The 72089-nt window shown below is 45.0% G+C and overlaps 3 protein-coding genes across 7 annotated transcripts in view; 2 read left to right on the top strand and 1 right to left on the bottom strand.

Moving 5' to 3' along the window:
• Positions 1-2385, top strand: part of LOC117592703 (late embryogenesis abundant protein ECP63) — a 9120-nt gene extending 6735 nt beyond the window's left edge. For 2 of the 3 annotated variants that reach the window (XM_034286669.1, XM_034286671.1), the window contains 2 exons: positions 1472-1654; positions 1715-2385. In XM_034286669.1, the coding sequence (XP_034142560.1) occupies positions 1472-1654; positions 1715-2205 (674 nt within the window). In that variant the 3' untranslated portion in view covers positions 2206-2385. Of the gene's footprint in view, positions 1-1250; positions 1402-1471; positions 1655-1714 lie in introns of those variants that run through there. The other variant, XM_034286670.1, reaches the window with a different exon arrangement.
• Positions 2386-3113: 728 nt separating this feature from the next.
• On the bottom strand, positions 3114-4433 carry LOC117592700. 2 transcript variants are annotated; one of them, XM_034286667.1, is made up of 3 exons: positions 4131-4433; positions 3703-4067; positions 3114-3663 (listed from the first exon to the last, which is right to left on the bottom strand). In XM_034286667.1, exons 1-3 carry the CDS (start codon positions 4368-4370, stop codon positions 3261-3263), a joined length of 1008 nt encoding a protein of 335 aa, XP_034142558.1. In that variant the 5' UTR covers positions 4371-4433; the 3' UTR covers positions 3114-3260. The 2 variants fall into 2 exon arrangements, with proteins under 2 accessions (XP_034142558.1, XP_034142557.1); XM_034286666.1 differs by having other exon boundaries at positions 3114-4067.
• A 17130-nt stretch (positions 4434-21563) lies between these two features.
• Positions 21564-43128, top strand: LOC117585842 (nephrin). 2 transcript variants are annotated; one of them, XM_034275587.1, is made up of 12 exons: positions 21564-22094; positions 37816-38355; positions 38419-38589; positions 38657-38947; positions 39020-39319; positions 39384-39674; positions 39737-40039; positions 40103-40387; positions 40459-40740; positions 40805-41607; positions 41678-42082; positions 42290-43128. In XM_034275587.1, exons 1-12 carry the CDS (start codon positions 22055-22057, stop codon positions 42296-42298), a joined length of 3720 nt encoding a protein of 1239 aa, XP_034131478.1. In that variant the 5' UTR covers positions 21564-22054; the 3' UTR covers positions 42299-43128. The 2 variants fall into 2 exon arrangements, with proteins under 2 accessions (XP_034131478.1, XP_034131486.1); XM_034275595.1 differs by having other exon boundaries at positions 41699-42082.
• Positions 43129-72089: the final 28961 nt, after the last annotated feature.

Genomic DNA, 72089 nt, shown 5'->3' on the forward strand with positions numbered 1-72089 from the left:
CAAAATGTATCGTAAATGCGAAGTATTACGCAAATGTTAACAAAAAAGGTTGCCAGCGCCAGAGTGTATGGAGAGTTCTACGTATGGGCAGACATCCGTGAGTGTGTGCTGCAGCGAATACAATTTAGTCCAAAAATATTCGATTTGTTCCCTTTATAAATAGTTCATTTATTGCGTTTTAAGTTTCAAACGGCGCTGGTTCCATCGATGACATATTACGCGCATTCTTTGCATATTTAAGTTTCAATTTTAATCCCGAACACAGCACTGATAAATGCATGAAGTGGAACCCAACAGCTACTCAATTTAGCTTCATTAAATATTAAGAGTATTAAATAAGGAATGCAAGCACTTTTTAGCTCGTAGCCTGCAGACATTTTCCTATATCGTTCTTAGCAATCAAAACATTATGTAGAGAGATATTTATCCACCTCCCCCACACCTTACCCCACACCTTGCTCCATCTTTGAAGGCATTTTCCCCCAGCTGAAACTATGCTTTTCGCACAATTTTCAGCCTCCTTGGGAGCGTGTTGATCATTAAATGCTTATTGAAAGTGCCCCGAAAACTAAATTATGTGAAAATTAACCGAGTGGCAACAGAGAGAATCCATTTAAGTATCTGTATCTGTTGGGTTCAGCTGGCACAACTATGCACGGAGTATAAACACATTCCCGAACCAATCGTAATCGCAATCGCAAAGCGTGAAGAAAAGTTTCAGAACCAAAGGCGAACAATCATTTAACGGACCCCCCTCCATTATGACATCACATACTTTGAATTATTCAAACATTTGTATTTTGTTTTCTATTTCTGCGATTATGCATAGAAAAAGGAATTCTCTTTATACGAGAATACTCGGAGCATCGCCAGAAGTAGTTCCTCTGGCTTCCGTTTTGCGGCTCAGACCTCAGACCTCAGACCTCTTATAATGGCACAACGGCAATGTTTCTATTTCAGTGAACGCTCACGTCATTTGATGTGAATGGAATGGAATGCATTCGGGGCATTCGCGCTTCTTAATTTCTATTAAATTACAAATATGAATTCGTGTTGCCGTGATGTGTTTTAAAAATTTAAAACTGACGACATGCCCGGTCCAAGTTGGTCGCCACAAAGTGCGCATTACCAGACAAGAAAAAACTGTCACTCGTAGTAATCGATTCGAGGATTGGGAATGGGAATTTCGGTCATGTAAATCGTTCATGCTCGACTTATAAATAGCTTTGATTTGTTTATGTTTCGGCAATTAGCTGTCTGGCATTTGGAATCTGGAATCGCAATTATCAAATCTGTAATCAGATGACTTACATCAGGCTATAAATTATAATTGGAGACAGTTCTGAGCTTAGTTTTCATTTAGAATTCCTCTCAGCATGTTTCCTAGTCGCCAAAATCAAAGTACAAATCAAATTGATTGCCAATCATCAGTGGGTAGTTTTTAATCGAAGATTTCTCAATCTGTTCACAGCCTCGTTGAAGAACATTGGCGACAAGACCGCCAGTCTGTTCAGCAAGAAGAAGGATGAGGCTGAGAAGTTGGCCAACGACAAGGCTCTCGAGGCTCAGAAGCTGGCCGAGGAGCAGGCCAAGAAGGTTGGCGAGTCCGTGCAGCAGACCAAGAACGAGGCCGAGCAGTTGGCCACGAGCACAGGTAACTATTAGATGAATCCCTGTAATAAAGATCTTCCCCTACTAACAATACTCTTCTCAGCCAAGGATGCTGCCGCTCTGGCCACGGCCGAGGCCCAGAAGGCTGGCCAGGCCATCGATCAGGGTGTGAATCGTGCTGCTGGTGCTGTTAACCAGACCAAGCAGGCTGTGGACAACACCGTGCAGCAGGCAAGTGCCGTCGCCCAGAACTCCAAGCAGGTGGCAGCCAACATTGCCGATGCATCGCAGCGCGCCGCCGCCAATGCCGTCGATCAGACCAAGAAGGCAGCCAACGATGCCATCAACAAGAGCGTCAAGGCCGCCGAGAACGTGGCCGATCAGAAGCTGAAGCAGGCTGAGGGCGCCATCGATGGGGCGCTCAAGCAGACCAGCCAGGCGGTGGACCAGAAGCTGAACGAGGCCAACCAGTACGTTGACCAGAAGCGCGGAGCCGCCGAGAAAAGTTTCCAGGACGCAGCCAGCCATGCCCAGGAGAGTGCCGGCCAGCAGGCCAGCCAGCTGCTGGGAAAACTCAGCCTGGCCCCCAAGTAGATTCGTTTTTCTGCCCATCCCAGCACAACCGGCAGCCCAAATAATTTCGAGTGTATGTAATTAAACAAGAAAATGCTTTAGAAACAAAAAAGAACATTTGCTTCAACGTAACAAGTGCCAGCAATCTGATTGCTAAATATCCTCAATTGATAAATACAGATAAATATTTTTGGACTATTACTTTGCGCAGCTTTTGCTATGAACAGAACATTACACCACATTTCAATCACTCTTTATACACACACATGTACGTGCAGAGTGTAATTAACGTTTCTCTAGTGTTTGTTTCGAATATTTTTGTTACTTTGAAGCATTTTGATATATATTTTATATATACAAAAAACAAACGAAGATGATTTATGCTTTTAATTTATACGTATATATTCTGTTTATGTAGAAATGTATGTTTAAGTACTTTTAACTTTTGCACAATACATTCAAAATGTGTTTTAAACTATTCTTGTCTATTTCGTCATTTGTGGGTTTGATCTACGACGCAATAATCATGTGGGGTTTGAATATTCTTCAAATTGAATTGCGCGGGCAATTGTATAACAGCGTTGCCACAACATTAAAATTCGTTGAAGCTTGAGCTATTATTTGTGCTTTTTACTGTGCTGCCACATCGCTGTAAGCCGTTTCCCAAAATCTTTAAAAGGTGAAGTTTGCCCAAGTTTGGTAAGATGCTAATTCAAATTCACTTTAAATTCTCAAAAGATTGAGTTAAATTAGGTCGCCATTACAACGGACAGGGCAGATGGGACTATCATATCTAGATCTACTATGGGATTATTGTGGTGTCGAATTGCTTCACTTAATTTTAATGGGCTAGCATACCAACACCTCTCAACTCGCTCCCAGCACCAAACAGTCAACCCAAGCTACACTTTAACAGTTTAATTTTTTGTCGCTCCACAGGATGCATTTATATTTAAAATATCGTTTGTTAATTAATACTCCTCAGTTTAGCCTACAAAGGCAACATTTTCTTATAAAATAATACCTTAACCAGAAGCAATCCATTGCACCCAAGAGCTCTATATTGTTCCTCTATGCTATGGCGCATACGATACCTTTTTGATTTTGGGTGCATTGTAATCCTTTGTATTAATTTTTGGTTTACTGGATTCGGCTCTCATCGAAAGCTGGGTATCTATTATGGCTTTTGAGTTGTATTGCTTAGTAATTAGCTTTGGACTGGATTTTACTATTGGCTCAGGTTGTTCACCCATCAGCCTTTGTGTAGAGATCTGATTCGTTTTATTTTCACCTTTGATTTTGGTGCACTGAATACCTTTTGATTGCAATTTACGCATAATTTCGAGGGTTTTTTGCTTTTTCGCCAGATCGGGGTCGACTGTCGGTGTGGGCGTTGCTTGAGCTTTGGAACGCTTCACATCCACGCCACAAGCTCTCAGTTTACTGAGTATCTGCTGGGTGGTGTCGGTGGTTGCTGCTGCTTTCGTGGTCCCTCCACCACCGTTTGCTGATGCTGCTTTGGTGGTTGCTCCATCACCGTTGGCAGCTGCTGGCGATGGCTGGACCAAACGCTGCAGGTCCTCCGTCACATGGGGCACACGGAGAGGTTCTGTCTTCATCTTTTTAGCTAGATAAGTATGAATCGGGCTCGGCCGACGCCTTGCAGTCTTTGTTGCGGCCATCTGCTGGGGCTGAGGGGGGTTCTTGCGCTTCTCAGTGGCCAATAGCTTCTTCCCCACCACATTTTCTTTGGAATGCGATGACTTTGGTTTGGAGTGGGCGGATAAACACGTTTCGCCGTCATCGTACCAGCGTGGATCCTCCAATTCCGTTTCCCAGTCAATGGCACTGCTGCTCACATCTTCAATGTTGTAAATGTGCAGCTGCAAGAAGAGATTAGTCTCCGGTTAGTGTGGCTTGTCCCATGGGGAGCCGTGTCCACTTACCTCCTGTCTATCGTTTGCTAATTTCGTCTCACGTTTGTCCTCCGCGTAGTTGAGTGGATCGGTGGCATTCACAACATGTTTAACGCCCGAGCAGTCGACCAAATGTTTTTGGAAAATTTGAAATGTGAGAAAAAAATGCTCGCAGCTGCGGCACAGCATCAGCAGCCGCTTCTGTTCATCGTAGAGCACTTCGCCCAGGCGTACAGTTTTCAGGCACTTTAGTTTTCGTGCTCCGTTCATTTGTTATAAACAAATTAGCGCCAAAATATGCTTTTGTTTTGTTTTCCCTTGTTACTTAGTGATGAGCAGTGAGACCTTGAAATTATCGATAAAATATACCGACAGACCCTCGGAGATATACAGAAATATACCCTTACATTTTCAAAATGTACTGTCCATGTATGGTAATCTTAAATCATTAACCACGACCTTGATCTTCTGTTTAATTTTACTAGGCTATTTAGGATTCTAAGAGCTAACCATAATTTTATACGATTTAGCAATCAATTTTCCACAAGATTGGCTAATTTTAATGACTTATCTTTATGCTTACAACATATGGTTAGAACTAAAAAGGTCAGCCAAAAAAATTGCATTAAAAGTACGTGGGTGGGGAGGAAATGTTACGTTATTTGACAATTTGTTGCTGACCAATCGATAATATAGTATAGTATGGGCAGTTGTGTGCTCTATTTAATGAAATTAATTAAAAATATATATCATACATATATATATATATATAGATATATTTAAAATATCCCCAAAAGTATATATACCGTAAATGGTAGCCCTAGTAATGAGGCAGATGATTGGCGTACTCCAATCAGCTGACTAATGTTTAGTGCTGGAAAATGCTTGCCAGGAATCGATAGTTTGCGCGGCCATTTCAAATTGAGGTAGTCGTTTTGATACGGTTTTTTAGTTTCTTTTCGGAAAACTTTTCGGTTTTATTCGTTTGATTCCTGCTTTTGTTGTCGTTGATTAACGTACAAGCCATTTAAATTAAATGGCATGTAAGTGATTTGGTGACGATTGCAAATGAACATATAAAATTATAAATGCGGAAAAAATTGTGCAAAAAAGAGAAATGGAAAACAGGGAGCGCACCATTTGTTCATTAATTTTTTGTTAGTCAGTCGCTGTTATATGAACATTGTCTGATTTGAAGTACGGAAAAACTACATGTCGCCATGCTGTAAACGTTTGCATATATTTATTTCTGTTAATGTTCCACACAACTGCCCATAATTACCTGTCCAGAAGGTATCGTTGAGGTTTTGACTTTTGTTCTCTTTTCATGCATGATTTAGGTTTCGTATTAATCTTGAGGCTTAAAACCGAACTTTAATGTGGGAAGCGCTATCGATGGCACCGAGAGAGAATGGAACATGGGGATGTGGAATGGGGATGGAATGGGGAATGAGGACTGCCCAAAAGTGGGTACCAGCAATTGGATGAAGTTTCCGATGCTGATGCTGTTGCTTCTATTCCTGCATGCAATTAAGCCAGGGACGAGGAGCAACTTGCCACTCAGTGTGTCCCACAACTGAAAGCTGACCATGCAAATTACGATGCTCACACAGTTACGTTGCTGGGCCACGGCTGACGGCAAGAGGCTGACGCACACGACGCATCCTTGTCGCTCCCTCTGTGTGTGTTTGAGTGATGCAGCGAGACGTGGCAACCGAGCAACAACCAACCAAGCCAGCCAGCCAGTCAGCCAGCCAGCCAGGTCTAGGGCCAACTCTGCCAAAGTTAAGTTAAATGGACTTGCGGTGCACTCGAGCAGCGCCTCCCTTCTACTCCCTTAACACACAGGCGGACACACTTGCACAGAAACACGCCCACACATGGGGATTGAAGTGCGGACCCTGACAAGGTAGCAGGCAGCTTTGGCTAGTAGATTAAATTAAACGTAGAAACAACGGCCAAGAAGATACAGAGGCTGGAGCCAGTCCCACTCCCAGCCCTAGTCCCTGCTTTGAAGACCAATCCAGAGGTAGCCAGAGGAACTGCAGCCATGCATTGGCAACAACATTAAACGTGTTTACACCATGTCCGACCAGTTGATATGCCAACTGCTCCAGCTCTGACTCTCATACTTACAGGGCAGGACAGGACAGGACAGGGCAGGGCAGGGCAGGGCAGGCGCCCCAACGAATGCGTGCCCATGCATGAACAGCTCTTGGACAATGAACACATGCCATGCCAGAGCGTTCTCCTTGCGCCACCGCTCGGCTATTGTCCTGCTTTTGTTTACCGTTTTTAGTGGGGTTTCGCAAGTGAGTGGACTAGAAAAAAACACCCCCCACGGCCAAGCTGTCTGAGGCAGAATCACTGCATATATTCTCGTACTCTTGCTCGTACATTCAGGTGCCTGCCGCTGCTTTCATAATACAAAAGGAAAGGTGGCGGGTGCACGGTTGCAGCACGGTTACAGTTGCCGTTGCCGTTGCCGTTGCCGTTGCCATTGCAGTTGTCGTTGTTGCATTGTCGTGTGCTGCGCTCGCTGACTGAGAATTAGCCCTGTCCTGGCCCTAGCTGTCCACGTTCCCTGTACAAAAGGGACTACAGGTATGCGTGTGTCCCTATGCTATGCAGTGTCCTGTTTCCTTGTGTTAAGTTAGTTTGAGCACGTTACCTTCGCTGCGAGCTGCTTGGCACGGCACTTTCCCTGTCATTACAGCTCAACCTCTTGGCCAGTCTTTTGCGCAAATTTAACTTGATGGAAAATAGAATTGCACAAACAGAGATTATGGTGAAATTCCATTGAAATGCTGCTTGAATTTACTGCATACTTTTGGCATTCATTAATATTTCATTGCATTTTACTGGCATAAGAGATTGCTTTTGTATTGTTTAAGCCGAAGAGTTTTGCCACACACTCACTCGCTCCCTTCGTTGCAGCTGAAGCTGTCGTACCATCCTCAGTATAGATATAGCCGCAGGAATCAAAGTCCAAATATTACGCTCATTTATTGACCCACGGCAAACACAGGCGAGAAGTCAAATGAAATTGCTATAAACGATAGACGAGCATTGCTTCATCCTTCTAACTATTCCCTACTCCTTGCACCCTACCTCACCCACTCACCTCACCTTACCGCTTCTCTTCTCTTCTCTTCTCTTGACACACAGTCAGCTTCATCTGTTTGTGCTGGAATCTCTGTGTGTGTATGGGGCTATGGGAGGGAATAGGATAGGAAGAAAAAGGGCGGATAACTGGTAGTGCTGCTGCTTCAGCTTTTGCTTCTAATACGCCCACTACTTCCTGGCCCCGGTGAAGTTCTTGCTCCTCCGGCGTAGGTAAGGCACAACAATTGCAGGAGATCGTCAATTTCCTGCTTGCCTCGCAGGCAACTTGATTGCAAGCGCAAAAATCAATAGGAAATGCAGTTAAATATTTTCCCAGCCGAAATAATTGCACAGAAACGAGAATCTACAGACAGCCAGAATGCATAGAACATTTTGGCTAATCCTTTGTCCAATGTCCGCTACAGTCAGTCCCCATCCCGAATCCCTGCCTGACTGCCTGCCTGCCATTGTGAGCAGAAATTATTTAATTAAAAGCCCAACTCGGAGCTGCTGCTAAAGTTGACTAGAAAGTGTAGCCTCAGCCTGTAAGCGGAACAGCTCCGAAGCTGGCAAAACTTATGGATCAATGCAAACTTTGCTATTCTACACTTTTACTTCCTATTATTGTGCCCAGTATTTGTGCCCGGATCAAGGGAATGCCAGACCTTTCTTATGTGTGTGAGATTATCGCAAAATGGATCTGTTTTTCTTTCCTATGTGAAGGGAATTTGAGTAAGTTAATTGATAACCTGAAGCAAAGATTACTTATCTGTGTAGATGGTATTTTATAGTCGTACTATCTGCACTGTCTTCTTTTTTTTGTATTCCTTTTTTTCAACTCGGGTTGCGCTGAGAAGGTGAAAAAGTTTTCTAGGCAGCCTTCAACTTGTTAAACAATTTTCGTATATATTTTCGACAAGTTTGCGCTGTACGAGTGCCTGTGTGTGTGCGTGTGTTAGTCCGTGTCTGTTTGCCGCGGCAAAGGTGTGCGGAGCGGGGCGTTAACAATCTTAAAGATGGTACAAGACCGTGGGCAAAAAGAAATGGAAAACCGGGAGCAGCAGCAGCAGCAGCAGCAGCAGCAGCATCTTCAGCTAGTTTATGCGTCTGACTGGCTGTCTATCTGCGATTCCAGGGGCTGACTGGCAACTTTGCCAGACAATTTTTCTGCTGCTTTGCATGTCAGTGCTTTCCACTGCAAACAGTCGAAAAGTTATAGCAGCCAGCCAGCAGTACTCGTCCTTCTGCTTCAGCTACGGCTTCAGCTTCTGCCTCAGCTTCTACCTAGCTTCGGGTTTTGGCTTTTGTGCTCTTGAGCGCACAGCGTTTCAGCATTATGCAATTGAATTTGCCGCAGCAGTAGGCGGTGGTGGTGGTGGTGGTTAGACTGTGCTTGGCCCAGCCAGATAGCACTACGAAATTCCATAAAGTGTGCGCTTAAAGGGTAACGATATCAATAATAAATAGCCCATTCCCCAAAAACTCTGCATGTCTGCCAAAAAGCCAGTGCACTGGCTGCAACCCCCCAAACAAAAAACAAAACTAGAGAGAGAGCGAGGAAGCAACAAACAGATACAACAGGCCCTCCGGTCAGCTATTAAATTGACCAGCTTAAACCTAGACTATATAATAAATTGATGGCTTATACACCTACGACGACCACGTTCCGGGAAGAGTAGCTACCTGAAATTTAAGAACAATTTGCATTAAAGTTAAAGTTACTATGTAGGTCAGGCAGGCGTGCCATGCAAGTTATTCTTGAAGTTTGAAGTAAACATGTAAGAGAGCTTCGCTCTTAACAGGGCCGCATCTTAGAAAGCGTAGAATAGACTATAAGGCCTCAACGGACATGAACTTAAAACTAATCAGTTAACAGTTAAATGCTGCCTATTACATATACTTACATTCCTGAATCCTTAATTATTATATGGCTGAGTGTTATTTGTGAATTTTCAATATGCATTAATTGACTTGCCTGTTTATTTGGAGATTCAATTTAATTAAATGCAGCAAATGCAGAGACTGATGCATACAAATGTACAAAATATTTTGCCATTACATCAATCAATAAGAGTACAAAATCTCTACCCACATGTGTAGATCTTTAAACGGCTCCTTTAATAGCAGCATCTTTCCTCCACCCCTTGAAACTGCCAAATAGAGATAATGGAAAATGCATTTACAGATCTACAATTCAACTTCTGAATGGTGTACCGACAGAAAGTAATCACCAATAAACGGCAGTCGAAAAGCAGCAACACACACACACACACACAGGAACAGACACACACAAATATTTGCCCCCGAAAGTAGACAACAATAAATGGCAGTTCCCACAACACGCACACACACACAGTTCATGTCTGACCTCAGCACCACCCACACTACTGCCACCCTGCCCCTCATCCATGTACCATTGCAACGATAAATAACAGCAAAATGCTGCTTCTCGACTTCAAAGTCAAACAGTTTGCAACAACCACAGAAGGGGCTTCTGCTTAAAGTGACACTGAAGTTTGGAGCACCGACCATCGACCCCGAGACCAGGACGATCCCATATACACCAAATCGAAGCACAGTTGTACCTCGAAATTAAATTTTCCCTTCCAACGTTGATTGGGCGAGCGTTTAGTCAAATTTTTGATATGAGTTTGGGTCATGTTATTGGAAACACAAAAATCAAATTGAACGGACCCGATTGAAAAGCGGCCGTATTATCGTACACCAATAAGGTGTATGGGATGGTATGGAATGGCCGACACAAGCGTCACCCCGCTCTGCACTTTGAAGAGTTTATTGGAAATCCGTGCAGGGCACATCATGAAAATCATATCTGGGGCATTGATCAAATTTGCTCTTGTTCAACTAAATGTTGGGGGTAAAATCGTTTGAATATTGAAATCATGGCACAAAAATGAATTCTCGTAGCTCTAAATTATTTTTCACAAAGCTGCAGCAGAAATAAAGTGCGACGAGAGGCTGGTCAAAGGGAAAGAGAGAGCGTGGAGGGGTGATCGGGCTATTGGGTAAAGTAAAAGGTGTGCAGCCACGTAGCGCAAATATTTGTAGACACATGTGCAATGGCCAGAAGTGACGAGTCGAACGAGGATGCGGCCGGAGCGGAAGTTGCATTCGCGTTTTTCTAATAAATGAAAAGCAAATAGGAAAGCGGCAAACTCAGCCTGTTCCCCGCGCCTGTCCCTTGAGGCACCCCCCTGGAGCCCACTACTGTTCCGCCGGTCAGTTTGTCAGCAGAAATATAAAAATGATTTTATTTTCCACTGCGTTTCTGAAAAGCCTTTTCTACGGGAAATGCCGTGCGAGCGCAGGTCAAGCGCAGAGAACGAACCACAACTTTCATGTGGGGAAAACTCGAAGCGCTAAAGCAAAACTTTTTGCACGTTCTGATGATTTAACAGCAGCCGTTGGCAAAATGCTGGTGTATGACGTTGATAGAGGGGAAGTAGAGGGCAAACTGGGGAGTCCATGTAATGTGACAGTTATGAGTTCAATAGCTTCAGTTCGCCATTAGCATCAGGGAAATCCCCAAACTAGAACTGCAACTGGAGCTGATGTGTTCATTGTGGAAGTTCCAGTCACATGGCTGACATGCCATAGAGGAATTCAGTTGAGGCTGTGGTGTTATCACAAGTAAGAAGCAGGGGTCACAGCGTCTGACATCCACAAAAAACTTCGTGCCACACCTAAGCCTAGCTGCGGCACGAGCCTCTTCCCCTCCCATCCATCCATCAGCACTCGCGAAAAAGCTAAGCAAATAAAGTACAGCATTCTAATAGGTCGACTCCAGTGCCTAAAGTCAAAGTTGCGCTCAGTTAGTGTCTCTGGAAGCTCAAGGAATCCCAACCAGACAGAATAACAGACGAAGAGACCAGGGCCAGACCAGGCCGCGATGCTTGAAGAGCAGGAAGGTGGAAGGGGGAACAGCAAACAGAGATTGGGACACCAGACGTTCCCTTGCTGACAGCTGAGTGTATTCTTAATAATGCATATACATACCTACCCGAAAACAACAACAGCAGCAGTGAACGGGGAGGGGAACTCCAATGTACATGAACTTGGACAAGAAGAGTCGTCGTCGGAGGAGGAGGAAGAGTAGGATCTGGCGAAAAATTTACAATTTCGCACGCCATAGCGCCTACAAAATGTCACAGAAAAGCACGGGGAATGGATGGTGAAGAGCGTCCCGCGTGTGAGTGGCTCACAGAGAGAGAGATAGAGAGGCAGGAGGAGGTGCTGAAGCAGGAGCAGGAGCCGGAGCTGTTTGGGGCTGCAAACAATCACAAAACAGACAAATCCAGAAGCAACGACCACGACAACGTCGTCGCCAGAGCCAGTACACGAGGTTGTCGCTGTCTGCGTCTGTTACGTGCCACATGTGCGTCAGATGTGGCAATGATTTGCATCGAGGTGTGGCATAAAAAACAAATGCGCCAGCTGCGGGGTCGTCGCTGCCAGTGGGCAAAAATGGGCAAAAATATCTGGGATCTGGTTTTCGAGGGGGAGTTATGCGTTGCCTCTTTTTATGACACGCACACACACAAACACCCACACAGACACAGACAGAGACACACTCGTGTGTACAAGTATGTAAATATTCGGGGAGGTAGAAGTGGAGGACGAGTGCCATGCTACCTTGATTTGTATGAGTCTTGCTGTCATGGTGTCACCCCGGCCTGACTCTCTCTGTGTCGTCGTCGTGTTTATTTGTTATCACTGATAGGTCACAAAATATAATTGAAATTTTTACCAGTTTTAATTAAGCCAAACGAGGCATACCAGCAACAAAAAAATCACTGGGAATGAAGAACAATTCAGGTGGGTGATTCTTTAGCATGCCAAAGATGAAGCTTCCCTGGAGATCCATTTGCCAAGACTTTTCCTTTACAGCATGAAGCGAGTCGGCGAGTGACAGCGATTTGCTTATTCCTAACTGACCAAGCCGGGCATTTGACACGCTCCATCTAGGACATCGATTACTAATCAACAGCGACAGAATCCGTAGATCCAATTTGCAGCCGTGGCAGCCGCAGATGTTTTGCCTTAAACGACCATTAAAATGCACAGCATCGAAGCCTATCGATGGGTGGGAAAATAATACGAAAAAAACACTTATGGCTAATTCCCCACTGCCGCCGAAGAATGTCTCAATTTGTAAACCCTCCGTCTCCCTCTGCCTACGTTTCTCTAGAAAATATCATAAACATAAGCATAAAATTTAATGCGAATAATAAAAGCAAATTAGCCCCAACAAGTGGGGGGTGCAGAGTGCGGAGTGGGTGAGAAAAATGTATACAGAAATAAATAAATACAGGGCCCCCGTAAACAGCGACATATAAATGCGATTAGAGTATCAGTGGCAATAATATTGACAGCCCCTCGCCGGGTATAACAACCAACCAATAATAACCTCATTCAAGTTCATGTAAAACGCTTCACTTGGTCCCCAGTCCCCAGTCCCCGGTCTCCGGCGCCGCTTCACGGTAGCTAATTGGCGTGCGAAGCAGATGGGCGAAAAAGAAACCAAAAGGGAATTGGATATAACTTACAAGTGTTTTCATTAACCCTTAGGTGGTGTCCGCTACGGGACGCCTCATACAAGCGGCTCAATATTGGAACGAGTACTGAGCACAGTACTTGAACTTTTCCAACATCCACATATGTGCGTTCATGTGTGCGTGTGTCGCTAAATTCTGTTGCAAAATTAACAATCGCTTAACATTATGAATTCCTCAACCAGTGTCAATTGTCACCCCAGCATCGCTTATGAGGGTTAAGCCGAAAAACGACAAATGTCAATACGTAATTTGGAATGCAGGTAGATGAGACGTGGAGGCTGGGAAAGGCAGAGAGTGGGAGAGAGTGGGAGAGAGAGAGAAAGAGAGAGCGACCTGCGCTAATGAAATCAGACAACATTAACTGAGACGCCGCCGTCAGGCAGACAGCCAAGACAACGGCGGCAGAGTCGATGCTGAGGAAGCCAATCATGGGTTCGACGCCACCGACGACAATGACGATGCTCCGGCTTTGTGGGCCAAGCAAGACAACAGGTGAGCAGTTGAGTGAATTAGATGGGCAATTGTTGCCCAAGGTCTTCTTGTGTATTTGAGAGTGTGTGTGTGTGTGTGTGTGAGTTATGGCCCGTACCCATGGAAGGCCATGAAACCCACAGCCCACAGTCTGAGGCGTAAACGTTTGATGTGACGGAACTTAAATAAATGTAATTTTGTGCGGTTATTGGCAGTGAGAAGTGCCATAAGGCAAGACTCCATCGGAGGCAATTCAATTTCATGTGTAACAACATCCGCTATGTGTGTGTGTGTGTGTGTGTGTGTGTGTGTTTGTGTTTGTGTTTGTCCTGGAGCCGCTAAGACGTTAAAATTTGGGAATGTTGGGATAAGTGATCGAATTAGTTTCCATAAGCCGGCGAAACTTTGTGCTTTTCTGGGAGCCAACTTTCGAGGGGAAAATCAATTGGGATTTTGTCTTATCACAAATATCAGATACTTAGTTTAGGTTGAGTAAATGTAAGTTTACGGTATTAAATTATTGAACCGCTGTATTTCAATGGTACTTCGATTGCTGGGAATGTCTACTACACCGTGAGAAGTTGCTTCCCATCCATATTGATTCGGCAAACACATGACAATCTCATCGCCAAATCCGAAGAGTAAGCAGAACCAGAACCAGAAAACTTTTCAATTAGTTGTGCTCACAATTTTATAATGTGAGAGCCAAAACAATCAAACTGAATTTGCAAAAACCCCGAATGGAATTGGCCAACTAGCCAATAAGTAATGCACCAAACAGAATCACACCCAGTCGGTTCCAGGGGGTCAGAACATAAAACAAAATTTGACAGCCATTTCATTTGGTCGACTGTCAACCAGGGACATGGAACATTAAAAACCCCAAAATAAACACAGTGCTGCAAGAGGAACAAATAATCCAGCCAGAGCCAGACAACCCAAAAAAAACTGTGACAAAATTGTATTTGTTTGTTTATGTTGTTACCATATTAGTTTTACACCGCACCACACCACCCATTAGGCACACGGCCCACGGCCCATGGCCATGCATGGCCCTCTCAAGCGACAAATTTCGACTGTTTTATTTATTTGGTTAATTATGGCCGCTAGGTACTGTGCTGCTGTATGGCTCTACGGCTGTATGGTGGTGCGGCTGTGCGTCTGCTCGCAGCAAATAATAAAATCAAGCAAATAATACAATTACACAATCTACGCAAAAGCTAAATACAATTACGACCCAACACAAATAGAGTGCATGTGTGAGTGAGAGAGAGATAGAGGAAGATAGATAGAGATATAGAGATAGAGCTGTAGAGGTATGCAGACACATAGACAGTTGGGAAAAATAATAAGCGCGTAATTATGCGAATTAGGGAGGACAGACAGCAGTTACATAGAATAAAGTCGAGCATACGCTCAGAGGCAACTTACTACTAGACATGACAGCGCCAGTGCGGAGGAGGGCGCATCCAGATATATAAACACTCACGCACTACACATAGATACATACATACATAAATATGTATGGAGTTGCCCTGAAAGAGTTGCCCTGAAAAGTGCGCTATAAACGCTTGCAACAATATTCTAAGAATATAAAAATGTATATTGCCAATTAAATAATTCTTTAAAGGTGTTCCAAGAATATTCCGACTCTGCCGTAGACCCCACTCGTGTTCTAAGAAAAGAAAAAAGAAACTGAACAATTCCAATTGTAAAGCAATTAAGTTGAACACATCTCCGACTCTTCAGCCGCATAAATAATTCATTAAAGCGTATTTTGCCATAGACTTGATTAAATTTGTAAATTCCCTTCGTTGTATTTACCCTATTTTTGAGACAATTAGTGTTTATATTTCATCGTGAATAGTTTGAAAAGGAAATACCTGTGTCCTTTCGCCCTCTCTCTGTCTCTCTGTCTACTTCAGGCAACTAATACACTCAAAAGTATTTCGGCACACGTGACCAGTGCAACGTGAACAGCCTCTTGCACACTGCAACATTCTCAACAACATTTCAGGATGCCGCCAATGTGCCACTGCGGAGGGACTGTGCAGAGCGGTGAGACGCAAGCAACAACTGTAGGCAACTAAGGCGCATAAGCGTCGTCATCTAATAAAAATTTAAAGCCATTATTGCAAGTTGCCAACGTTCTCGAGCATGCTGCTTGCTGCCCGAGAAAATCCGCCCGGATAAAGAAGGAACCAAGGAATAACCCTTCGCACCTACCCCGAAAATGCTCCCCCTTTGGAAGCTGGATCCCCGCCTGAGCATTAAAACAAATTCCCAAGTATATTGTTTGAACAAGTCTCGTAGAAAACGTCAAATGTTAAATTGCCAATTTTTTTGTTGCCTTTTTCCCTAAGAAACCCTTGCCCCTTGTCCGTGTGTGTGTGTGCCCTGCCTTTTCCATTTCCCTTCCCCGTCTCCATGTGTGTTGTGTGTCTGTGAGGATGTGGAATTTCGGAGCAGCCGTTGCCATTTCACTTTATTTGCAACAAATTCTAAGCTGCATTTGCAATAGGCCAGAGAGAGAGGGATAGATAAAGAGCCGCTCTAAGACGACGCTGAATGCAACCAAATGTTGCACAACTACAGCAGGGGATGAGGATCTCGGCTTGGGGATTAGCCATGCATAAATTGTGTTACTGCCTTTCGGCCAGTCTTTGTTCACATCCAGAGCTTTTCGGCTACTACTTTTGGGCTTAAATTTTATTTTATTGCAATTCACTTCTCATTCTGTGAGTCGGCCTGCCGCTGCCCCATGCAACATTTATGACATTCGGTATTCAAAGGCCAACTTTCCTCTGCTGCCCTGAAAAATGCCTTTTATTGGGGAAATTAATATTCTATAGAGCTATACACATATTACATATTGCAATTGAAAAATTGAAAAAAAATAAATGCACCATGATCGAATGGAAATCAGTAAGAGCCAAGACCAAGACCCGAAGAGTGGAGTGCGTCAAAGCAAAATTCTAAAAGGCCGCACTACCAAGCCCTTAAAAAAGTGCAGGACATTCTTATTTGCAGGGGTAACTGGTCAACAGGACAGCAGGGAGGGAGTCCAAGGCTCTAGAATGTAGTAGCAGTAGCAGTCACTTAATAAATAGCAATTTTCTCGGACATTCTCAAAGGTTTCTTTCATTCTCATGCAAATCAATCAAATCTGGAAACTGGAATCTTTCTTAATCTTCTTCTAATGCTCGGTTAAATTGAATGAAATGAATATTAAAGTACAGAAACCGATTGAGATTCAATAATCATAATTACATTTTTGAATCCAAGAATTTGGAGACACAAACAGCTGAAAATTCCTTAAGTGTCATACATCTTATTATGCCTCAAACATACATATATTTAGGAGCTGGCTCAGTCCCCCACTTAATGGTCAAAATATCTCTCGTTTGGCAAGCCCATGCATCATTTTCTTGTACTCATAAACAACAACCCATTTGAGTAATGCGCGAACTTTTACGCCACGAAAATGTTCACACACACACACAAAGATATAGACACACAGAGATACATCATAAAAATGGCTGCCGCTGTCTCCCCCCAAACACTAATGAATTTATGCGGGTTTTCCGGAGGGGACTAGGCTGGGTTTGGGGCAGAAACAACCTAAACCGCAAGCTTGGTGCCAGCAAACACTTCATATTCTCTAGTAGGCATTTACGAGTATGAGCGAGCGTAAACGTTGTCAAACATTTGCATATGATAAGTAACAGACAGTACTTACTTTACCGACCACAGCTACCTCTACCACCCACTAAATTCTCTCGTTTTGACCTCTCCAAGGGGGAACTTCGTTTGACTACAAGGTCGCGGCCGGAATTTGAGGGAAATTCTTCATTCAGAATTCTTGGCTTTCTCATTTAGCTGTTAGTTACTTGGGTTTTGCTAGATACATCCTGCAGTTTCAGTTTCGAGAGCCATTCACGTGGTGCCACTAACCACTCATCTATCAAGTCTCTCTGCGGGCCTGACAACTTTGGTTACCCCGCCACTTGGGACCACCAAAGAAAAAATATAAAAAAAACCAAAAACCGACACCAGTCTGGTTAGGACATCCTCCGCCACCTTATCGGCGGCTCAGGCGCGATTTGCATTTGCATTTGTGTTCTTGTTCTGGTTCTTGTTTCTGTTGCTTTTGCTGCTGTAGCCTGCTGTTTCTCCTGTTTCTGCTGTTGTTGTGGATTTTGTGAGGAGTGTTGTTTTCAGTGGTGTTGCTGCTGGCGTTGGTTTTACTTCTGGTTGTGGGGCTGTGCCGCCTCTTGTCGTTGGGGTTACGACTGTGTAGGCGCGCACGTTTGCCGAAAAACGGATTAAAAGGGATTAAGCATACGCAGTGTGTACGTAGGCTCCTACAGCTCGTACAGCAGGGCAGCAACACATGTTTAAATTATGCTCAAATTTTGTTTAAAGTCAGGCCAAAAGCGATGCACGTGTGTGTATGTTTGTGCTGATAAGCGAGGTGGGACTATATGCTAAGGCGGTGGGTGACCTCTGAGGTGCCGTATCCGTGGTCTGGGTAAGCATAGCGATAATACAGCGAGGGTTCTTGACTTAAATCGATGCTAATTTTCGGTTTAATTCAATGGTTTTGTTTACATGTGTATAAACAGCAACAACGACTGGAGGGGGAGTGTTTGGGTGTGCTTTGGGTGCTTATGTAATGACATTTTGGCTTTAGCGCCTTTGTGTTGTTGTTTTGACTGGCACGGTTGCTGTTGCTCCCGCTGCTAACCTGCGTAAATAATGCTGTTCATATTTTGCTTGATATCTGCCCAAACCAGAGATGACAAAAAAACATGTTGGCAGGGCCTACGGTAGGAGGTTGAAACGCTTTTTGTCTGATCGTGCCTATGACTGCTAAACATACATATCTATGATAGCGTCAACGAGTCTTGGCTGGGGATAAAAAGAGACAGTGATGTTTCATAGTCATAGTCATTAAAGCCTCTTCGAGGGTATGCACTGAACTGAAAGGTACTACAGAGCCAGAGCAAGCAGCAGGTGTTTAAAAAGCAAACATATTTGTGTATGTGTTTCATTTTGATACCACATTATGTACACATTGCTGCTGTTGCTGCTAATGTTGTTGGTTCTATCGTGTGCATTTTTGATAAATTTTCGAGTATTTGGTGGCTGGTGACGTGTAAATAATGCGCACTTATCAGTGAAAGCCATTAGAATGGCTCTACGCACCTGACTCCTACTTGGCGGCGAGAGATAGAGGTGCTGATGAAGGAGGAGGTTTGGGTGGGTGCATAATGCCTTTAATAAGCCAATGAGCTAAGCTCAACCATGTGGTGTAACAGGAATTTATTGTTTGAAGGTTAGAAATAATTAGTTATATGAAGTGCAGGTTGAGTGGTTGCCAAGGCACTTTCATTTCATGTGCATAACTTGTTGGCTGTCTCGGCAGCAGGGCTATTAGCCAAACGGCTTATACCTCAAGCTTTGGTAATTTTCTCTATCATATTGCGAAAAGAAATTACATGCCAAACATCTGTGGGAGCATCAGCAGCAGGGAGTCTGTCAGTAAAATTCATTGAGGTGTAATAACAAAGTCAATGAACACCTTGATGACAATAAACAGAACCCAAAGGCAGTAGCATACACCTACGGATGCACACACAAAGCTACAATGTACGGAAAGACAAGGCAGGAAAAAGATGGCGAAAATTAAAGACAAGCTTATTACGGAAAATTTCGCTTAATTAGCAGACAGGCAAAGGCGAATAGAACATAAAGGAGCACAACAGAAGATGTGGCATAGTAGGCAACAGTTGCCCCAGAGAAAGAGATTGAGAACGAAATTAACAGAAAAAGAGAGAGAGAAAACGAATGGAAGAGAGAGGAGGAGGAACTACTTGTATGTACGTACGTACATCCTACTCATGGCCTGGCAAACTTATGGCACCTTCAGCCAGGCAAAGCATAATATATGAACTGACCTTAACAACTTGCACACCAGCAACGGCAACGGCAACGGCAACACCAACGGCAGAGGCAACAGCCACAGCCAGCCAGCCATCAAGAGGCAGAAGCAACATGTGAGATGGGTGTGGTGGTGGTGGTGGTGGTGGACATGGATGGGGTAAATTTACTTGGCCATCAGAATATTAAATGCCGCGTGGGAATTCTCGCTGTTTATGGCTGCAACTGAAACAGGGGCACACAGAGCGAGGCAGAGGGGTAGAGGTAGAAGTAGAGGCCCCGAGCCAGAGATAGAGAGCAGCGAGCACTGTTACGCTTCAGTAATTTCACTTAAGTCATTATGAGCCATTAATAAAGCCAGCCTGTGGACTAGTTGAGCTACCACATTATACATGCCACCATACCATATCAGCTTATCCCTCTCCATCCTTCTGTCTGTCTGTGCGGCTGTTTGTCTGTCGATGGGTCTGGGCCAACTCATTTCACACATCAAAAATCAGCCAAGGGGACGCCCGTAAAGCGTACCCCAGAGATGGCCGAGTGAACGAGAGCGGAAATCAGCGGCGTTGCTCAGATGAGCCAGGAATAATGAAGAGCTGGAATTCGCTATCGATTGAATCACAGCTCCGACCATCTGCAGGACTCGTGAGCAGCGTGAATTGAACTGATACATTGGCTCATTCCTAGAACTCTTGCCACTTCTCGTTATTATTTTTATTTTATTATTCAGATGCACACACAAATAAACATATTTGTTGATTCTGCAGTGGCATGTTTGTTGTTTTTTTTTTCGGGGTATGCTTGATGGGCTTCAATTTTCCAGCTCCGATTTTTGTTTGGTTATTGAAGTGCATTTTTATTTCAATTTATCGGCTGCGAGGCAAAGGCAATGGCATCTCTGAAGTGCACCACCGATTTGTGTTGTTCGAAAAGTGTGCGGTGTTTCATTAATTTGAAATGAATGTACGCCAGAGGAAAATATTATGCGTCCATACACAATTGTACATACAGTGCTGGCGATTGTACCATTCGAGCCGATTGTTATTTTTATTATATTCTGCAATTCCGAAATGGAAAAGTTAGCAGAGAAGAATGTTATGGATTTTAAAAACTTTTCAATTTGATCTTTCATTGAAGTCATTCAATAAAATGTTTCCTGAATTCCTGTCTGATTTCCATTTATTAATATTTTTAATAAAGCATTTATTTTTCGCTTTTAACGTATGGATGGGGATGCAGATGGCGTCCCATTACCATGCTGCGAACCGCCCTTATTCAGGCTGGGCCTATCCCAATGCGTTGGCACTCGCTCGACCATTTATTTCAACAAGTTTTCGTGTGGTATTTCGGCTTGATACATCTTATGGTTGCCTCTTACCTAAGTAATCCCGAATCTCAGTCAATTCATTTCCTATTACCCAAATATTTCTGATAGAACAAAGTTTTTCTAATTCATCTCTCATTGCGAGCCGAGCACTTTCCCCCACGTCGGAAACTTTGCACAATCTTTTGTTGTTCTTCTACAAAGTTTTTCGCCTGTTCTTCTACTTTTTCCTTCCCCTTCTGCATGGCTGCCTCTGCGCCCCTCGACAAGCACTTTTACTTTCATAACCAAAAGTCCAACACTTGAGGCAGTCAACAGCAATAGCAAGCAAACGCAAACGCAAACTCTGGTAAAACAAAACTCTTGAATCTGTATCTGAGCTGTCTCTTATACCGCCCTTTTAAGACAGCCTATACAGCTCTTATAAGCCAGCTTATAAACCTCTTATATGCCAGCATATACGGCTTTTATAGTCCAGCTTATACTGGTCTTATAAGCATACTTTACTCTTATACAGCTTATACGCTCTTCGAAAGCGTATTCAGCTATGGCAGTAGTAGCTGTGGCAGAGACGCATATAAGAGGCCGTCTGCATAATTATCAGAGTTTTGAACCGCTCTGACGCCTGCGCCATGGATGCTGCGAGAGGAAACCCGAAACAAAGTCGTTGTTCTAAAAGATACGACTGCAGGATTCAAAATGGTTTTAGACAACCGGAAGATACATATGTATACCCATGGTGTAGAAAACTGTGTGGTGGAAAATTTACTTCTACGATTTGCTTTCGAGATAAAAATCATATGATAACTTTAACAATTGAATGTAGTAATAATTAAATTAAGTTGTATTCCTTAGTTAAATCCATAGATGGAGTATCTTACCGCTAGCCTTAGCAGTGACTCAAACCCTTGCGCAGATGCCAGTGTATGAGACCAGCTCAAACCTGTTTGAGGTTCGAGTTCGAGCGCGAGTCTCGTGTCTTTCTGTTTACAGTGAACCGGCTTCAGATGCAAGATACTTCTCAGTCGCCGAGCTCACTGCTCAATACCTTTCCAACTTTTGAGTTGAGCGGCAGCTGCCCCGCGTCGTTTAATACAACAAATAACCAAAATTGAAAAGTCGAATATTCGGAGCTCGGTCTGTGCGGTGTCTCAACGTCTCATCGTATCATCGTCACATCATCGCTACCAACGAAACGGTCGATCTGGTGCCTAAGATAGTCGTACTTTCGTGCCGTGAAACTAAATAAATTTTCCGAGTTTTTTGGAATTCCTAGCTAGAGTGTGCGCCCAAAAAAATGTTTCGCCCAATGCCAGGCAAAGTGCGGCCAAGCCTCGAACTGGCTAAGGCCTGTAATTAAACAGAAAGATACGGATACATAGCCGAACAGCGAGCAAACAAGTATCTGCAACTGTAAACAAGTTAAAGACGAAAGCGTCTCAGTGCAAGTGTGTGGTCTGTGTGTGAGTGTTTGTGTGTTGTGCAATCCCAGAGTCCCACAACAAATTTCAAGCAACAATCGAACAACCTACAAGATGCAGTTTTGGATATCTTTGACATTTGCCGTGCTCTTGGGTGAGTTATCAAGCTTCAAGTCCAACACAAAAATTAAAGACATACGAGTATGAGCCACAGGGCAATGTATCTCTCGGATGCGATGCCAGGCGATGTACTGACCGCCTGCAAAATGTCTGTGGCAAAAGTTCATGACATTTCGCTGCACAGGCACCACAAACAAAAAAAGAAGATGAGTCGTCCCGTCCCAGACTCGCAGACGCAGTGGCAGTCGCGTATCTTGCCATATGAATTGTGGCTTAGTCAATCCGGGGGTTTGCGGATGGGGAGATGGAAATGGGCATGGGGATGGCGAGATACTCCTTTTGTCTGCTTGTTTGCTTGTCTGCCACACTGCCACGGCTTACTGCTGCCGCTACTGCCACTGCTGCTGCTGCTGGTTTTTCCTGCGCATTTCAGTCTGTTTGCTGTTGACATTTAAACACTTGTTTTTCTTAACCCAACGAAAAACCTCTCTGCTGCTCTGTCTGCTGTGGTTTTTCTTGCACAGCAAATAGATATAGAAAATAATGTCTTGCCACAGCCAAGTGTTGCTTTAACACACGGCCCTGCAATCCATACTCCCAGCCTCTACTCCTCTTACTCCCCCCCCTAGGCACTCCCCTGCTTTACATGCAAAAGTTTTTCGTATAAATTTTTTCGCAGTTTCAGTTATTTTCCTCAACAATTTCTGCAGCCTCAACTTTTTATATTTTTTGCTGCCGCTTCGGCTGCTGTTTATTTGATTTATGCGACATAATTCAGGCGAACTTTGTGGCACACATAATTTAATTTCTACCATCACTTCAACGGTATGGGGGGTTAAGTTAGGGAAGCAGTGGTGCGGCATGGTGGGGCGGTGGAAGAAGCATCACCTGCCAGCATTGAAGCCGTGCACTTTTTAATTATTTTTTCCCTCCATTTTGCATGATGGCAAAGTTTTCGGTGCCTTTTGTCTCGCATAGTTTGACTTTTTATTGTTGGCATTTGTTCGCCTGTTAATTGAAAACTATTTGCATATCAAATTTTAATTTCGAATTTGTAGGGCGTTAAAAGTTCTGTTTTAAATTCATTTATTGGCCGCGTGCTAATTGACACAGAACCAGTTGCACAGTTGCATAGGAAATCATGTAGCCATGGAATGGATCATGCATCCGAAACAGTTAACACGTCCACCGGTTCTGGCTTTGTTTTGTTAATGCCACATGTCGAATCTATTAGTGGGCATTGAAAATGTTTCATTATCATGCTGTGAAAATGATCTGCGGGAAGCGGGAAATGGTTGAATTTTTAATATATAGAGCGGCGGTAAACTGTTCTGTAGAATGTCTTACAAACAATTTAGCCAACTTTCAGAGAGAGAATATTCTCATAAACATTGGGAACATTCTCGGGAATTCATAACAATTTGATTGCTATTTTGTGAATCGTTTGCCGAATTATGTGAGAATTCTTAGAACTCCGCCACAGCTACATAGCAGTCGCTATCATCCATTGTCTGTGTTCGGTTAAGTGAATTGAATTGAATTTAATAAAGACAGTGCAAAAAACAGGAGCAAAAAAAGGAAGTCTAAGGGCTAGCAGCACCATCAACAAGACCATCCTTCAGACAGTATACGCCCCGAGACAACGTCAACAGCTGCCCCTTCACACATTCATGTTAATACATTTATATGTATTGTATGTATCTACGGAATACTCTTGTAAGAGTATGCTGGTAGTATGTTTATGGAGACTTGTAGCTAGCCTACACACCTTTTGCACGCGCTGTAAATTAATACAAGTCAAGCTGCAAAAGGCACACGAGCCGAAAGATGGCAAAAATAATATAAAACAGAAAAGTAAACCGCCAAGAAACCATCGCGGAAGAGGGAAGGTAGGCAGGCGTCTAAAGAAGAAATACACCTGCCCAGTTTATGTACACTCAACTCCAAAAAAATAACACTCGTTCCGTTGCTCATGTGTAGCAAGAGGGCAGCCAGCCAGCCTACGAAATTAGTTGATACCAGTATGTATACACATATGTATGTATGTACTTATTATTTCCCTACTCTCTTTGTGGCACAACTGAAAAAAATTGAGGATGTGGTTAGGCGTTGAAAGGAGGCCAGAGAAGAATGACAGACTGCGGGAACGTATAAATGAACAAATCTCTTTTACCCACATAGAATATGGGAGCTGAGCCCTACCCTTTCGGCTAGCCCCTGTCCAACATACGTGGCTTACCCGATGTCTAGTACACATCCATATGTCCGACGACAGCTCAGCTGTGCCAGCTTTATAATCCGCAAACGATTTGCATAGGCAAATTGAATTAAAGCCGAAAACCTCAGCAGACGGAGTGGACTTAAAACCAGATTTGGTTTCATGCCAAAGCCGGTATAACACAATATATACGAGTGGATGTGCAAATGTGTTAGCCTAAAACTTTTCTGCATACTCGTAAATCCTTCAACGGGCAGTGCATTGAACTGCCGGCCTGACGGCCGGCCGTGGCTAATCGGTTGCTTAACTTAGCCATGCCGGACGGGCTCGTCGACGGGTAAGCCACTTGCTCTGATTAAAAGAGGCAGAAAGCCGAGCAAGAAATGGAAGTGAAAAAAATGACTGCAAATTACATACATGTATGACGAACAGGTTATGGGGCTGGGGCTGGGGCTGGGACTGGGACTGGGGCTGGGGTTGCGTAGGTAACACGGCACTAAGCCATAAAGAGCAAATGATGTTGGTACTAGCCTACATCTGGTAGCTCTTCAAGCCTGCCGACTGACCGCATTCGGTCTTTGGCTAGGGCCATAGAATGAAGATCTGCTCTGGTTTGTGTGCTCTACTTGGACAGGCTCCAAAGCTATCCTCCAGACCCACTGCTCACCTCATTAAGGGGTGTCTCCGGCTCCGGCTCCGGCTCCGGCTCCTCTTTGATGTGTTCGTCATATCCATTTACATATGTATATGCTACAGGATATCGAGTGTGCCTGGCCACTCGCAGACTGTTCAACTTTGGCCAACTTTCCAACTCTCCGTCTTATCATTCTTTGCTGTTTGCTCATATTTCTGCCACCTCATGACTGCCAGCACAGCACAGCGTTTCCCAGGCACATTCCAGAGTGGGATGGAAGGATGCATCTGCAGCGGAAAGTGCCGCATAATTACAACCCCTGGTCTTGGCCTTTCCTTCTCATCTGTGAACCATTCATTCCCTATCCCCCAGTCCATGCACAACATGCTGGTCATTTGTTTTTATGTAAATAAAATGTGCTTCCATCTTGATGCTACGCGCCATACGTGTAGTTTCTGTTTTTTCTACCTTTTTGTTGGCCAGTGTCCATACACCGCCAGCCTCAGCTTTGACTCTGGATCTGGCAGCTCTCCTGTAACAGCTTTTGTTTTTCTCGTTTGTATAAACATTTCTGTTTGCGCCTGGATTTTTGTTCCTATTATTTTTTTTGTTGGTCAAAAAGCGCAAAACATTTTCCCTGATTATTTTTCTGCAAACTCACTTCCGCACAGCCACTGAAAATGAGCCACGAAAAGCAGCAGAAAATCTCTCGCAACTTCTTTTCATTCCTGCCAGCAGTTTCTTTGTGCAATAAAAATAAATAACAGTTTATGAAAATTTGCCAAAAAATATCAACAGAGCTCCAAGAATACGTACAGTTGACTGCCATGAAGTGGAGTGGATTGGTGTGTGGTGGGACTTTTTCCAGCTCTGGGAACACAACTTCATTTTTGCCATTGTAAAAAAAAAAAGAAAAAAAAAATTGTAAAAGAAAAACACACAGAAAAAAGCAAGCTAAAAAGCTGCCCATTTAAAAGGCGTTGACACTCCCCTCAAATTCTACTCAAACCATCTAAAATTTGTGCTAACGAGTTGTCGTTGTTTGCTCTTCTCCATTGAGATGAGATGAGATGAGACACAGAAGGCTTCAATAGGCCCCTGTTCTGCCGCTCTCCCCGCTCTCTGGTGTTCTTACCACTCTGGGTGTTGGCTTTGTACTAAATTGAACCAATTTTTTGCCATTCTTCTTGCTTTTCCTACTGCGCTTTCATTTTGTTTGTCTTTTCACAAACATATTCTGTACTATGCTGTTTTCCTTCTCTTACTTTGTTTTTATGTTTGCCGTACTTTGCACGTCAAGTGGGTGAAAAACTCGTCGGCGAATGCGATTCCGACTGTGAGTGTGAATGCGAATGCGCTTTCAAAGCTCTGTAGCTGTCTATTCATGCGTGCCATACAACTGGCTGTAGCGGAGGCGCTGGGACTGGGTGGTGCATGGTTTCTCATTTTCCAGCATGTCCCCCTCCCCACCCAACAGACAGCACACCACTCGACGTGCCAGGGATGAGCAGAGATGAGCCGAGCTCATGAAATTGATATTGTTGTACTTTATATTTATGTCGGAATAATAATCGTTAGCCGGGATGCCTATCACAGTCGAGCAATTCTGGTTTCTGATTATAGAAGATATGACATGGATATTTGATTATTATTAATTTGATGGGTAAATACTTTCCAAATTTAAAGCAGCCTTTATGCTCTGATATCTGCAGACAAATGGGGAGAAGCATGTTTGATCTTATAAATACATGTACATTGAATTGCCAGTGATCTGGGCACACTTTTTAAGTGCCAGCGAATGGAGCTGTGCCGTGTCGCATTTTCTTTTATAGCCAGCACGGTTTCATCCCATTTGACTTGGCAGTGGCAAGTGCAGCCAATGCAGCTGAGGGGCTTGAATGCTTGTGGGCGTGTGTGTGGTGTCAGTGGCACCTACCACGACGACGATGTCGACGTCGTCTGCTGCAAGCTGATGCATATTCCTACAAGCAGCACAACCCCCAAGACCGATCTGCCACTGACGACGCGTTGGCCGAAGTTGAGGCTGCGGTGTCTGCGCCTTCTGGCTGCTGGATGTTTGGCGAACTGTTGACTGGAGCTTGCCACTTGAGCGGGTGGGGGGCGTCAGGGGATGTGCTGCGGGCCATGTTGCCATTGCATTTTCGGTCATTATTCAACGTCGTTGCAGCTTGCTGGCTGCTGTTGCCGCTGCTGCTGATGCGGTGGTGGCAGCTTCAATGATGCATAATTTGTAGCGTTATATAAATGCGAACCGTGTTGATATTTTTGTATGCTAATTGCATGCAAGTAAACGCACACACACACAGCCACAAACATGAAATACACTGCTCTCCGTAATTACACAGCCCGGGCGAGAGAAAAGAAAGTTGACAGTTAGGTGGCGTCAACGGCATGCAAGTTGCAACGGCAAAGGCAACGGCAACGGCAGTCGCAGCAGTCCCACCACCAGCAACTGTTGTTGCCCCTTATGACGTGCCGTGTAACGAGCACCTCTGTATGGGTGTTCACTGTACAGTAAGATGTTTGTATCTGATTTATGCAATTATGCATGACGCGCTCTCATCACCACAGAAAAGATAAAGCCAGCCGCCAGAGAAAAAATTTGAAAAGAATATTGGGTTAAAGATGTGTAACGTGCGAAGTGCTGCCTGTATGTCTGTCTGTCTGTTTTCTCTTTGCTGAAAGCAGAGCACACTGGAAGGTAGACCTGTGTAGGCAGACCTCTCAGTGCGATGTCAAGGCCTGATCAACAAGGCAAGTTCCAGGCTAACGAAACGAAATGAGAGCCAAGGAAGTGGCCTGCGACCTTAGACTCGCTGGTTATATTCATGGTATATGGACACATAAATATTGGCTAAAAAGTTCCATAAAATTTCGGAATAGGATTACAGTCAATAAAGTAATAAATTCACACTTTTTAGCCATTTTAGCCATGGGATTTATGGCGTGGAGTAAATAAATAATTGTTTAATATCGCTACTGGGTAATTAATAAAGTTTAGCTGAAGTTGATGGCAAGCGTATGCCATAAAAGTAATGAATCCTCACTCGTAAAATGGTTGCCGGCCCGAGAGGGGATCCAAAGGGGGATCCAATACGACGCAATCAAAGCACTTTCAATAAATTATCTATGCTGAATGGGCATACTCGATGAGCACTTCAATATGAGATTTCTATAGTCATTAATCTAGTACCCTCACGATGTGCGGAATCCTAAACAGTTCCTAACTCAATTTCCAGTCACCAGCACCACCCAGCGACATACCCATTCCCTTACACCCCCTTCAGCCAACCAATTTGACTATGCAAATAGCTAAAGTTGAATGCTCGATGTTTTGTGAGTCGCTCTTCAAGTGCTGCCAATTAACATGGCATGGCAGTGCCAGGCAATCAGCCAGCCAGCCCTGCCAACTCGAGCTAAGTGTGCGAGTGTGCGAGTGTGCGACTGTGCGACTGTGGGTGTGCGAATCGATATTTACTCAATTAATTTATAACTTCCGCTAGCAGAGAGAGAGACAGCTATAGCAGCCAGTGACAGAGACAAAGACAGCAACAGCGACTGCGACATCGAAAGCAGCAGCGAATTTTCATTCATAAAGAAAGGCAGAGAGTTTCGGCGTCCAACAAAAGCTGATGGAGGGATAGCCATAGCCATAGCCATAGCCATAACTATAGCCATTGCCCCATCGTCCCATTGCCAGTTGCTGTCGCTGGCTGTCAGCGCCTCTTAAGCTGGTTTCGAGCCAAGCCAAGCCAACCCGCTCGCTCGCTCGCTCGCTCTCTCTCTGGTGCGCACAGGAAGCAATCATCGTGCTACAAGTCATATTAACTTACGCTGGGCGCACAAAAAATAAATAAACTACCATATCGAAAAAACAGGCAAAAGCCAGTCTCAGAATCACAGCAAAAACAGAAGCACAAGGCAGCAAAAGCGGACCAGCTGGGGCTGAGAGCTGAGAGAGTTCGGAGTTGGGGATACGATGGAGATGGAGATGGAGATGGATCTGGATGGACTGGACAAGGCACAGCATATGTTGTCGAGCAGCTTTGCGCATGCGAAAGTTGCACTCGAAACTATCAATGAAGGAGGACCCAGCTGAACCGAACCGGACCTGCGCTCCCTCCAAGCCCCTCTCTCTCTCTTAGGTTGCCTGGCGAAATGCGAGCAGGTGCACCACTTACCCACACCAACAGGCATTTCATAATGATGGATGGCCAACACAGATACACCACACACAAACACACATATATATCCATACACATGCTCATATGAGTCTCTCTGTCTGTGTGTCTGTGTGGGCATGAGACGCGCCTAAGCCGGTTTCGACCAGCGTCAGTTGCCAGTTGTTTGGGATCGTTTTTTGTTTGCTTTTTGTTGCTGTTGCTGTTGCTGCCTCAATTAAACTGCCAGAGACGTGGTCGAAAACCCACAAAAGTGTACGGTAACTTTTAGCCCAAAATAAAAAGAGAACCAAGCGACAGATACAAACTGAATTAATAACCCAGGCGCGACAATGTGAAAATGGCTCAGTTCGCCGCGTTTTCAATTTGCAGTTACAGATGCCACGAATTTAGACTTCATTTTTCGCACTAACGAACTTTTCATACACTCCACAGATCCAATGATTGATGGTCTATCGTAGTTCGGCGCTCACAGCGGGGTGAGCAGAGTATAACAACAATAGGGAAGTCTTTTTGGAGGGATGAGGGCGTGAGAAGACATAATTGGTAGGGACAGTAGTTCTATTTTCGGAAATTGATATTTATCTGGCGAGGGTAAGAATACGACTCGTAAAGAAGGTTTTAATAATTCGTTGTATTCTCTTAGATTCCCAGATCATGATTAGATTAATTTGCATCCCCAAGTATAATCGTGAGCCCATTGGCTACTACATTCCCTGCTGGAATCGAACAACGAATTCGATGGCTGGCGGCTTTTTAGATTGAATTTGTTTTGGGGGTCTGTTTCGTGCCGTGTTAATTTTGACAAATGAACATTTTGGTTGCTGGGCATGTAGAGCACTGTGCCATGGCAGATGGGGATTCTTTAATTTTTGGATTCTGACTAAACTCTACTCATCGCATGGCATCGCAATGAAACGCGCTTTGGTGTCTCTGCTTAATTATGGATGGTGGATGGAGTGGAATTGGCCTTTTGTCTTGTCTTTTGTCTTGGCCTCAAACTAATCAGCTCGCAGCCATTAATCTGGCTTTGGTGTCTGCAGCAACCAGTATCTCGATTATCCAAGTCTCACAGAGGAGTTGTTGCCCTAGCGTTATGGTCCAACGGTTTTCCAAACGCCGTCGGATAACTTGAATTTGTGGCTCTTTGGTGACTGTTCGCTGGTGACGCCTGACTGGCTTTGTAGTTCTCTGCCTGGGGCTAACTGCGGGCCATATAAAACCCCATTATGAGCCAAAAGTGCAAAATAAAAATGGGTTTTATGTTTTATGTCCCCCACCCCATTAAAATCCGTGTTAGAGCTTAAATGGGCAGCCCCTGACAATTGAAGATACTCGGCTGTGGCGCTTGTGGCCGGCCCGCATCTGTTCACACGCTGCCTTCATAAATCTCAAAGAGTTAATGAACGCATCCTTGAAATAATAAATATACAGAGATATTTATACATATGTATTCATGTATGTATAGGTACACCCAACATTGTGGCCGGCAATCAGTCGGCCATTAAGTTTTATAAAAACAAATGGGCGAACACAATCCCACAGCTCTCGACAAAAGTTAGGGGCTGCATACATAAATAAAATTACGAGGAAAACCCCAACAAGAAACAAAAAATGTATCGAAATGTGAGCGTGCGGGTACAAGGCAAATAAAACAAACATTTTGAAAAATATATCCGCCTAAGTGTTGTAGGAAATACGATCGAGTGTGCATCTTAAATATATTTGCATACTCAGGTCACAGCAATAAAATGTAAAAATCTTGCAAAACTTGCAATATTTTTAGGAGGTACGAAAAGCAAATGAATTTTTTATGTTTTTATGATGTTTGTTGCTAATTTTAAGATGGCATTTGCATATTTATTAATTTCTTTATGGATTTCCGCTCAAATAAATTCAAATATTATCACAAATTTATGATTCGATCAAGTTCAAAATGTTGTCCCATTATACATACAAAAACTAACTCTTGTGGCGATCTGAAAATATTTCGTACTTTTTTCTAAACTAATTTCGTCGCACAAAATGTTGTCGATAAAGTTCAGCGCAGCAATAAAAACGGCAAAAATATGTTGTTTGACCTTTCAGCGAGACAGGCATAGACAGAGACAGAGGCCCCGACCAGACGGAGCTGTGGCAATGTACCGCTCTGGGCCCCAGACATTATAATTATGCAGCTGCCACATACACAGGCAGATCGGAGGGGCAGCATGCAGCCGACTCTGTCTTGGCATTTCAGCTAAGCGACAAGTGCAGCCGTCGTCGATCCGTTGGCCGTTGTTGGCCAATTCGAAGCGGCATTAAACTAAGTCGAACCGAGCCAAGCCAACTCAAGTCAGGCTAAGACTTGAGACCAGAATCCAAAACCAGGTGCGTGCTTGGGGTTTGCAAAACACAGACCTCCGCTTACTTCTTACCCATTCCCATGCTGACACTCCGACTTGGAGAACCGCTCCAGCTAAAAATTTAAATTCAGTTTAATATGCGCCGCGAACTGAGCCAAAAGCCCACGTCTTTTGAGGCCTTTGTGAGACCATTGATATGGCGGCTACCATTCATAAGCCCGTAGTTTTTCTCCCCTTCATATACATACATACGAGTATATCTCTCTTTTACCTTTTCAAAGCACGTAGGTTGTGTCGATGCCGATGACGGCAACGGCCCAGTCGATGGCGACGGCTCTGTTAGTGCCTGCGCCTGATGTTGGCTCTTGAACTGGTTTTGCTTTGATTTCTTTATGAGTCTATTGCTGGACCATTTTTTACTACCTTTGTCCAGCTAGAGTTCTCATTCAAATGGATCTGCCTCTCCCTCTCCTACTCCCTGTGCATAAAGACCAGTAGTTATTCCCCAGAGTGCTGTGATCCGGCACTTTTCACGGGACTCGATGGGATGAGAAGAGTCCTAAATTAATTTTCACAGGCAGAGAAAACTTTGGCCATTCCGCATCGCACCAACTTTTACGATCCTACTAAATAATATTTTGTTGCATATATTAAGGAGCCGCGCCTTACTCTCCATTTCCATTTCCATTTCTTTCCATCTCTTCACGGACTAATTTATTTTCATAGACTGGCGACAGAAATGGAGCTTAGTTCCGTCCGGTCCGGTCCGGTCCGGTCCGGTGCGGTACGGCGTTGCCTAGGTGCTGGTGCTATCTACGACTTTTATGATTTTCAATTTATGACTAATAAAATTTGTCAATTCATTTTTTTTAAATTTCTGTTGTTGCTGTTGTGGGGCTTGTGGGTGTTCAAAATCTCTTAACCCACGCAATCGGCAGTTGACAAAACTGGTTGGACGAGCGGGGAGTGGTGGAGAGCCAACGGGGCCAGCGAGCGGTTTCGTTGAGTGGCTTACAGTCGTAAAATCATCAAAATCTATTACAGTTCTCTCTCTCTCTCTCTCTCTGCCTGTCCGTTTTTACGATTCGTAGCAACGTAAAAAATTGATTTTCATCCTCTCGTTGAGCCATCTCGTTCGAATATTATTTAATTTCCAATGGAGGATTTTATAGTTTTCCCATTATTATTCTACCTATTGCCAGCTTTAAAACATTGAAATCCTTTTTGGTTAAAGCTGTGCAGGAGTATTGATTGCATGTTCCGCGGTTTTGGTGAATAGAATAAATACAACATTCCTGCTGATATTTCTGACAAATTTCAGCCTAGACTTAATTTAACTAATTGCCAAAGCCCGCATGACCAGGCCGCAAAATACTTTCAGTTTTCAGCAAAAACCAACAAAAAAACCTAAAAAAGAAAACAAAAACCATAAATTTTTGTTTTTTTGGGGGCTGCGGTTTGGACAGCGATTTTAGTATAAATATTTCTTTGGCAAAGTCGAAAAATAGTTGACACAACCAAACGAAAGGGGCAGACATTTTTGTATTAATTAATTAAAGATGAAAGTCCCGAAACGGTTGGCCAACGCAGCTCGCAGTGGAGTGGAGTGGAGTGGAGCATTTAAGTGGAAGTTCACTTGAAAACTGAGGTCACATCTCGTTGCCTGGCCAGGGCAGGGCAGTGCAGGGTTTGTTCGTGTTCATCTAAAATGCTCATGAAGCAGAAAATAATTAATGTTAATGCCTCCAAATGAAAGCGGTGTGGGTCTAGCTCGCGTCTGGCTCCCATCACGGGTCTCTTTGCTCTATGCTCTGGGCTGTGGGCTCTCTCGGACGATCTAATTTGTGCGGACCGCAAAGTTCATAGCAAATTAGTTGATTAGTTTAACGTCGAAGAGGCTTTACGGGCTGGGATGGGGGAACAGTGGCCGTGCTCTGGGTTCCTCTTCGCTCTTAGCATTTGATATTGGCCTGGCCACATTTGTTCAGCTGCAAATTTTATAATTCAATCAGTGCTCACACACAGAGGCAGAGACAGATACTGTCAGAGACAGAGAATTGTTAATGCGGCAATTTGTGTGAAGAAAGCGAGTGAGGTATCCTGGGAAGCAGGAGTTTGGGGAAACAGCAACATTTGGAGGCCATTCAATGCGGAGGTCGTTATTCCCGCCGCTATCTGCCGATCTGCGTGATTCAAATGCGTTTTATTGTGAATTTATTAAGCGTGCCCAAGGCGAACATTAAGCGAAAAGCCTGGAAGGGGAATGGGTAGAGATGATTAAGGCGGGTCCGGGTCAGCAATAAAGTCAGCCAGAACAAGACACAGAACCACAAAACCATTGCCACAGCAATGAGCACCACACACACGTACATGCACATGTGTGGTTGAGGCAAAGCAAATAGATTTCAAAGATTAGATAAGTTATTCTCTTAATAGATCTCCAATTCAAAGGGTCTTAGAGCTGATGAATCGCCCTGAAATCTGAGAATAAGGGCCCTGCATGTTGCTTGGCCAAATCTACTCAGAAACGCTTGCCACAATTTGTCAACTTAGTTCGATTGGATTACCACTCAAAGGCCGACTGTCTAGTGTGCCTTACTTCAACACAGACAAAAGTCTTAGACGAAGGAAATCCCTCCAGTGCCACCACTGGCACAGGAGTCGTGTCTTGGAAACGCTTGAGAATGTAGCCAGCAGAGCGGATGATAAGCCACATCACATGCGATTGGCCCACTCAAGCCACCCGCTGCTGAAAATAATTGTTATGGCCTCTGCTGAAATCCTTTCCTTTGGCATTTAAAACAATTTGAAACACTTTGCCGGGCGCTTAACATGGCTGACAACAAATTTGACACACCAGAGTCGTTTTAATCAATTTAATAAAAGACATTTCTTCAGTTCGTACCCCCATACACACCCACAAAAAATGGTTAAGAGGCGCAGCAAAATACACAGAAAAAAAAATATAATTTAATTAAATTTATAACGCAAAGCCGCAAAACCCAGAGAGGAGATTTATGTGCCCGTTAATTTTGTCAAAGCGAGTAAATGTTGTTGTTTTTGTTGTACAGGCTAAGTGTCCTGCCGGCTAAAAGGAGTGTGCAGAAGGCGGCAGCAACAACAACACCAACAAACTCCAGTTACATACAGCCACAGCAACAGCAAGAAAAAAAAAACCTCACCGGATTTCCTGTGATATGCCACAATATTTTCCATTAGCGCGCTGAAGTTGCCCCAAAGATTCAGACACGACACACTCACAGAGATACTTGCAACGAGCAGCGAAAATAAAACTGGAAACTGGTCTCGATAAGGAGCGAAAAAAAGAGAGAGAACGAGAGAAGGAATAAAGTGGGAAAGAGGAAAACAAAAGGCGTAGAGGAGCTAAATGTGCGTTGGTCCAGGGGCCACTTCACTCTGAATCGTCTTTCGCTCTCTCTCCCTCTCTCTCACTCTTTTTCTCTCTCACTCTCTGTCTTTGGGCACTTGGCTGTGGCTGTTCCTGGGTCTCCCAGAGAGACAGACTCCCAATGCCATTGCACAGCGTTGGGCGACAGACGCTGGACTTTGTATGAGTTAATGACTTGTAGATAGTTTAACTTACAAAGCAGCCAGCTCTGGCCGATACACGAAGGAGTTGCCGTTGGGCCACTGCGTAGGGAGAGGACTGTGGCTAGGGGACGGGACATTCGAGTACGTTGCGTTGACCATTAGTGCGACATCCGGCGATGCGTTGCGCTTGGCTGGTCATTGCCACACGTAACACTCGTTAGAGATGCGCAGAATCATGGAAATAAAAGTGATTAAAATGATTGCGTGCCTCGATAGGGTTCCCGTGCGTGAAACTCTTTTGAAATTCGAGCATCTCTAGTGCAGCCAGGACCCAGTTCAGAAACTATTAGTCGGCTTTTGAGGCCAGCACACTCACTTAACTTGTGGCCAGGAAGAGACATTGGCATAGGCTCAAGAACGAGCACAGGATATGGACGGTACCCTAAGATAGAGAGGCACAGGCACCAAGCACCAGGCACCAGGACATCGACATCATCATCGGCAGTGGTCGTGGACGTGGTTTTTGCGGTTAAGAAGTTAGTTTAGCTTGTGTACAATTTGTGGGACCAGTTGACAATTACTGGGCCCCGTTTTGACCACCGGCCAGAACGGGGGCTGTTGGCCCAAAAGAACCCATGAATGAAATGGTAAACCGGTTAGCCTTCTGGCCCTCTAACCCTCTACTCATCTTTCATTTACTCTGCACTCTCCACTTGACAGAGTGCAGTTTGTACTCAGTCTTTCCATATCATTTCTTCTTGCTTTTGCTCTTGCTCTTGCTCTTGCTCTTCCCTTTTTCTTGTTCGTATTCCTTTTCTGGTGCTTCTTTGTTTCCTACTGTCACACTTCAAGGATTTCTTTGTTGCGTCCATCCTGGCTTGCATATGTGTGACAATTACCCACTGCTTATTGCCTTTTGTTTGTGCAGTCGGGGTTGGTTTCCTGCCAACATTTTGTTGCCCTCTTGGCCATCTACCCGACTCGACTCTGCGTTTGTCGTAAATGTGTGCGCTCGTTGCCGTTGCCAGTCCATTCGCTAGTCCATCAGGGCCCTGTCTTCCTCCCGTAATGACACTAAATGAGTTGTACTCGTATGCACATTGCTGGTCGGTCTGTTGTTGTTGTTGTCTGGGTTGGGCGGAGCTGGGCTGGGTCTCAGTTTTCCCTGTTTTTGTCGTCATTGTCAGTGCAAAAACCTGTCAAGTTGTGCTGCTTTTTGTTGGTTTTCGTCGTCGGTTAATTGCCGCAGGAAGTGTTCTGCCTGTGCAGAGTTGGTCAACTGTCGCTTGGCTTAATTGCTTGAACTTTGGCCAGCAGAGAATGCAGAATGCAAATGGAGGCGCCCTCAAAAGCAAATGACAACAGGCCAACCAGGCAACCGAGAAGCCAACGCAAGCTGTGGGTGGCCCAGCACATTTCCACATTTTCACATTTCCGCTGTGACCCAATCCATATCCGCTCTCAGCACCCAACATTTGGGGGGGAGGATGGTCGCTTCAAGACCATCTTGGAGCTGAATCGTTGTCTTCCACGACAAATAATCAATTAATCCACTGATGAAGTCCACGACAGAAATGTTTACTTTGTTTATTTGTCGAGCCATTTGTAGGCAGGCTCCATCCGACTCACGCAGTGCAGCGCCCGCAGTGCGCACAGTGGCTCGAAAGCGGATGGCACAGACATTAATCGATGGGAAAATAGTTGTTCCGCCATTCACCTCAACCTGTTTAATTGAGTAATGTTCGCTGAAATTGAATTAAACTTGTTTTGATCGCGAATTAAACATGTTATTGGAGATTAGTGCTTGATCAATGGCGAATTCATTAGAGAATCTTTCCGAAGAGCTATTTATTAATAGACAGCTTGACAGCTGTGTTTAGCTAAGTATTTTATTAGCACATTTGTAGTCGTAAGGCTCTAGCTAAGAACGTGTCCAAGAAATGACATGAAGTGTATCTTCGTAGCAGGTTTTTTGTGTGTGCTTATGGAAAACTTTCACCGCACGTGGGTGGATTCCCTTGCAGTTTCCCCATAGGCCTCGTCCCAGTGTGTGTTGTCAATGCTTTTATATTACCTATGTAGATTGCTCTAATGCTGATTAGGTCGGCGAGACCCAGACACACGCACACTCCACATCTACATCAACATCTATGTCTAAGCCTAAGACTCAGGCTGTGGCTGAGTGAGTAGGCTGTTCAATTTGGTATCGAACGTGGCCGGGTCGTTTCTTTAAGACATTTTAATGCTAATGAGCCGCAAGCTGTAGACCTACTTTGGTATAGGTGTGGGCCGATACAGCGTCAAACTGACTGAGAGACCGAAGAGAACAGAAAACAGAAAAAAAGGCCGACTGATGGAGGGACGAACGGACGGACCAAAGACCGACATATCCATGTCTCAATGACAGCCCAAGAGTAGTAGTACCTTGACACATCGGGGCGGAAAGGAAACAGAGAAGAAAAAAAAGTTGTTCCAAATTAGTGCGATGTGACTGAACCTCGTCGTTGGGGCTTACGCTCAAGTAATGTGTATTTTATGTGTGGGCCGTAAAACTGGGTGACTGTGCAACCAATGTTGGCGCGGAAACCCCCTGCCTCTCACAATGTGACTGTGACTGTAACACCGGGCTGCTCTCTGACTCTGACTCTGCATCTGACTTTGGCTCTGGCTCTGACAGGTCGATGTCGATTCCGATGCCAATTGAACTGTTCCCATTGCCGGTGCACTTGGCAAACTACGTGCACAAATGTCGAACGTGCCGATTAACCATGCGAATTCCCTCGCACTCTGTTCCCTCTCCACAGCTACCATCGACTGCAGCAGCGCCCTAGCATCAGCAGCAGGAGCAGCAGTTACGGCACCGACTACTGCCGCATCGCTACCTGCTGTGCAGAAGTTCCGCATAACGCCACACGATCTGCAAATACTCGAGGGCACCGACACCCTACTGCGCTGCGAGGTGTCCGCCCGAGCTGGGAAGGTGCAGTGGACCAAGGATGGCTTTGCGCTCGGCTTCTCGGCAGTCATACCCGGCTTTCCGCGTTACTCGGTGCTGGTGGATGCCCAGCACGGCATCTACAATTTGCAGGTGAAGAATGCCAGCCTGGAGGACGATGCTGAATATCAGTGCCAGGTGGGACCGGCTGCCGGCAATCCAGCGATACGAGCCAATGCCAAGTTAAGCATTGTGGCCGCACCCAGTAGCATTGTGATCGAGGGCTTTGCCCGTAACGCCAAGGTGGAGGTCGTGGAGCGACAGAATCTCACGCTGCACTGCATCGCCGAGAATGCCAATCCTGCGGCGGAGATTGTCTGGTACCAGGGCGAAGTACCCGTCCCAATGGGTAAGTCTGCACCAGAGTCCAAGGTGTCCAAGGGCGGTATTAAAATCGCTTGTCCCCTGGCAGTTCCCATTGTCTCTGTGAATCAGACGGCCCCAAAGCGATTTACGACCAGTTCGATCCTGCACCTGCAGCCGCGCTCCGATGACGATTACAAGGAGTACTCCTGCGAGGCACGACACAAGGCACTGCCTCCCGATGTGCCCATGCGAGCCCAGGTCCAGCTTTCTGTGCTGTGTAAGTATATTTTTTGTAGCCTCCGCATAATCCCCCTAATGCCAAAGCAAAATTAAACCTCCTGCAGATCCACCGGGTCCGCCATTCTTTGAGGGCTACAGTCAGGGCGAGAGCCTGCGACGAGGGCAGGAAATGCAAATCGCTTGCCGCAGCCGCGGCGGTAATCCTCCAGCACAATTGGTCTGGTATCGCAATGGCGTGACCATCAACTCGCCGCAGCGCACCTCGGGACGTCTGTCGGAGAATGTGTACAAATTCACAGCCTCCGCCGAGGACAATGGGGCGAATTTGGTGTGCGAGGCAAAGAATCTGTTGGCCACCTCTCCCCTGCGCGCCGAACTCAATTTGACTGTTTTGTGTAAGTTTTCAAGGCGTTTGCCGGAGCTTTTCCTTTGTCAACTTTACCCGAAATGCACCCATCCCCACACAGATGCACCCAAGGATGTTTACCTGAGTGGCGCAAACCGAGCCAAGGTCGGCGACTCTGTGCAGCTGGGCTGCGTGACGGCTCCCTCGAATCCGGCGGCCCGCATTAGCTGGTCCATGAACGGCCGCCCCCTGGCAAATGGCACCTACAAGACGACCAGCAGCTCCGACGGCGGCTGGGTGAGCAGCTCCAACATCAGCCTGAGCATCGACTCCCAAAGCCGCACCTTTATTGCCGTCTGTCACGCCTTGAACACAGAACTCACCCAGAATGTGGTGGGCTCCCATACCGTGAATGTTCTATGTAAGTCTGAGAAATCTGCCAGAATGGTAGCAACAAAGAAGTTACCCCTTCATCTCCCTCTTAGACCCACCATCGCCACCCTTGTTGACGGGCTACAACGATGGCGACATACTCATATCCGGATCCATACTGAAGCTACAGTGCAGCTCCGCCGGCGGCAATCCCCCGCCCACACTGCAGTGGTACAAGAACGACAAACGCGTGAATGCACCCTCCAAAGTGGTGGACAGCAAGATTAGCTCCGAACTGTCGCTCCTCGTCAATGCCTCCGACAACAATGCCATCTACAAGTGTGAGGTGCAGAACGCAGCCATTGACATACCGCTCTTTGCCACCAAGACATTGGGTGTCCACTGTAAGTGATCCAAGTTCATCTGCAAGTGCCAGCCATGACTTCAACATTTGCCCCTCCTTTAGTTCCCCCCGAGACTGTCAAGATCAGTGTGGCGCCCAAGAACCTCGTGCCCGGCATTCGTGCGAAACTCATTTGCGACTCAAGCTCCAGCAATCCGCCGGCCAAGATCAGCTGGTGGAAGGATGGCATACCCGTCGAAGGTCTCAATCTGGCCAACAAGCCAGGCCTCTGGGGCGGCTCAGTCTCCACGCTGGAGATGTATGTGAACATCACACAGGATCTGGATGGCATCATCTACACGTGTCAGAGCCACAATGAGGTCTTGCAGCGCAGCGTGCACGAGACCATCAGCTTGGATATTCTCTGTGAGTAGAGCGGTAATCCCCACGGAGAAGTGGACCCAACTGAAGCGCAACTTCTTTCCCCAGATCCGCCCAAGTTCGAGGCATCTCAGACGACCACCTTTGTGGGTGTTGAGGGTGCACCCTTCCATGTCGAGCTTGTGGCCAGCGGTAACCCCATGTCGATCAGTTATACCTGGACCAAGGATGGTCTGCCCATAACCACCAATACGCTGAGCGGTCAGCGATTGATCTCCGATGGGCCGCGTCTCAACATCAGTCGACTGAGTCGAAATGATGCGGGTGTCTACATCTGCGAGGCGCTTAATAGCCAGGGAACCTCTCTGCTGGAGATCCAAATAGCCGTGGAATGTGAGTAAAGAATAGATTTAATAAGCCTCCGCCCACGAGAACAATGCTGACTCCTTCTGTCTGTCTCTCAGATGCTCCCACCATCAGTTCGGTCAGTGAGGGTCAGAGCTTTATGGCTGGCCAGCCGGCGGTCTTGGCCTGCCACATCCAAGCGCGCCCACTGGATGCTTCTCATGTGCGCTGGACAAGGGACGGCTATGACCTCAGCTCTCGCACCAGCTCCAGTTTTGAGAACGGCACAGCTCTGCTCCAGATTGCCAGTGTGGAACGTAGCGACATTGGAAACTTCACGTGCATCGTGGACAACCAGCGGGGACCACCAGCCGCACAGAATGTCCTCCTGGTAGTGCAAAGTAAGTTCAGCACTGGACAGCCCAGAGATCAGGCCTAAGTTTTGTCTTTCCTTTCCCTCAACAGCTGCCCCAGAGATCGACCATACGCCCGCCTTCACCCGCTATGCCGCTCGCCTTGGGGTGAGGGCGCAGCTCATTTGCCGTGCCCTGGCCTCACCACAGCCCAGTTTCATTTGGCGGCGACACGGTAAGGATCTGAAGATACAGCGTCGCAACAAGTTCAAGTCCCTGGACCGCCAGGTGGATGCCCTGCACTACGAGTCGGCCCTGCTAATTGAGAATACCTCAGCGGACGACTATGGACAATACGAGTGTGTGGTACGCAATGCCCTGGGACAGGCGAGCATCACGCTGGAGTTCAGCAAGCCAAGCCGGCCGGACACTCCTCTGCAGCTGAGGGTGGGCAATGTCTCAGACACGGGTGTGGAGCTGATGTGGAGTCCGGGCTTTAATGGCGGCATGCAGACCTACTATCGACTGCGGCTGAAGCAGCATGGAGAGGACAAGTACAAGTACGTGGACGCCAAGCCGGGCAACCTGAACATCACGCTGGATGGGCTCAAGCCGGGCGCCACCTACTACTTCTCCGTGATGGCGGCCAACGAGGCGGGAGGCAGCAAGTTCATGCCCGACATCAAGCTCGCCCTCAGCAAAGGTTCCCAGCCCCATTCGGCGGAGTACACGGAAAAGGACGAGCTGCCAAATGTCATGATCATTGGCATCACGTCGGCGGCGATGGTTCTGCTGGTTCTCAATGCCGCCCTTGTCGCCTGGTTCGTTATACGTCGCCAGAACAAGTCCCAGGGCGAGGCGGAACCCAGCAACGACGATGTCTACTCCAAGGACGACAACCAGTCGGTCTATAAGGTAAGGGAACTCACTCTAACATCCATGGCGAGTCCATCCACTGACCAGTCGCCATCCCAATCCTAACCAGCTGCCCATCACTGCATTGCAGGCGGATGTACAAAAGAAGGCCGCCGCCTCAACCTATCTGGTGGAGAATGTTGACATTATACAGTCGACGGCATATCCGCCCAAGTACCAGGAGAGTTCCATGTGCACGCCCCACTATCCAATGTGCAATCCGGACTTTACGCGAACACTGCCCAATCCGAAGAGGCACAGCCAACGGAACAGTGCCACTGGCATGATCGATGGCATGCCCATGCGCTCCAAGGATGATCATATGCTGATCTCGAATGGCCTGTACATACCATCGCCATCGCCGGCCTCCTCGCTGGTGATCAAGGGCAGCTACATCTCATCACCTTCGCCCGCGCCACCAGCCGATGGCTCCTACTTTAACATGAGTGACAAATACATGTCCTATCCCCCAGTGGTAAGTTCTAACAGTCATGCAGACACATTGAAGTATATATGCTCCATGTGCCAATTAAATATTTGAGAAAATGTATCCCCCCATTCATGCATTCATTATGATAATGATCTAGATATGTTTGAGGGGAAAACTTCAACAGCTCTCTAATTAATAATAATAACCGGCATTTATCTCCTACCTCTGAATTTTCGCTCCTCTCCTTCACAGACCTACTAGGCTATGCAGTGCAGAGAGCTTCAAAGACAACAGCAACACTCCAAGCAACCAAACCCAGCCAAAACCCAGCTAGACTGATTGACATACATCAAACACACATAAATACATCAAACATACATAATTACAACACACACAGATCTGGACTTCGGATGATAGAAGCATTTCTTGTTCATTTGGTTTCGTTTGGTTGTTGGCTGTTGCAGGTTTTATTGCATTTTGTATTGGATTTTATTATTTTTATTTCTTGTTTATAATTATTACTATGTATATGACGTTGATTATTACGGAGCGCATAATGGAGGAATCATGTTGAATGTGTTTTGGAAAAAGACATTTGCATGCGGCGCTCGAAGGCTGTGATAAGTACCTGTGCCCAGAGCCCTGGAGACGTTGGCGTTGGCATAACCATAACACATCTACACAAAACCGAGAGATACTCAAAGAACACGCAAGCCACACGTCCGCCACATAACCGACTCGGTGTCCGGGGGCCCCGAACATCAATCTTGGGCCCTTGGGTCTATAGGTTTGGCCATGGTGCAGGTGCGCCAACCCGCTCTACAAAAATGCTTGCCCTCCAATTCCCCTTTTAACCGAAAATACCCCAACCAAAAACACAAAAAACCAACAACCACAACAGCAGCATTGTTAGATACAAAAAACAAAACAAGAAAAACAACAGAACACTCTCAAAATATTGATTTGTAGTAAGTTTTCTCGATATTAAGTAGTAGGAATTACGCATTTTAGCATCTAGCATAAATATTAACGAGTCTGCTGAGTCGTGACTCATTCTCATTAGCAGTTGTTCAAGTTTAAGCTATAGGACATACCCGATATCTATTCACTTACGAACATACATACATAAACACAAATACTTATACAAACGACCCGATTTTCAACGAATTCCAGATTCGAAATCACCAAAACGAGAACATAAATCGAAACTTCAATTAAGAAACATAAAATAAATCACTATTTTAAGCGTGATTTTTTATAGACCTAAGACTCGATATATATCTATCTACAGATAAATAAATCGATATATATATATAGATATATATATATTAATTGTATTTAAAATATATATACGTATTTACACAATCCAATCCCACGACTTTCCTTTTATCATGCATGACAATAAATTATATACATGATAACGAAAGATGATCCGAGCACGCGTGAGCGCCAAAAATTATGCTAAACAAATCTACGAATATAAAAACCGATAAACATGTTAATTACCCATTAGACTTCAATGAGCATTTGCATTTAAATCGACAACAACAAAAATATATATTAAGTAAGTGTATAAATCAAATTTTATTCAATACGATAAAAATATACACACATACTCGTAAATGTGTAATATTTTCAATGTAATTAATATTTAAAATATTAACTGTAAAAAACTCGAAAATACACCAAAAAAAGGATAAAAAAAATAATACAAAAACAAATTTTTGTAATTTCCAACAAGAAAAAATATTTGAATAAATCCTACAAATTTTTGAAAACTAAATATGGTATTTTTTTGGAAATTAAATAATGGGGGAATGCAAGTTTTTTCGTCAACTTGTCTTTGAAGTGGCTTTTACTTTACCGACTGACTGCCTCTGTGTTCTCCACTGCATCATTAGAATGTCTTTAAAGTCTCCCGTTAGGGGAATTTGTTGATTTCCATCAATCAGCGCTCGGAGCTCACACTGGCCAGAGGGCTTTCTCCTAGTGGGCGTGACAAGTTGCACCTTAAAAGCCGCCTAATTGTTTCGATTTTCGAGCCCAGACGCAGTGGCGGCATTTTGTTGGAAAAGTCCTATTAATTAATAGCGTCGCCGCTTGGCTTAATTAATGGAACAGTTAATTATACATATTTCCTAATTTATGATAGACGCCATTAGCGGATCGCGGACATGATTTGAGACTGGGTCTGGGTCAGTCGGCTTTCACAGCCTAAAGATGTGATTTGGCCCCGGCAGGTGGTCGGTCGGTCTGCTCTGGTCTGGTCTGGTTTGAGTGCAAACATTTTTGTCAGAGCCGGAAGTCTGAAATCAATTTCCATCAAACTTTGATGAAAACTCTCGTTGAAGCGAACAAAACTCATGTCGTGAATTATTTGATTATTTCCCATTTGCTTTTATGTATTCTGCTGACTGGAAATGATTCCATTTTAATTATTAATCAATTTCACAGAATTCATTTTGCCCTTTCAAATTACGGGGTTTTTCCAACTAAATAATTTGCTTATGCTTCTCATCGATTTATGTACATTTTACACAATATTTTCGGCTTTCGTTTCGTTTTGCTTCTACTATGCTCGTATTATTATTATTCCGTTTGGGCTGTTTATTATTTTAGTTCAATGGAGTATTTGCATTTGTTTGTTTTGCTGAGTGAACTAACGCAAGTCCATTTAATTAAAATGACCATTTCGGTCAGTGCTGGTTCACTCCATAATTGTCGTTCATATTCAATAATCAAATCAAATCTAATTTAAATGTAATTTTAATTACTAGTATGGTTGACAATAGCTGCCCTGTCCTGGCTGCTCTGTTGGCAATGGGCTTTTTGTACAAATATTTTTGATCTTGACCCCATGGACGCCTGCCACTCGGGCAGGAGTGGAAAAAACAAACAATTGAAATTAATTTCTTTCTCTCTCTCCCTCTCTCTCTCTCTCTTTCTGGGAGAGTACAGAAAGGAGTCGTCGGATGCATAATTAAATAAACAGAATTCATTAAATTTTAATTAAAACATTTGAACGGCCAATGGACTTTATTTTTCTGCTACCAACTTAGCTGAGCGAACAACAGCGACACTCAAAAGAATGGCTATGCAAACAGAAAGCGACCATCTAATGCTCTAACAGAATTTCCAAGAAGAGGCCACTCCAAGTCCTTCCCCCTGCGAGGTTCATTATAGCCTCTTCTTAGGGTATCTCAGCGCCAAAAGCCTCTGCTGGAAAAGTCAACAGAACCATCACGAAACGGAAAACTTCATTAAAAGTGGGCAGCAGTTGGCAGTCATGGCTGCTGCTGGGCTGCTGGCCTGGACAGAGCAGGGCAGCGCAGGGGCATATGGGATGGTCGACAATGTGACGACGCCTGGCGCGGTTCCACTTCCTGTGACTGCCACCAATCTCAGTCTAGNNNNGATTGCGAGTACCGACCGACTCCAAGAGCAGAGCACAATCGAACGCATAATCATATTTAATAAGCGAGTTGCAAGTCTGCTTGCCTCTCATCTCGAGCTCCTGCGGATGATGATGCTGCTGCTGCTGCTGCTGCTGCTGTTGCAACAAGTGCGCCAGAATCGAGCACAGATGTGCAGCAAAACCGGTTAGGCAACTGCGTTTTGCTTCAACGCAATTTGTTAACCCGACTGACAAACTGTTGCAAGTTGATGCTGCGGCTGTTGCTCGCTGCCTTCTCCTGCCCGCTGGTTCTAGTGGAGAGGTGAGATTGCAATTAAGTGGCCAGCCACGGCCAGTGACTGTGTCTGTACCAGTTTCAGGTCCAGTTTCGTAGCATGAGTACCAAGACCAAGTCCTGGCCGGCAGCGAGCACTTCATTCATAAAATTACGCGCATGTTGCGTGATGTGAACGCTAGATAAGAAGAGCAGGCCGGGCTAGGCCTGTTTCCGAACCCGGTTAGGGCCAGTCCCCGTCGCCCGGCAACCTGTTGACGTTCCGGCAGGTTTTGCGGAAAATATACTTATATTTAGACTGGCAGGACTGACAGGAAAACCCAAGCCGCCAGAAACAGAATCATACCACAACAAAAAACTCGCTTTTCTTGGTAATTAATGAAAGCTGACTTGACTCCGTCTCTGGCTTTATTTTCATCTCCTGCACCATCGCCTGTACCATCTTCTGCACCATCTTTAGTTGGCTACTGTTGCCGCCAGTTATTAAAATGTTGCGATAAGTTCGGCTTGGTAGCACATTTGTATGCAAAGTGCCAACATTTTTTTTTCCTCTTCAGAGAAGACAGAACAGAAGAGAAGAACAGACCAGGCCGGTCGGTTGGTCGAGGTAGAGGTAAAGGAATGGGAAGCAGCAGGAAGTTGTCGCTTGGAAAGTGATATTGAAAACTGCACTCAGAATGGATTACTTCCTCTCCGAAGTCCCTTTGGTGTGAATGGGACTGTGGCCGGAGATGGAGCTGTTGGAGGAAAACATGCTTCGATGTGGACGGAGATATGCAAGCGACAAAGTTGAATTTTTTTTCATAAGAGAAAGACGCCTGAAATGGGTACGGCCCCCCAAATGATCTCCCAGAGCCATAAAAGCGGAGCAACTCCTTCAGTAGTTTGTGCTGGCTCAAAAGCTCAACGAAACAAATTGAATTTGCCTCCGTTTGATGCACTCAAGAAGCTTTCTCACACCTCCTCCCACCCCATGCATGCGATGGAGACTCGACTCGACCCCCCGCCGTTTGGCCTGCCCGCATGTTCCGGCAATCAACTGCCAAGCCATTTAGAATCATTAAATTACTAGGTCAAAACATCAGTACAGGCCATAAAAAATGTCACAGCTACGCCAAGAGAAAGAGCCAGACGTAGAGTACTGGAAGCCGGAGAAGAGACCAGCAAGATGTATGTCTCCCCGCAGTTGAAAGGCATTTGAAAAATGTAGAGCCCGAAAGCACTTGGCAAAACCAAAATGAAAAGTCGACTCTGCCTCATTATAGTTCACACACCCTCATCCTCACCCTTGCCCACACCCACACCCCCACCCCCACCGGCACACCCAACCACTGCGGAAAAGCTTGACAATGATTCTTGCGTCCCATTTGGGGAGCCTCCAGATATTTGTCAGCTCTGTGTGACATAATCTGCGTCGGAATCGTAAGCAGCACAATTATCTATGTCAACCAAAAATGTTCTCAGACAAGCGTTTTGGGTTCTTTCGGGCGCCTCAAGTGTCCGTCGGTCAGCTCAGCCAATTAGAACGTTTAAATATTTAAAAAAGAAAATATAACAGAAAAGGAAAGACAAACACACAACTTTCTGTAATATTCTGAATGCACCACAAAACCTAATGACAAATTTAATGCTCCACTCGAATCGGGAAAAAGATCTGGAATGGAAAGAGCAGTTCAAGGCGGGGGGCGCCACGCCAGCCACAGTCCGACACATGTCGAAGGCAAATAAACAAACAAAGTGGCAAAGGGAGGGGCAGCAGGGGCAGAGATCCCAAGTTGAGAGCAGAACAAAGTCAAGAGGTTTGGGGTTATTAAAAAATTAAAGCAGAAAAACTGTGGCTGCTTGTCGTTTGGGGAGGGTCCCATTCACAGTCCCAGTCCCACCACCAAACACATTATTCACTCATTAAAATCATCAGCATAATAGCCTCGGAAAAAAGCGAAATTATATTTATACACAGAAATATTTTCTACAAGCTGCTGCTAAGAATTATTAACAAAAATTCTAGATAACTCCTCTCCCGGTACTCGCTGACTTTTCTTCATAAATAATACAATGTAGAGTGGCAGAAGAAAAGCAAAGAGTGCTAAAAAATAAAGACCGAGACGCAAAGGGGGAAACAGAAGCAACAACAGAATAAGAAAACGAAAGAGGCGTCGCCTCATAGTCGTATAAGGAAAAGGGGTGCACCGCGAGCACCCCGACTGGTGGAGAGGCCAAGGCGAAGCTGCAGCTTGGCCCTGACTGGCCTGCTCGACACAGAGAACTCTCTACTCTCTCTCTCTCTTCAAATCACTTTAAACTGGCCTTTTGTTGGTTGAATAAAATATGATTTCAAATGCAATCAATTTCAATTTATGGAATGCAAGTGCACATGAATGCATTTAATGCCGTTCCAATTGCGTAATGCAATATGAAAATTGCTTCGGGCTTTTTGCGGGTATTTTAATTCAACATATCCATTAGTTTAGATGGAATGCAAAGGCGCTTACTGCAAACAAGGGAGCCACAAAATAAAGTTCAAAGGGCAGACCATCAAAATTTAGTTAGTCCATGCCCAAAAACTGGTCCAAATGATTTTGTTATGCCCGGTGTATGGCCCAATCCATAAGACCATCCCAAAATGGTCATTGTAGGGCAGCCATAAAAAAAGATGATGCGATTTGCAGGCACTGTTGTAATTGCGACGCTTATCCGTGGAAAAGGCAGGAGAGGCGCAGATGATGAAGAAACGGCAAGAGCTACAGAAAGTACTCGTACACAAACTTTTGCCTATGTATGTACACACATTCGTATAAAAGAGAGCGTGAAGTGCTGCAGATACAGATACGAAAAATGTTTGCCTTACCGCAGTGGCAAACAGATGGGGAGGTTGTGGGATGAGACGGGGGGAGGGCATCTGGGAGCTGGATATCAACGAACGAATGAGTGAGTGAGTGAGTAAGCGAATGTCTTGGGAATCGTCACAGGCCTGAGAATAATTAATTCCCACGAATTAATGTGCACGGCAGCAGCAGCAGCAACAGCAGCAACAACTTTTTCCTTGGCAAGGTGTCGGTGTCTGGAAGGAAGCGGCAACGACGACGATGAGCCAAGACTCTGCGCCTCAATCTCTCTCTCTCTCTCGCTCTTTGTATCTCAATCTTCTTTCTACAAGTTGAAGCTTAAGTTACTTTGCTTTGCCTGGCACGACGAAATTAATATCTGTTGCTGCAGCCTCTCTGCCGCTTTGGCATCGCTTTACCTGCCGCCACTTGCTACAAATTACACGGAGCTTGAGAAACAGCGAAGTCCTCATCATCCTGCCCAAAAAGAACCCTCTACCCCCCGTCCGGCATCCGGCCAATGTATTTAGCCACCTTAATGAATTCTACACATGATGTGCAGCTGAAGGTACGTCGGCGGGGAAAGGGCAGGGGAGGAGGACTTGTGACAAAAGCCTGCACAGATTTGGCAGCGTAAATTTGCACAGCAAAGAAAGTTTCTTCAAGTACTTACCTTACCCAAGTTAAAAGTATGTACCTCCATGCCTTTGCATACTACATCCTACAGATACTTTATAATTTTATGCAGCATGTGTGCGGGATTCAGGATTCAGGACCGTTTTTTAGCGACCTAAAAGTGAGCCCTACCCCAAAAACTTGGCAAGGACCCGAAGTCACGACAGAGCTAAATCCAGAATTGATTGAGTTTGAGGATAACAAACGAGTCACAATCTCGTACATGCCGCTCCTTTCAGGTCACAGTTTGCAGCCAACTTGCAGCTTATGAACGGATACAGATACCTCGTCCCTAGTCCAGAAATCACAGTTTTTAGCAAACTCTCAAGAAGGAGAGAGCCGCCATAAGGAGCCGCTGCCTTCTCGAGCTATATTAAATAATTATATTTTTAATTAAAATAGATTAAAGCCGTGTTGTGTGCTCGAGCGCCTTGTGAGGTGATTAAGCAAAAAAGGCAGACCGTCAGAAGGAGCGGCGGCGCAATGGCAAGTGGCAGAAAAAAGAGGAGACCAACCTGGCACAGGATGTGGCAGGAGCCGACAGGTAGGCTGCGCAAAATCTTAGCCAACGAAAGGCGGATGAAAAAAACACACAAATCACTTCAAGTTGTTGATGTTGCTGTTGAGATTATGACGATGATGAAAAGCGTGCGCTACGGGTTTCCCTCTTGCTTTTCCTATACAACACACAAACAAACATAATAAATATACTATATACAGGCATACAGATATAATATATAAAATGAACGAAAAGAAAATCTGACAACAAGGACTGGTAGGCGTTCGCTGGGATTACGAAAAGTGGAAAGCTTTGGTGGCTGGGCGTTGATGAGCGGCAAAGGAATCGTATTTACTCTCAGACTGACACAACGAGGCTCGGCTTTGCCTTTGAGCTCCCACTCCCCAGTGGCCATTCACAATTTTGAATTATTTCTTGTGTACATTTTATGTGTATATAATTAAAAAATGGAACAAAAAGGAAATGGCATTTTAAGCTAAAAATGCAGCAGTTGATTATCATCTACACAAAGTAAGATGAAACGGGAGTCAGAAAGGGCGCATCCGTAATTGTACACTGCCCATCAAAACAGATTCCCACAAATCCCCCCATTAGCCTAAGCCTTTTGGGCATTTAAAGGGATTTTATTATTCAAAAAGTAATCACTGAGCAGTAGCCATCGATTGAAATGCGATCTTTCAGTAGGATAATGCCAACAGCAACACAAAAATACAAACAAACTCCTACGCGTACAGTGAAAACAAAACCAAATCTAGGCATAAAAGGATACTTTTCGAGTGGACACACACACACACACACACGCGCACTTCCGCCTTATCCAGCCAAACTGATTCCTGAATCCTGAGATCGCATTACCCAAAAAATGTTGTCTAATTAATGTCACAAACTGCAATCCGATATTTTCGGAAGGCGCAGCACTAGAAACGGATGCCACACAGAGCCCACGTCATCGAGATTACGAGAATGTGTTGATATTTGAATTTAAACTAATGTCCCGCTCATAAATAACAATCCAAACCGGTTCTACCAGGCAGGACACACACATCCTTCGAGTTTGTATGTTGATGGAAGGCGACTCTACAATTAGCAGAGTCGCAGGGATAGTCCGATTGAAACCTCCTCTGCCTCTGAATCTGCCTCGGCGACAGCACCCATGTGGCAGAGTCGGGTGTGTGCTGAGTCCTGGGTTTCTTTTTATTTTATTTTTAACCGCACATTCGTCTGCCCGCTGGGTCTGTTTATTGCTCATGTTGCCCCCTGCCACTACGAGTATGTGAGGCCCTACATCTCCACCTCCTTTCTGACTGTGTCTGTTTCGTGTTGTGTCTCTGACGCCGATGTTTTCATGACCTTTGCGGGGGTTTTTCTTTCATACATACCATCATCGAGTTGCTGCTCGCTTTTCCCTGCCTGCCACTCGCTTTTCTCTGCCTGTTTGCCTTTGTGAAATCATTTATTGATGCCGCCTCGGATTGGCTTTGTCAGGAACGGAGTTCAGATCCCTTCAGTTGAGTGCTGTCGCTGGCTTTGCAGTCCCTTTGGGGCATGTATCTTGCATGTAGTATGTATATAAATACACAATACTCGTACACAAGATTTTTTGTTTTATTCTTTATCCATTGGCCTCTGGCCTCCCAGCATCTCCCCAGCCCGTTCATGCATGAGCATAAGCATGGCACACACAATTACCAGAATTTCCCTACACACAAAAACGCACACACATTCTACCATCCACTGTCTTTGTGGCACAAGCCGAGATGCCTATTATGAATAGACACAAATATATCTTCAAGATATGGGGCCTGCCGAAAAAAATTGAGTTGCTAGTAGACTAACGCGACGGGGCCTCTGCGTGTGTACGTTAATAAAATGAAAATTGTTTGATGTGCTGTTAAGTAGCTATAAAATTTGAAAAATGAGTCCATTTAGTAGGTAGTTAGAGGAGGACGACAACGACGGAGACGACTTTCATTTGCATGAGCAACAGCCTGTTGGATCCTGATGCTGATGATGTGCCACGCTCATAGACCAGGGCGACGCTGACAGCCACCGCCCCATAATGTAAGAGTAACAGCTAATGAGCTTTTGGTGAGCTACAAAAAGAATTATACTCGTGTGAGCAGTAGCCAGGCTTCAGCGAGCTAATTACAACAGCGACTGAATCCCGCTCTAGTCATTTTCATCCTTGGCGAGAAGGGGAGGGCATTTTGCAGTGAGTTGTGCATAAGGGGATTGGTCTACACTAAATTATCTCTCGCATACTGATTGCTGTTTAAACATCCATAATTTTCGGTATGCAAATACAATCATCTCCGTTTATACACACATTTGCTGGTGGACGTTGCAACCGCATGTGTCAGTCGGCAGGCAGCTGGACAAGACAAATCTTTCAATCAGAACGTTCAAATAGCAAAGACACCGCCACCACCAGCACCGCCGCGAACTCTATCTTTGCGAGGCGACCGCAGCGCAAACAAAAAGCGCAGCCCTGCAAAGACCCTATCCAACCTACGGAGAAACCATTGCCACACTCCTACTCACCCACAGACCACCAACCTCTTCCCCACCACCACCCCAGTCGTACATCTTGGCGCACACACGTGTCAAAGCAAACGGCAATCGTCCGCCGCACCTTGAGCAAATGTTGATCGAGGAGGGGGAGGCGTGGAGTGAAGGAGTGCTTGTGTGGCAGCATAAGTGGCACGTTCTGGGTTGCATATTTGTTCAAGTTTATGGCGACAAGCGATGCCATTTGCCATTCGCCAGCTGATGACTTGTTCGATACAAAAGTCATGAAAACTCCTCGACCGAAGACCGAAATAAAGGGCAGAAACGGCATCGAAAAGGGATAAATGGCGAAAAAGGAGAGAAAAGGAGCAAAGCAAAGGCATTTCTCTATCAGCAGGTGAGGCGCAACAAAAAGTGTTAAGTGTTGGATATATTTTTTATTTAAGCGTAAAACTCGTGAGCAAAGTCAGCAAAAAGAGTGGCCAGCACACTGAGCCAAAGGGTAGAAAGTATCAGCCTAAGTTATCGGAAAAATATATAAAGCAGGAAATCAGGGAGCGGCAAAGAAATTTGCATGCAAGTCAGAGACGTGTGTGGAGTGTGTGTGTGTGTTGGTGCTGTGCTTAGCGATAACACTTTGACAGGATTACGCCTGCTTAAGGACCGCATCAAAGCAGGCAACACACATGCACACAAACACACACAAGGATATTACCGCAACGCTTTTTTGCACCTCCCTCTCGATTGGCAATTGAAAAGACATTTGCAGGCACATTTGCCTTTGCCTCCACTCAACCCAACAACAACCAACTCGAATCGACATCGACTCAACCAAAACTGAACTCGATTTGGTCCGGAACAAAGTTTGCATGGCTTAAAAGTTTTGTGAGGGTTTGGCTCTTTTGGCCTGCTCCTAGCCTGATGCCCCGAACGTGAGGTAATTTCTAATATTTAGCTCTAAATTAAGTCAAGAAGAAGGGTTGAAGGAGTCAACCACCGACCAGGGCTCTCGCTTTCTCTCTCTCATGTGTTTTTGCGGTTGCTCTGTCGGTCTTCAGTTCTCGGTTGTCGGTTTTCGGTCCTTGCCTTAAAGTGAAGATTTTACCAGGCATATTTTATTGCAGGCCGAAGAAGTTGGGGAATACGAGACCTAGAGCAGAGCAGAGCAAAATGGGCCTGGGTCCGGACAGTTGGTTTATTGGTCACACTTGGGCTCGCACATAATTTATGTGGGAATCTTGAGCAAGTCATTCCCCATCAGTCAGCCAGGCAAGTCACCGCCGAGACGCCAAGACACCGAGACACCAAGACACCGGGACAGTCACCTAGGCCAAGCTCAAATGAATTGTGTGAACTAAATTAAGATCGAAGCAGAACAAAGCCTCAGAGCAGCAGTTCATACTCCTCATGGGTTGGGGAGTGAACGACAATCAGATATCCTAGGTGCTGCAGTTTATGTGGGGGAAACCATTCTCAAAGATGCATATACCCCGCAATCAAAGACTCGTCGCCTCCTCCTGCCATGGAGGGTCGCGTCCAAAGGGAAAGCCCACAAATGCAGACTCCATCGCTGGCAACGGGAACTTACCTGCGACTGCAACTGCAACAGGGATTGGGAGCGGGACCGGGACCGGGTCCGGGATTGAGAGTGGGGTGCTCGACTTGCTCATTGCGTGTGCCAAAGGCTTCCGTTCCCAAAGGCAATGCATGCCGCTAATTGTTTAGTACTTGAGAAACCTATGACCGCCAAAGGCAAACAAGCATTTATTAAACTCATTAAAAAGTCGGAAAAACTCGTAGAAAACTGATGGAAAAGTGGCATACAACTATTGCGTGCACTGCATCTGAGCTGAGCTTGTTCATATCAAATGTTCATGAAGCCTAAACAAAGTACGCACTGATTAGCTGCCACGCCCACGCCACTGCCACTGCCATTTTCATGCCACTGCTGTGACCTGCCGGCTGCAGCCCCCCCGCTCTGGCTTCTGCTTTTGATATGTAAATTTTGTGTGTAACGAAAAATCGAGCAAAGGGGGGCGACACTTTGACACCCACCCGGCTCACGGCCTGACACAAACAGTTATAATTAATTGCCTGTTCGAAATTGACGACCCACTCGGCTACACTCTACACTCTGCCCCGCTCTTCGCTGCTCCACTGAGACCCACGCGTAGCGCTTCAATCAATAAAAAGTTGAGCTATCCCAGAGTTATACTTATAGATACAGAAACAGATACTTTATGACGGAAACAGGTTCGCTCTGGCTCTGACCAGTCGAAGATCAAAGTCTCATCATCAGGGACAGCGCTTGACGACTCTGAACATCCGCTGTCTGCCCACATGGCCCATACACCGACGCCACCACAAAGCCATAAAGCACTGTGGTTCCAAATCGATTCCTCACCCTAAGAACTGGGATCTATGCATGCAGTTTTGATGAGCCAACTCTGGAGGCTAAAGAGGTTGCCCAACCTTAAGGAACTGCCTTAAACTCCTCCACCTGTTCTTCTTCGATCTGTACCACTGTGCAGCTGGAGCTGAACTTGATTCGGGGGAGCGAGTGTGTGAAATCTGGTTTGTATCTATACATGGCTCAAACTGGATTTGGCGCTTGGGATTTTATGAATGAATGAGAGTGGCAACAGCAACAGCAGCCGGGGCAGCTATAGTTTGCTTCCCCCATGGCCATTTGCGTTTACGGGTACTACGCTGCTGCCGCTGCTGCTGCTGCTGCTGCTGCTGCTGCTGCTGCTGTTGTTGTGGCTTTCGCAATATGCTGCGCCAAAGATACAAGATACAAGATACAAGATACGAGGGAAACCCGAACATGGGCGGGTGTGTGTGGCTGAGCAAATAATGAACATGAACTGATGCTTTTGCAGGTGTATTTCTAGCCCGTTTCCCGTGGCCCAAGCCCAAGCACAATCCCAATCCCAGTCCCAAGACAGCCCCAGCCCCGACTCTCTCAAGTTACTTGCCACAGTTGGCCACAGTTCATTAATAAAATTCACTGAAGCGAAGCAGCTTTGCTCTGCCCGCACGCCAATTTATTTTCTCTGCTGCTGCTGCTGCTGCTGCTGCTGCTGCTGCTTCTGCCGTGTATCCGTATCTCATGGATACATTTACATGTGTATTTTTTTTGTATTTTTACTCGCCAGCCAACATTCTATTTCGTCTGCTTTTGAAAACGTAACTAATTGAATAATAATCCATGCATTTCCATATGAATAGACGATTAAGACATGTAGCTCATTTAGCATAAATGCCGAGCAGCTTTCGAGTATCGGATGGGGTTGGCGGTTACGGATTAGCATGGATTCCCCTCCCTTTTGTATGGGAAGGTATTCACTTTTGATGCCAACCTGAATGGATATTCTTCCAGTCACTAATTAACACAAGATTTGTTTGGGAAATGTAAGTAGAAGGGCGGCATTTATAATTTCTATGTGAAAGGAAATTCCAGACAATGTTAAAAATTAAACAGATTGTAAATGTCCCACAAGAGAAATAATGTATCCCTAGATAATTGATAATACTACCTTTTTTTAAACCATGCGAATTTAATCAGCTGCAAACAAAATCAATGAATTTTTGCATTAAAAAAATCCGCCACCATATCAAGCGTATCGTAACCCCAAGGATTAACTGGATTCCGCCCTGCACTGTATGGCTCCTCTTGGATGGCTAGCATAATCCCAATTAAATACCAGGCCAATAGTCGAGGGCCAACGGGCAATGTGACCAATGCCCCAGTAATGCTTTAATCTCTTAAAGCAGCTGCAGTTGTGAAGTTTTTGGTCGCCAGTGGCTGCCACTGCCACTGACGCTGACACTGTCTGTTCGTTCGCTTTTTTGGTCATTTCCCCAGCTGACAGCTGGCAATTGTTCAATTATTGGCCAGTGGTTCGACTCGGCTCGACTCGGATCCTGGCCATATCCTGGTCAAAATCCAGGCCCCCATTTCAGCACCGCATTCAGGGTTGAGTGCTGTCGCAGAGGGATAAAAATGGAAGCCAGCAACTATCATTTAATCATAAAAAATGCATGCGCCCATAGAATAAATCCCAATGCGTCAATTGTCCCCCGCCCACCCAGCGGCTGGGTTCCACTGCCTCCGATTCTGTTAATTGCATATCAATGCAGCATCAGCATCGCCCCCACAACATCGGGGGGCAGCATCGGGCTGACTACAGTTCATCAGAGTGTCATTGACAGCCAGAGCGTCGCAGTTGCAGTTGCAGTCCCAGTCGCAGTCGCAGTTGCAGTCACTGCTGGCGTCGGTGGTTGCCACCGTCTGCTGATAGTTGTAGCCACGAATGGCAATTAAACTGATAGACTTTTAACGCATTTTGCGAGTTTAATTATTAACTTGGCTTATCGATAAGTCAGCCATCCAACATGACTTCATTTCGCATTGCTCTGTCGCTGTCTCTGTCCTTGTCCCTGCCGTCTGTTGCCTGTCTCTGTCCCTGTCCCCTGCGTCCTACTTGTCCTCGCCCTCTGCATGATGAATGCCTTTTTAATGACATCACAGATGTCCATGTGTGTGTGTGGGTTTCTGTTTGTGCTGTGGTGAGTGTGAGCAGGCAGTGCCAGTGCTGCCACAGTTGGCGATAATCAGGATATAAAACTCGAGAGCGCTCGACTGCAGTGCCTCTAAAATGGGAGTAAATGTGCAGCAATCTAATTGTTCTGTCCAGCTTTGGGTATCAGCTGCTCAATTCTAACTATTTCCTGTACATTTTGCAGACTTTTTTACAAAGTAGGTTACTAAACTTTCCATAACATTCCCAGCTAAATCTAGAGGGAATCGCTTCTGAAACAAAGCTAGTTTGTGGCACAGACACACATCAAATGAATTCCCCACATCACGCATTCCCCGAGCACATACTGATTGCAACAACTGTAGGAAGTCCTTTCGACTGGCAGCATGTGCCACCAGCTTTGACTGGCTGTGTCGTTACATCACTACACTGTCGCTAGACTCCTCTGTGACACTCCTCCCCTTATCGGTCTGTGTTCTGGCATGTCATTGCACATTGTCTTTATTTAATGTTTTGCAATTTGGCAAATTTATTATTCAAGGATCTGAGTCACAACAGCCCAACGTGTCATTTATTGCATTTATCATGGATGCACATCGACCCCGAAATGATTCTCCTCTCCTCTACCGGCTCAGTGTGCCCAACCGCTCCTCGTCCGGCCCCGTCCTGGCGTACTGGCGTTTAGCTGGCATTCCCTGACACTGATTGCAATTTTAATTTACAATAAAACTCATTAGCAGTGATTGCTGTTTACTGTTAGGCAGAGACAGCCGTTAGGTCCCCCCAACTAAATGTGCCACAAGTGCTCTATTGTCCCCCCTGTCTCTCCGCCCATTGCTCCCTGCTTGCCTACCTCTTAAGTGCATAAACGTGTCAGTGTATTACGGGTTCATTTGCTCCGCACTCGGAGGCCCAATCCACATCGTATCGCATCTCTGTGAACGGCATCCAGTTCTGCATCCGTCTTGGTCTCCGTACGTGCAACGTGTTGACTTTGTTGGGCATTATCATTAGCATTAGGCAACCTTAGGCTGTAATGTCCAATGTCTTGGACCTACTGCAGTAGTTGCCCAGAAATACACGCAAGATCACAAATCAAATCGGGTGGCCAAACTTTGCTGTTGAAGTGGAGTGTAAATCTTGGCATTGATTACCAATTGATTGGGCATTTAACTGATGTGTTCAAGCCAGTTTAAGCCTCAAGTAAGAGTGTCAAAGAACTTCTTTCTTTCACTTATTTCTTTTCATCTATCTCCTGCATTATATTTTGGTGCAAATTCGCATCCAAACAATCGCCAAAATTTTGCACTGGTCCCTTGCGGGGGAATACGCAACTTGAAATGTAATGCAGCTCATTACAATTAATCATGCGACCGGTAAGCCGGCTTAGTCGCATCGCATTAAATTCGAATATACAATTATTTTGGTCCAAAGCGTGTGCGGGTGTGCGGGTGTGCGTGTGTGCGCTGTGCGCTGTCATTCACACGCTTAAGCCGGGGCATGCAACAGCAGCAGCAGCAGCAGCTTTAGCTGTTGAATCCGTTTTAATTAAGCAAACGCCAGAGCATATTTTAGTTAATTTCATTATGTAATATGAGCCTTTGTCCCTACGCCAAACCATTTTGTTTGCATTGTAATGGCTATTGGCTTTAATTAGGCATTACCGGCAGCATTCGCATATTAGCCAGGGCTTTATACGCTCGCATTATTGACCGGTTGTCCTGAATTATGTGTTAATTTGAATTAATGATCTTTACCGCCCGCACTCATTGGCTCCACCTGGCCACCTGGCCACCTGGCCTTCGTGCTGTCCCTGGCAAGAATTTCAATTGGACACTTTTCATCCAACACTGGTGATATATTTTAAAGGACTTTAAGAGTCGACTGTTCGCGCAGTGCCGCTTAATTCCAAAATCCCCATAATCTGTTAATTAAAAAAACACGAGAATCGAAAAAAAAGGTGATAATAAATAAGATAAACAATTTAAGGCTGCATCGAACGTTAAAAGGACCAAAATCAAGAGAAAAATAGAGTAATTTAATCAAAGAAACCGAGACGAAAGATGGCTACACTATAAAATCAATTTCCAGACAGTTACAAACCCTTAAGGTTTCGATAAATTCTCGAAAGAATCTCACAAAGCTAAATTACCATGGAGTGCACCACAACAAGATATTCCAGATGGAACCACAAGGAAAAGTACCCAAAGAAAAGTAAAGTGCATCGTATAAAGTGGCAAGTGAATTCAGTTCAGACAGAATGGAGTATCAGCCCTGTCAGGTCTCTGGCTCTGGCTGCCAGTCAGACAGCACTTCAACGGCCCCTACTGTTTGTATTTTGCGTATGCAGACCAGTCGAGGACCCGATCCATGAGCCGGTTCAGATGCAGACGATGCTGATGCTGTTGCAGATGCCTCGGCTTCGTTTGTGTTTTAAATTATGGAAAATCAACGCTTCGGCATCATTTGGCAACTCATTAAAATTCATAAATTATACTTCAGCGTTTCATTAAAAAATCAACGAGCAATGCCACAGGCCCGCCCAGCCACCTCCCTACCAGCCCATTAACGGTATAGTAATGTTGCAAATGTGCGTGGCTTTGTCTGTCTGTCCATCCGTGTGCCTGTCTGTCTGTCTGTCTGTTTGAATTATGGCAATGAGGAGGATTCGTTAAAAGTGCCCTCGGCGAGTGCCAATGCCCGATTTGAGTTGTTAAGTATCCAAATAGCTGACTATGGAAAAATAGTTAAGTACGTCGAGTACGTTCATAAATTCCACTGCAAAAACAGATAAAGAAGAAATATCGAACAAAACAATAAACAGCATTCCAACAAATACATTAATTCAATATCAAATAATTTAATTAATATTCCAATTAATCCAATAAATGGGCTGGTTGGAGAAACGAAAATGTTGCGAAAAAAATAAAATGTAAAGTTTTAACCATTATGAACATAAATCGAATTTAAACTGGAATGCATTTAAAACATGCTGAAAATAATGTACGAGTACATGTATGTACGGTCGCGTGTAATTAATACGCTATTAAATTGAATTAATTTAAAAACCTTAAAATAAAGCTAATTCAAATACGAGACAGAAGCCATTTTCATTTAAGCAGCAAGATGGTTTCAATTTGCTGATGGGTTTGGTTAGCCCAGGCATCAGATGTGGCCTGTAGCCTCGAGACACATGTCTTGACAGTAATTTAAGATATTTTGGACGGACAATGTGGAGTGTTGTAAATATTAGCCGTTAGAGTCTCCTACATCATCCTTGATTTACTGAATGTCATTACAAATTTGGATTGGAACGGATAGTTCAAATTGATCTCAATTGAAACACGATTTAATTGATTTGCTCTCTATTTTAAAATTGAGTACCCGCAACAGGTCACAGGAGTATGCACACATTAGGAGCTGATTGGCAATTAAGGTTAAATTTGAAATGTAATATTAATATGCAGCAGAGCTCAAATGAAGCAATCCAAACAAACAACTACAACAGCAAAGGGAAAAGACCTTGACAATTGTCTTCGTTTCCGATAATTCTCAATTATAAATAAATTCCTTCACTGTGCTTTACCATGGCACACCACATATTATCATATATTTTGTTATATACCTATGTACTCTAGTGTTTAAGCGAGTTTTCAGTTTTCAATTAACAGCTGCATTTGGCAGTAAGCAGACATTTAAATATACATTAATGTAATCAATTTGGACATAAATGATTAATTATTTGCATTTCAGATTCGATTGCATTTTACGTGTTAAAGCCACATTGGCTTGAAATGTTCAGCACTATAATTAACGAAATTGAATAAAACAAATGCTATCCATCCGCATGCATTGTTTACACGTTTATTTTACAAAAAAAAAAGTAAAACAAATATTTTTGCCAATGTTTTCTGTGGTTTGGCCCGCAATTCAATTGCGAATTTTCTGCGAGAAAAGTGGTAAAATCCGAAGCGAGTTGAATGTTAAGCTCTTCCTTCCCTCTTCTCGGTTAGCAGTTGCGGATTAATTAAATTACGCTACTTGTTTGTTTATACAATAGTATATCCGCAGCCACGAAAAACCATTCAATTAGCAGTTTTTCTTTGCTCAGCAGCCAAAAAGTTTTCTTTTTGGCCCCCAGAAAATGTGTTGTATTTTTATTTGGAAGGTGTTTCGAGGTCTCATAAATCGGTTATGTGCCCAGTGACCCCTAGGAACCCCCAACACCTGCCCTGGCAATATCCGACCAGAACTTCACAGGCCCACAGGCGCTCATTAAAAGCCGTCAACAAAAATAAATGAAAATTCATACGCCAACCGCTGGATTTTCATTACGAATGATCTTGACCATATTAAGTAAATGAATGCTCTGCCAATAATTGCTAATGCTAGGTGGTAGGGTAAGGAACAGAATTTATCAATACTCAATATTAAGTTAACTATATAGAGACCGTGTATATTCTGTCTTATTCTGCACTGTCTTTATGTACATTTTCTTTGTCAGGGCATAACGTAGTCTCATTCGACTTTTCTGATTGGCGCTGCCTTTTTTTCAATAACTCTGCCAGTCCGCGGCTGAGCTCGGAGCCGGGAAATATGCACAAAAATACAGACAGAGAGGAGCAACGAATGGCGAACGAAATCAATTAATGAATTGGTAAAAATTAAGTGCTTCAATCGCAAGAAATTTATTTCGAGCTGCAATTTCCAGCACAAGCAATGGTCAAAAAGATATACACTTAAATTTATGTATGTACATGTTTGCAAATTTATGTAGATACATATGTACATACATACATACATATGTATATAGAGGTATGTAAAATGCATGGTAGCAAATGGCACGGGGCATGCGGTGAACTCGTGCACTCGAATCAGTGGCAAGCGCACGAACGGGAGCTGGATAATAATAATGCATAATGGCCACAGCCGACGGCGACGCTTCTTTTTACCCGCTCTTTTTTTAGCAGCGTTCGTTGACTCCGGTCCCGGTTCAAAAGCCGCTCGTCAAGCATCGTCGGACGCTGGACGAAGGAACGACTGGCCCCAAAGGACGAATTTTTTGTTTGTTGCATAATAAAAAATAATCTCCTTCCTCTTGCTGCATGCCCCTCCATCCACCAGCCAGCACGGTGCATTATTTTCCTTTTGCGATTTTTAATGCACTTAGTTTGTGGCTGAAGGAACCGCGTGGAGCCACTGGAGCCAAAAGAGCCATAGGAACCAGAGGTTCAAAAGCCGCCAGAGACCCGGAAGATGGATCATTCTAGCCAGTGGCAGGTGTTGGTCGCCTCTTTATCGCATTTGCCCTCTCCCGGCTTATTTTAATGGGCATTATCTGCATCGTGAAAATTAAAAACTTTATGCTCGTTACTCCACTCTCCTCTGGTCTCTTATGTTTCGTTCAGCTTCGTTCCGTTCTGCTCCTGATTGTTGCTCTTGCAGTTGGCAGGAGCATACAAATTAATTTCTCTAATTATATGGGCGAGTCCAATGCTCACAATGCAATCGTAAATTAGCCAAGTTTATACGAGTACGTGGGCCAGATGAAGGAAAGTTATTCCCCCAGTTCCATTCCTGTATGCTGCCAGTAAACCAGTTCTGCAAACAGTCGCAGCCAATGCGATAATGTTATCTGAACAAGCATAAAGTTTTGCATCAAGGGCTAAAAATCTAAATATTATTACCAGCATCCGGTCGTTCAGCCAGCCGCCACTCCCTCAGTCCCTCTTTCCCCCGGACTTTCCCCATTGATTAACTCTGCGTGGAACTAGTTTTCTCGCCTCTGCCACTGCGGTGCTCTTTTATTTTTAGCCCATTCTGGTCTTGGGCAGTAGAAGGGGCATGGGTGCTGTTGCTGGTGCGCCTTAATTTGCTTAAAGGAAGTTGCAAGTGCCGCTTGAGACAAGGGGGGAAAACTAGTCCAACCACATTGGGGCTACCTAATCTGACAATTAAGTGAATCCCATTGATAGAGGGCTACTAAGTGGAGCACATTAGGAGGTTTTGTTTGAAAAACTCTTTTAGCGACATCGTCCCCAACAACTACAATAGATGAACGTCATTTAATTGTAAGTCTTACATAGACATATTCAATCTTCTGATTGAACTTTTCTTTTGAACAGTAATTTCCCCAATTACATCCTTGATCATTTCTAACTTCCACACTCCATTTAAAGACACATCTCCGAGTTAATCAAGTATTCAGACGATGGGTTAACGTTACTCGAAATGCTCTCAATTGAAGAACCTGTAGAATACATAAAACCGAATCAAGAGCAACAGCAGGTGCTGCCATGTGCTGCCTTGCAACAAACACTGATTGCCATGTCGCACTGCATTGGGCGTAGTCCATGGCCCAGTCGTAGACATGGCCCTGGGGCGCGCAAATATCCAGATCTAGCACCAAGTTACATTTCATACATTTAATGGGATTCTATCTGGTTTTTTTGCTCTTCTTGCGTTTGCCGGAAATGCAACAAAATGTTGACAGCAGCGAAACAGATGACAGGCGACAAATGTGCCTGATTATAGGAAATTAACTTTGATTTGTTGGATAGTTGGGCAGTCAGTGCATGGTCAGTTCAGTGCTGGCACGGCTGGCACGAGCTACAAGGGAGGAAGGGACTGATAACGGCAAAGCACTGAAGCCTGACAATATGGCCAAATGGAAATTGCCGTAAAATATGAACTACCAATTTCTGTTTGCAGCTGCAACAGCAAAAAAGAAATAACACTCTGGGTGCGACAGTGGCATGGTATGGATTCTCGGCTTGAGACTGAGAGTGGGTTTGGGTGTTGGGTGTTGGGCATTGGGCGTTGGGGGGTGGGCTTGTTCGGGACATTGACACAATAACACCTAAACCGGCATTGTCCGCCCCGCAATATTGACTGTCGGAAAGTGCTCACGACGGCAGGACCGAAAGCGAATAAAAATCGAGCAGGCAAAAGAGGAGAGGAAAATGAAAACCACTTCAGTCGGCTGCACACCCACTCGCACTCCCACACCCACCCAAAATCCATTTTCCATCCTCTCTACTTCTTTCACTGAATTCATGCATGAATTTTGAGAGCAACATTTTCATACCTTTTTGCAATATTCTTGCTGGGCCACTGTCCATGTCCATGTCTCTGTGTCCTCTTTGGCACTGCCACTGCCAAGCCAAGCCACGCCCCCTATCAGCCACTAGTTACCCAGCAGTCCGTTACTTTTCAATTTCCACTTTCCCCACACACACACACACACACACACAGATACACAAAGATCTCCCAAGAGGCGGTTGAAAAACACTTTTGACTCTGTGTCTTTGGTGCGATTTTCCGCAACGGTGCATTTTCATTACAACAGTGCGAGCAGCGAGTAGAAGCACAGTTTTTCCACACAAACTTTCCCAGTTGAACCCGCCACTGACTTTGGCCAAAGACACTTACCATTTGGCCGAGCGTCGCCTTATTGCAAATTGGAGAGTTAAGGCTTTTGGCTCCGGGCAGCGTCTGTCTTTGTACACCTGCTTCTGCCACTGGTGTTACTGCCACCAGAGGATGTGCATCTACTGTTTACCAACTGCCTGAACCTGGACAAAAAATCAATAGTAGCAACGAACAGAGCCAACAGCCGATTATGTTGTTTAACAATCAAATAAGTCACGCGGCGCTAAACTCAGGCCAGGTGGAAGACACAGGCACAGACACAGATCACAGCAAAATGCTGAAAGACAACAATTGAAACCATTAAAGGAAAATGGCAAGCCTCAAGGTGAATGCCGAAACTGAAATACTCTTGCCACTGCAGGCCATTTCTACTTGTTCTTCTTTTATTTCCATTGAAAGAGCATCTCTGCTCTTAAGCACATGCCACTCAACAGCGACACCGTCGAGTTCTGCACGAAAGAATTTAGTTACCATTGAAGAACCAGCTCGTTGCTCAGACGTTCCCTCACGTCTCTCTCGTGTGTGTGGTGTGGCTTATTGTATAAGCGATGGTCTGTCCATGTGCATGGCTCTTTGGCCCTGACCATGGCCAAATGTGGGCGTATCGTATGGCTCGTCCGTGTTGCTTTTTGCCTTTCTGATTGTTTTGATTCTGTGCACCTCGCATAGCCCGTTGGCACTTTGTCGTCCAGTCGTCCAGTCGCTTTGTCGCTCTGCCGCCCAGCGCCATCAGCCGTGTAAACATTGGCGCGTGCCGCAGAGCCACAACATTAACACCTTTGGGTGTGCGCCCTCCTGGAACTGATTCTAATCACTTCGAGAGAGAGAGAGATAGACATAGAGAGTGTGTGGTGTTAATGCTGATGTATCAATTAATTTTTATTAGCACATCTCGTTATGAAAAATGATGCAAAATGGAGACGATGACATAACACATGGCCAGTGGGTGGGTAGACAGTTTCCACCAGCGTCATCAGGAGCGCCAGAGGAGAATAGAGGAGAGCGTAGAGCAAAGAGCTGGGCTGGGCTGGGCAGCTCAATCAAGTAACAAGCTTAAGCTTCAGCTTTTAGCTCACATCTGGGGGGCATATGGACATGACCTATCCGAAGATCCATCAATTTGCATATTGCGAGCAGCCTCCTGCTGCTGCTCCTGCTCCTGCTCCGGTTCCAGCTCTCACCTATAAATCCTTTTTTGCTGCCGCTTTGCACGCCGTAAATAACCCAACCACCCGGAAGGCAATTCCACTGGATAGCAGGGGGTATGCGGAGAGGAGCTGTTTGGGGACCCATGGCGGACATGGCCGCCAATCATTTATCAAAAATATTATCAATCAGTCAATAGATGAAATGGCTTGATGAATGTCCAACAAGCAGTCGGAGAGGCAGGCAGCCTGCCAGGGTGGCAGGGAGACAGGCAGGGGCTGGCAGGGCTGTCGGGGAGGTTAGTTGGGCAGGCAGGCAGGCAAACAGGATGCCTGCCTGGGCTTCACGGATCGGGTGTCCACGTTGACAGGCAGGTTGAATACTGGCCTGAAGTGGGCGTAGCCCTGGTCAACAACACAGAAACCCAGCAGTAGAGAGAGCATCAGCCTGCATTTGTTTGATTTCGAAAAATGAAGAAAAATCGTGTCGAAAATGCCAAGACAAAGTGAGCAGCAGACCAACCAATGGCCAAAACAGAAATGGAATAACGCCTCTGTGGGAAACCTTTGGCAGAAGTAGGAAAGCACTTACCTCTTTTTATTGCTGCTCTCTCTCGTTCGTTTCTGCAGCCATGAAAGGAATTTTCGGCCAACTACAAGAATAAGAAACAAATCAATAGCTATGCAGGAGGCATGGAAACGAAACTAAAATTGAAATTGAAAGGAAAACGATATGAATGAAAATGCCAAATAATTACAGAAAAAAACATAAAGAAAACGTGTACAGATTACGAAGAATCTTTTTCCCGAAATTACACAGAAGGAGGTCCTATTTGTATCGCAAAAGAAATGACTGATAAATATTTACCAATTGACAAACAGCTTCTACTCCCATGTCAGTACTTTTCCCCACCATCCCATCAGCAGTTTCCTTGACGTTCGAAAATAAAGGTTATATTTGCCACACCCACTAATCGGCTTATACATTGGGCTTGATGAGCACTTATAATTTTCTTGTCTATTTTCCACCGATCAATAGACTTCCTACGAATTAACAAGCCACTTGACAGAAATTCTGACTAGAAACTTTGCTCCCGATGAATATGCGCCAGAAAATGCTGATTGAAAACTGCATCAAAAAGAGGATCAAAAACTATCATAAAGGAATCGGGTGGAATGAAATGTGAGAGCCTGGGATATATTGGGTTTGGGAGATCAAAGTTGGTGCAAATTTGATTATTGGACAACTGCACGTACACACAGAGCCCTGGAATATAGGAACAAACAATACGGTTGAATATGGTCTGTGTGCATTGGCCATTATTCTGCAATGCATTTCTGTGTCTCTCAGACTGTGTGTGTGTGTGTGCGGACTTATTCAATTTGCACTGCAACATGTCAAAAAGTTTCGCACAGCAGATGAAAAATGTTCAGCAAAAGTGCAAAACGCAGCAAACATGCACCGAAAATTACGAGAGAAAAAAATTGCAGCACTTTGTTTTTCTAGTTGTTACAGCTTTGCCCAGTTTTGTTTTTGGGTTTGGGTGTGTTGCTGTTACTTGTCAGACCCTCTGCGGCTTGTTTTTGTTGCTGTCCAGAGTAGTCCTGACGTTGTCAAAAAGTGTGCCACCGTCTGAGTGATGAACGGAGGGAAGAACTCTTGTTTTGGTAGGTGGAGCACCACTCCACTTGGAGTGGGCTACACGGGTCATTGGGTCTGGTTATACTCCATCTAACTTGCTCACTCGAAACGAGTCCCAGGCCATGCCCTGCGCTCCGCCATGCACCGACGACGGTTGACAAGTGGAGCAAACGGCCAAATGCCTTTTAGTACCTCTTTCATCTGCAAATATTTGTGTTATTAGAATTTTTAAGCCAGTTCGCTGGCTTTGTCAGGGAACAACAAACTATATGTATGAATAAAACGATGCATATAAAATGAGGAAATTCTTGAATGAGGTTTCGCCATTATTCTTTTGGAGCAAAACTATATGTTCCCTCGGCTATGTTGATGAGATTTCTGCATTACAACTTTCTAGACATTTAGTTTGGTATTTAATTAGAATTTTTCTATATATTCTGTACCTTTTTCTGCAGCCGAAATCCATCCCTGGAACGTCCTTGAAACATTCAATTTTAGCTGCTTTTCCGGGTTTTTGCATGTGTTTGTGTAGCATACTTTTCCCTGTGTACCCGCGTGTGTGCTTGTGTGAGTGAATCTGAATGTGGATGTGAGTGAATGTTCGTGTTTATGTATGCGTCTGGGGTCGCTGTCAACTAAAAATGTTTTGAAATTGTTTCAAAGCTCTTTCCCGTCTCCCATCTCATGTCACACGTTTGCTTTTTTTGCATTTCAGCTTTTCCCCCTGCCATCCATGCTATTCAAAATATTTAATTTCCGTATTAATGCTGCGCAAAATACCAAAAAACTTTGAAGCGCCTTGCGCCAAACATTTCTGCACCAACAGTTAAATTTTTTGCTTGCTATTTTATTATGAATTTTTCAATGTCAATGCATTTCAATTTTGCGGAGCGCCATCGTCCGCAACGTCGTCGACGGTGACAATCGAGCGGAATAGATTTATGACAGGGACACTGCATTTTATTATACTTAAAGGAAATCTTTCTCGAAATTGGCACACGGCACACCGAAAAGAAATGGGAAAGTTTTTTGGTGGAAAATAAACGTTAAATGGCGAAAGGGATTCATCTTGGAGGATGGAGAATGCAAGACGGGGCCGCGGACGAGGGGAAAGTGAAGAAGTTGGCGTAAGTAAGGCAGAGCCATTTATCAGCGTGACACCTTGCGTGCAGGGTGGCCTCGGCTGTGGTCCCGTTCCAGCTCCGAGACTCTCTCTGAGCCCGGCTTGTGGTGTGTCTACCATCGATGGTGGTGGTCTATGTGAGCCTGTGTGTGTGTGAGCGTATAGAGGATTTTTATGGCATGTGAGAAATGGCGCAGAAAGTGTGACACAAAATTGTAGACAAATTGCTCGAAATGATTTCATTTCTTTTATTTATGATGCCAAACAGTTCTCTTCTCTCGACAACCCGTGCGGCGGCAAAGGTTGCCTTAAGCCTCGCCTCGACTGAGGTTTCAATTTGCACGAACAGCAGTCCAGTGAACTCCGAACGTCGTCTTTGTGTGGGGGGGTTTCGGGGTCTATTTTGGCTCATCGATCATCTGATGGCTCATAGACTGCAGAGATTCTCGATTTGTATGGAACGATATTTGAGTAGTTTTTATTTGCACCTTTTTCTGGATACTTGTGACATTCAACCAGAGACTTCAATATCCTAAAATGGATAGATTTAGTTGATTTTACAATTTACTAAATAAAGCGACACGGAAATCCATTCATTTTTTGCAATTTAAAACATAAATCACCGGGAAATGCCAGCCCGAAACAATTTGCAAAACAGAGATCCCAAAGCTGAGCAGAGCATATTCCATATCCCATGTCGCGGCTGAAAAACTAACTAAAAAAAAGACAACAAATACATATCTACACACACACAGAGCATGGTTAGAACAAATCCCCAACACAAATAACTGCCAGAAGCACATTTGCATATAGCTGCAAAGCAACAAGAAGAAAATAAAGGATTCTAAATAAAAATAAAAAAAACAAAACCCAAAAACAAAGCGGAGGAAAAGTCACTGGAAAAATGCTAAACACTTTGAAGCTGAAATGAGGCATTTCCGTTCGACACACGCTCGGAGCGTTGCCCAGGAGCCATTCTCGCAGAATGAGAAAAGGAAGAATGGGATGAATGGGATGAAAAAGTGTCAAAGGAAGGGGAAATCGAATAAAGGGGTTAAAAAGAGGCGCGAAAAACGTGGCGAATAATAAACGCCGAACACATAAAAATCAGCGATGAAATCAGCAAACGCAAACAAAACGTGAAATCGAACAAAAGATCAGAGTTGAAGGGTCAACAGACGTAGGGGGATCGACTGTGGGATACCCATTAATAATATGGATTCAAGAGAGGAAGGGCCAGCATAAGCAAGTTGACAAAATATTTAAACATAAGTCTACTAGTCAGAGAGTTAAACCCTAGCAACTAGCTTTAATGCCAACTCTAACTTTTCATCAACATCTAAATAATATGCTGCCAAATCCAATACAAAGTCCACACTAACCCTCGTGACACTCTGCCAAAGAATGAGGATGAGAACAACAGAAATGTATATTTAAAGCATATGCCACGGATGCGGATGCTTCGGCTAATACAATAACATGAAACGCAATAAAAATCCCGGTAGGGTTCTGCAGGGGCTCAAGTGTTGAAGAGGTCAGGCGATGGGGCATGGCAGCTGCTCTTATCAGTGTGAAGCAATCGAATTCGATTAGACCAGAGAGGGTAGGAGCCGTAGCCGTAGCTGTTGCCGGAGCCAGAGCCAGAGCCAGAGCCAGAGCCGGCCAAGAGCCCCAGCCGAACTGGAAACACTTGACTGTTTTGGCAGCTGCAAAATATGAGAAATACGCATAGAAAGAAAAAATACGCTTGCTCACGAAAGGAAGTTACCTCTCGGGCGCGGGAGTCGTCGTCAGCTTTTGGCGGTGGCCTGGCCCTGTTGCTGCTGTTGCCGCGGTAATTGTTTGTTTTGTGTTCATATTTCGCATCCTCTGCCCCATCCCCTGCGCATGTTGTCAGGGCTACAACTTGTTGAGGGCCCAAAGACGGGGCAAACTGCAAATTGAATGGAAATAATCGAAAAGTTGCCCCCAAAAGGGAATAAGGGAAAAGCACCCTCTGGTGGGGCCCTCAAAGGCGCGTATGTGGCGAGAAAGAACACTGGCAAAAAAAAAAAGGAAAAGCCCAGCCCATGGATATGGCTGGCACCCAGCTTAACCATCCGCCAAGAATTCAAGACCAGGCCAGGCCATAGCTAAGTGATTTTCAAGGGCAGCGTCAGAGCTTATAAAGTTAGCTTCTGGTGGAATAAAATTGTCGGATTACCAAGACCAGAAATTACAGAATTTCAAATGTATTACAATTCATTGCGACAAATTGTTTCAAAGGCGAATCTTATCAAAAGTTCATGAGCTGGTTTCGATTTCACATAAATCAACAAACCTTTCAGTCCGCCCCCCTTCCAGCTCCTAGCTACAGCTTCCAGCTCCATCTGGCTAAGTGGCAGCATCATCTTTGGGTTCTATCAGAGAGCATTGCCGTGTCCCATCCACATCTCCGACTGCCTGCCCTTCGGCATATCACTCCAGGGTCATATAAGCCTCAGCTGCCCGAGCCTGAACCGAACACCGCCCCTTTATTAACAGTTTAGGGGGGGAAGACGCCAAACCTCTCGGGTCTAGTTGTGTGACACTGCAAGCCATTCCTCCCATTGAAACTCCGCTCGGGTTGTTGGCCAGACAATTTTACCTACTTTACGTTGGTTTATTTGCATATTTTCCAACTTAAAGACGACAAAGGCGAGAGACAGCCACTAGGACTATTGTACTAAGATACACAAAAGCCCAGGCGCTGGTAACAGGCCTAGGACCAGATCAGGACAATGGCAATTCCGCGAAGGCGCAGCTAAAGTCTGTGTATGCATTGTGTTGTCGTTTCTTTTTTTTATAATTGACAATAATACATAAAATATATGTATAGTATGTACAAGAAAAAGTGGAGAGAGCATAATAATGGTAAGTAATACATTAGCCAGACGTAAGCCCAACATCCCACCACAAACACCACCCCGTCAAAGGAGCGGGAGCAGGGAGCGGGGAGCAGGTAGCATGGAGAGCACTCACCACTGACACTGACAATGCATTTGCGACCCTGGGACCAGAAAAGGTCACGTCTTATCTATTTACCTAAACAATTTGCTTAAAATGTTTACAACATAAGCAACATCATCATCAGGTGGGAGGCGGCGGCAGAGGTGGAATTCGGAATATGTGGGCAGACGGCTGGCTGGCTGGCTTCTCCGATGGCTGGGGTAGTGGTAGTGGTAGTGCCATCCATTCACCTTAAGTAGTCATACGACCGCTCTCCTTTCACTCTCCTCTCCTTACTATCTCTATTTTTTCTTTCTCGGTCGAGATGACAGGCCCGTGATATGGGGAGGGCATGATGGCTGTGACTGGAAGGCTCGTGGTGGGGGGAGTCGCAAGGACAGGCCGAAGCTTTGGCCAACATTAGAGCGCAATAGCCTGGGGAATTGTTTTATAAGCTATGAATAACAGGCCAAAGAGAAACCGAAATGACAGAGGGTAGCAGGGCCGAGCAAAAAATGGAGAAAATTGTTGGTCCCCAAACCAAACACAAGATAAAATGCTCTTCCTAGCATGCACAACTTTTCCCAAGTTGCAAGTTTCATTTCAAAACAAATGCTAATGGATCCAAAGTTCCCTATTCCATTCATGAGTACAAAATCCTTATTCAGGCTGAAAATGCCTCAAGGGCAAAGGTAGAGCATCAACAGGGAGCATACGAAAAAGTAGAAACGAAACACAAAACACAGCAAAGACCAATGCTCTGGGCCAGGACTCTGCGGCTTGTGGCTTGCCCCCAGCCAGGCATCCACCAGCCTCTCCGTGTCCCGTCGCCGGATCCCTGACTGTTGCCGTTCCCATTCCCTTTTTTTTTTTTTCTTGTGTGTGGTTCTTGCCACCGAACATTGAAGTTTGCGCTTGGGCTAAAAAGGACGCGTTTCATTTTTACTTCTTTACGAAAACTTCCAGGCCCTGACCCTAGCCGG

The sequence above is a fragment of the Drosophila guanche genome, unplaced genomic scaffold, assembly GCF_900245975.1.
Source record: "Drosophila guanche unplaced genomic scaffold, DGUA_6, whole genome shotgun sequence".
NCBI lineage: Eukaryota > Metazoa > Arthropoda > Insecta > Diptera > Drosophilidae > Drosophila > Drosophila guanche.

Coding starts and splice junctions, on each gene's coding strand:
- LOC117585842 (XM_034275587.1), top strand. CDS start 22,055: ATGCAGTTTTGGATATCTTTGACATTTGCCGTGCTCTTGG. Junction 38,590..38,656: donor GGTCCAGCTTTCTGTGCTGT/GTAAGTATATTT, acceptor AACCTCCTGCAG/ATCCACCGGGTCCGCCATTC. Junction 39,320..39,383: donor CCATACCGTGAATGTTCTAT/GTAAGTCTGAGA, acceptor TCTCCCTCTTAG/ACCCACCATCGCCACCCTTG.
- LOC117592700 (XM_034286666.1), bottom strand. CDS start 4,370: ATGAACGGAGCACGAAAACTAAAGTGCCTGAAAACTGTACGCCTGGGC. Junction 4,068..4,130: donor TAGCAAACGATAGACAGGAG/GTAAGTGGACAC, acceptor CTCTTCTTGCAG/CTGCACATTTACAACATTGA.